Raw genomic sequence first — 72,089 nt, forward strand, 5'->3', positions numbered from 1 at the left:
TGCGTGACAGACACAGCGCCCTGTAATGGCGCACCGGCAGGGAACAACTGGTCTGAGCACTCCAGAGCCCTCCTTGGAGGGGGCGAGCGTTCCTCGGGAAAACGCTCGCCGGGCCCTTCTACGCCCTGTTTCGGCAGGGTTAGTAGAACAGACCCCTGAGGGCACCGAGGGAGACAGGGCACCTTTAAAGGAGGTGAACACAAGTCTCTCTCAGTGGGGACCACCCTCAGAGCCCTGACGCTGTGAGCGTCAGGTCCTTTTAGACGCGGCCTTCTTTGCGACAATGACTGTCCTCAGATCAGCCCTGTCCCGCGAAGGTCGCATCTGAGAGCGCCCCGTCTCGTCCCTCCAGTTTTTCTACGGGGGGGCACGAGATGCGACACTGTTTCTGCTGCACTCTCTGTTTTGATGAGCTACTCGGCGGCTGGGACTGCCATCGCTCAGCAGTCCCAGAAACTTCTATTTTGAGAGGGATAAATTTATGAAATGCAGCTGCCTGCTTCTTTTCTTCCTGAAACCTCTCAGTGACAAAATGTAGCGCATCACCGAAGAGGCCAGCAGGAGACACAGGGGCATTTAAAAGGAGAGATTTATCTTTCTCTTTCATAGACGTTTGATTCAACCATAAATGCCTCTCCGTGGCCACCAGGGCTGCCATAGACCGGCCGATGGATTTAGCGGTCTCCTTGGTGGCCCGGAGAGTTAAATCAGCTGTCTGTCTGAGCTCATTTATAGTTTGAGCAGAAATTTCTCCCCCCTCACTCACTTCCTTAAGCAGATCGGCCTGATATGCCTGCATGATAGCCATCGTATGCAAGCACGCAACCGCCTGGCCCGCTGCCGAGTATGCCTTTCCAACCAGCGCGGACGTATTTTTTAATGGTCTGGTGGGAAGGGCCGGTGCTTTAAGCGACGATGCCGATTCGGGAGAGAGATAGCTCACAAGCGTCTCCTCCGCCCTCGGCAATGTCACATAACCTTATGCTTTGGCTCCCATAATATTACCGTAAGCGTTAGATTGGTTGGTATAAATTCTGCTAGAAACCAGTCTAGCCCAGGTCTTCGACACCTCAGTGTGAAGATCTGGGAAGAAAGGTAAGCACCGGCGAGAAGGCTGAGAACGTGACAGCAGAAATCTCTCATCAAGTTTGCTTTTATGTTTAGACTCCTGCCTATCAACTGGCCATTCAATGCTGAGCTTCTCAACAGCACGAGATAAAACGTTCATAAGCTCATCTTCAGCAGGTTGCTGGAATGACGAGTCTCCAGTCTCATCTGTTGCAAGACTTTCAACATCCAGCTCCTCAGAACTGGATAGCTGAAGGACTTGAACATCATGTGCCTCATCCGGGTCGGAAGTAACCGCAGAGCGTGCTTCCAGAGCCGGGATAGAGGCACTGGATCTCACCGGTGAAGGTTGAGATAGGGCGGGGCCCGTCTCAAACCCCGCGGTGAGATCCATTTGCGAACCCCCACAACTGACGCCGCCGCTCTGCCTCTACAGAAGCGGGACCCGAGCCGCGGGGAGCGCGCAGCGAACCGCCCTCCTCAAAGAGCGATCGCCGCGAGCGCAGTGTTCTTAATGGAAGGGCGCTCGCAATACTCACAATCAGCCCCCTCGAGAGCTGACTGGGCATGCTGCACTCCCAAACAAGCAACGCATAGTTGATGTGAATCCCCACCTGTGATGTAACGAGTACAGGGGGGAACACACTGCCTATATTGTTGCTCGCTCGTCATTTTAACTTCGCTCATATATATATATATTTTTTTATAGGAATATATAGTGAAAAACTCCTGCCTAGTCACACTAGAAACAGACAAACACACACTATTTCTTTGCTGATTCAAACACACACAGAGAGCTGCTGAAGTAACAGAAAGCTGTCACGCTTGTGATTCTGGGGTGCTTTATAGTTTCCTGGTCGGTGACGTCACCCACCTACAACGTTCCGTCTCGCCATTGACTGATTTCATTCATGCTTCAGACGCACTACGCTGGAGGCGTTCCCACTGCGTTTCCACGCAGCGGTAGTTCCCTGAAGGGGAACTCTGGGTTTTCTGTTTCAGAATGGGAGGTATGTCAAACCTGAGAAAGCAGGGTAAGTCAAGCCCATTTCTGAAAGAGAGGTAACTTATACTCAGAGTCAGTTACCATGGTAAATTACTCTTACTCTGTGAACCTAACCTGGTCTGGAGCAGGTTTTCTTCGGGAAACCCAGAGTTTCTTTTGGTCTCTTCCCCTTTTTTAAAGAGGAAGCAGTGTTTAAACACCTCATTCATTCTTTCAGTAAATTTTTATTAATAAAATTAACCTTTTATTAATAAATAAAATATTGCTATTTTTACTGATGTTTCTTTCTTTCTTTTTTTTTAATAAGATGAAGTCTATATAACTCCTTAACTGGCAACTGAAAATACAGTAGTAGATTAGAGTTACATAATGTAGTTCTAAACAAATTCTACAGAATTAAACTGTGGCATTTACTGAAAATCACTGAACTGTGTTCATCTGTGCACCAGAAGTTGATGGACCATCCTCCTGCTGTTCTTCCACACTCTGGGGGCGGGGGGAGAGATAAGAATACCCGTTTATACTTAGATTTAAACTTAGATTCTATAGGCTACTCCACATAAAAATGTGAAAAAGATCAGAATGTGTAGATTGTTTGATGTGTAGACACATAATATTAACATTACCTCTGTAGGCCTCTCTGTGGCAGCAGAAACTCTTTATTCCCATTGTCCTGTGAAGATGAGCATTTGGTTGAGTACACTTTATAACACTATTTGTCATAATTTCTGGTGTATTGATAGGCTACTTACAACTGCCTGGGGTTCTGTTGGGACAGGAGGCTCCAAAAGACAGATATTACCACCACAATCTGTTGGGACCAACAAAAAACCCAACCCAAAGTAAAATACATGGAAATATCAAAAATAGCCTATATAAAAAATAATTGGATTGGATCTTCGGGAGTGACTGGCTCTGAAGTCCCTCCAGGAATTCCCTCAGCCAAAAATGCTGTTGCACTGCTAGACACTGGATGCTATTTAGTTATTTAATATGTCAAATGTAAAGTCAGGTAGCCTACACCCATGATATGCTCAAGCCTTACCTGATTGAAATATGTTTTTATTAGGGCTGGGAATCGATAAAAAATTTTTTTACTAATTAATTGCACAATTTTCTGTAATTAATTGCAATTAATTGCATTTCCCCCAAGCTTGTTATCATCAATATTTAAACTTAGAATCACCTAATTAAATTAAACAATGTGATAATTGTTTAAAACAACACAGAAAAAAAAAAGCAACAGAAAATAGCCCTATATTAAAATATCAAACATCAATATATTAATATATTATTATTTTTCAATAATCAATCAACGATTTTTTTTTTTTTTTTTTACTAATTATCAAAATAAAATATAGTCCTACAAAGCTATTATTACCAGAGCAGGTCATTTTACTATTGTTGCCCAGCATAGCTATACCAGCTCAGCAAACATAAGTCTACTACTGAGAAATTTCACATTATTTGAGCGGACTTTGCTTTTCCAGTGCGTGATCGGTACATGATTGGAGCGTTTGGGCCGTTAACAACCGAGCAGAACACGCAGCGCAAACACGGAGCGGAATATTGAGCAAAGAGCGCAGCAGCGCGCCGACACACACACACACACGGAACGGAGAGCGCACGCACACGGACCGGAAAAGACCCGCTCATGAAAGCTGCGAGAGAATGAAGCCCGATCGCCGAACACGGAGGGGCGTGACGGCATATTTTCGGCCTTTTCAATAGCAGCCGCAACAGGAAATCATTAAAACAAGGCAAAAAAAAGTGCTGCATTAATTGCGTTCTTTTTTTTTTTTGCGTTAAACATCTCAAATTAATCGCAAAGATTAACGCGTTAATTCCCCCAGCCCTAGTTTTTATATTTCATTTTCAGCTGCTGCCATGTTCTTTTAACACCTGTAGGATTGCACCTCCATGAAAATTCAAATTAGATTGAATAACATACTGTTCTTCCAGTTTCACCTCAGATATTATAATAGTTGGGTAAGTTACTCTAAAATAGTTATTAATTACTAACTACAAATGACATCTTCAACAGTGTAACTAGATTAATGTAATAATGACTATCTTTAGAAAGTATTGGTCTACTTATTGCTAATTACTAAATCCCATATCAACCTCAACCACTTGAATTACAAGGAGAGACAAGAAACTGCACTTTTAATGCTTTCAAATAAACAATATACAATTGCATGAATTATTATTGAATTGACCAAAGTGTGTAGAGGGAGAAGGTTACATAAAAACCAAAAAAGATACCTTTTAAAAATGTATGTTAAATATACAGAATTGTTCTATAGTCTAATGCAATTACATCAGATTTTACTTTAAATTACAGAAGAATTAATAGAATTAGTTAAGAGTAATCCCTTTAATTAAATTACAGTATTTAGATTACTTGGTAATTAATTACACCCATCACTGTATAACAGTAATTAAAACGTAAACTTACGCATTGACTCAAGCAACTATTTTCTCCCTAGCTAACTCTCTGTCCTTCGCTGCTGCAGCCGATATTTAAAAAATAATAATAATATGTGTTCGTACTCCATATGCTTGCAGAAGCTCATCCAGTTCTGTTGGTGAGAAATATGAAGACCTCTTTTTGTCTGGCGCTGTTGCCATGGTGACTCATAATATCTGCGCTCCATTGATAATGGCTTTTTATAGTTGTGGTGCACGCGCTTAACTCAGAGTCAGTCAACTCAGAGTTGATTGAACCAACTCATTTCAGCTGTTCTGTAACCGAAAACTCAGAGTTTCCCATCTCAGGGTAAGTCAACTCAGAGTTCAAGTTTTAACGCAGAGTTGGTTGAACCTCCTTTCTGAAACAGGCCCCTGGAGATGGACGGGGTTTATTTGTTGTTGATATCTGAGGTAAAGCTGTAGTAAAGTATGCAAACATCACGTGAGCGTCACTACGGGAAGCAGAAAGTGTCTTCAGACTTCACGTCGCCGATCGGTTACATCAGCCGATGTCCAACACACCTAACATGACACATTCACAAGAGGAGCACATGGCAAGAACACATGAGGGAAAAGGTAATCACATATAGGTAAATTACAAAATTAAAGACATGAAACGTGAAAGTGAAAACAAAACCCAAACCAGCGTGACCTTTTTTTATTCAATTATCTACAGTCTTCTGCAATGCCCTCCAAATCTCGTGAAGCCTGACAGTGCACTTGGAGAACCAAATAAGAGACACAGAGACCAGATTGCTGCTCAGTTGTTTCTCAGTTTAATACAGTTGGGCAGAGGATACATGCGTCAATACATGTGTTAGCCTGTTTTCTGCTTGCGTCAAAGTTGCAGGCAGGAAAACCACAGACAGGAAGAGAAAGCGTAGACAGCGCACAGAATGCAAACTCAAACAGGGTGACAGAGAACCAACACATATTTTACACTGGCACAAATATCATATCACGGTAAGTCTTCAGGAATTAATCTTCAGGATTATAATGATATCGAGCTCTAGGGATTCTGCTTTTAGTTTACATTAATTTACAGACTCTTTACAATCTGAAATATACAGATGTGGAAAGTAAACATGTAAATGTTCAATACTTCCGCTCTTCTGTAGGCCAGGCGTTGATTCACAGACGATCAGCTTTAGTGAGAAGATCGATTATGACAAACAGATGTATTTTTGATGGCTACAGAAAATCTATACTCTCCAATTAAAGTGTCTGGATTGTGATATTTATAGGAAGAAGCCAGAGTAAATAATATGATAAATGATTTAATGTTTTTTATTTCACCTATGTGAAAATGCTCAATAATAATAATAACAATAATTATTATAAACTAGATTAAAAAGTTTGTCGAGACAAACTTTAAGTTGGCTTGAGAAAGTTTGGACCAGAAAGTTTGAAGTTTAAAGTAATCTGAAATTTAAATTAGTTTGAAGTTTAAAAGTAGTTTGAAGTAGTTTAAAGTTTAATGAGGAAGAGGTTTTGTTGGACGCTGACATTTCCAAATTTAAAAAATCCAGAAAATAAATCAAACACTGAACAAGTTACAAAAGTGTCAAAGACGAGTCCCATGAGCTGTTCTTCTCAGTCAGATGATGGACTGATGAACACGAAGAGTCTGAAAGTGATGTTAGTGGAGACACACAGATGGATGTGGAGAGTGCTTACTCTTTCACCAAAATTCAGTCCTTTTTTACAAAGAACCAAAGGCTTGAGATCAGTTAAAGTTGATGAGTTTTTCCCAGATTTAAAGTTGTTCCTTGATTCAGTTAAACTATTCATGAAAATACAGAACACCCCGGCCAACTGACCTTGACAGTCTAAAAAAATATGATAAAAGTTAGCACAAATAGCTAATGATGGTTAAGTGTCTTTTTTTTCCCCCTTTGTTTGTGTTATCCTCTCTGTTTTTTTTTTATTAACATTTGCTATGTGTGACATAAAGCTGGGTTCTTTAAACATCATTGGTGCCAGAGAGGATGCAAAGAGAGTTTCCCTTATCAGTTTGTTTAAAGTTAAGGAATTAAATTTGTTTTACAATAAACGCATAGCACCGTTGAAAATGAAACTGCTGGAAGAAAGATTGGGATGGGAAAGTTGTTCTCAGTCATAAGAGTAGTAACAGTGGTGGAGTTGGTATCCTGTTTTCTAGAGATTTTTTTTATCCATTTCTTGTGTTACTGAAGAAATCATTGAAGGTTTCTTGTTAAAAATACAAGCTGTAGGCTATTTGAAAGTGAAAAAATGACTTTCATCAGTGTTTATGCTCCAACTGTAGACACAGAAAGGGTGGTCTTTTTAAACTCTCTAAATACTGTAATAAGTAACTGTAGTGATGATGGATACATGTTCCTAGGTGGTGATTTTAACTGCACTGAGAATGCAACTCTAGACAGAAACCACCAAGAACCACATGGAGCCAGTAAGAGTTGTCTTGTTAAAATGATTTATGTGATGATTGGAGGCTTTTTCATACTACTCAGCGTTAATATACTTGGACTTATGTTAAAGATAAGTCTTTGTCTTTGGCTAGGCTTGATAGATTTTCAGAGTAATGAACTTAAAGGTTGTTCAATACACCCAGTTGGTATTTCGGATTATTGCCTTGTACAAGTTGCTATCTTTGTTAAGGATGTGAAGTGCAAAATTGACTATTGGCATTTTAATGTATCTTTGCTTTCTGATAATGCTTTTAAATACGCTTTTAAGTATTTTTGGAGTGGTTACACAAAAGAAAAATCTGAATACACTTCTTTACAACAGTGGTGGGACATAGGGAAGGTCAATATAAAACAGCTGTGCCTACAGTATACTCTCAATGTCACAAGGGACATGACTAGATCTATGAAAGCTTTGGAGAGTGAAATAGTGAAGCTGCAAGATTTGGCAGACTCAACAAGAGAAAGAGAACAAAGTTCTCAAAAGGAAAACGTCAGCTCTATCTAACCTGTTGGGTTTATCTGCTCAAAGTGCTCTGGTTCGCTCACGTAATCAAAATATTGCCAAAATGGATGCACCTTCTCTTTTTTTTTCAGCCTTGAACAAAAAAAATGGACAAAAGAGACTTATGCACTCTCTGCGGTCCAGTACCGGACAACTGCTGCAAGAGTCTGTAGATATCCGTAAATCTGCAGTTGCTTTTTATGATTTGCTCTTCAACAGTGAGTTCCAGGAGAGACCAGAGGTGGCGCAGTCCTTCTATGAGGGCTTACCTAAGGTTTCCGAGGAGGCTAACGCAGAGTTGGATGCACCAATCTCTGCTGATGAACTACATTCTGCGCTGTGGACTTTTATAAAGTTTTCTGGCCTGTGATTGAGACAGTTTAAGTAAAGGACATTTACCATTGAGCTGCAGGAGAGCAATCCTCAGTCTTCTCCCCCAAAAAAGGGGATTTACAAGAGATCAAGAACTGGCGGCCAGTTGCTCTGCTCTGCACTGACTATAAACTTTTGTCAAAGGTATTGGCAATGAGACTGAAAAAAGTTATGGAGCATATTATTCATGTTGACCAGACTTATTGTATACCCAATAGGTTGATATCTGACAATATCATTTTAAAGCTAGGGTATGGGATTTGCAAAACGGCCGGCAGATTTTGAAAATACACAACTCAAATGGTCCAACCTTTTTTCCTCCAACGCTGCTCCACCCATTCATGTGGAGGGAGGGGGATGATCCGAGTCTTGTATAGTGACATTGAGAGTATTTTAAAGATCAACGGTGGTTTAAGTGCTCCTTTCAAAGTTCATTGGGGGGTCAGACAAGGATGTTCATTAACTGGTATGACGTACTCCTTGGCCATAGAACCTCTTCAGTGCAAATTAAGACGATCTCTTTTCGGTGTAAACCCTCCTGGATGTGAAACAGTTTTTAAATGGTCTGCTTATGCCGATAATGTTGTTGTCATTGTCAAAAAACAAGAAGATATTGACACCCTTGTAGAAAATATTAATGTTTTTGGTGTATTGTCCTAAAATTAACTGGGGGAAAAGTGAAGCTGTAACAATCAGTGATGAGTTAAGTAGAAAACGTACTGGTTACTTTCGTAACCTCGGTTCCCTTAGAGATAAGGGAACGAGTACTGCGTTGCAAACGCTTATGGGAAAACTCCTTTTCTCGAGAATATTGAAGCCTTTATTTTAAAACGCATTTGCTACAGCACAGGCGAGAGCATCAGACCCACGTGAGTGAGCTGATAGGCTGTGCTGTGGGCAACTGCACGAACCAATGGCGGATAGACAGAAGCGCGCGAGCCAATCAGGGCGCTTGGCGCTCTGTCACTGTCAAGCGCGCGAAACTACACGTGACCATAACATATAAATACAGATAGAATCCGCCATTTGACAGGTATAATCGACTGAAGCGACAAACCTGCCATAAGAAAAATAGCACGGCAAGGCAACGCAGTACTCGTTCCCTTATCTCTAAGGGAACCGAGGTTACGAAAGTAACCAGTACGTTCCCTTACGAGAACGTTCTCTCGTACTGCGTTGCAAACGCTTATGGGAACGTTTCCATTTAAAACGCCGTGCTATTAATCTTTTGGCCGCTCTGACTCACCAGAGTTCCGGGAAGTACAGAATAGCCAGGATAAAAAGAGACCGAACATCGGGCCCATCAATTATCCGTAATAAAGACTGGCCAGAGCCAGTCATTTAACCCACAAGGTGATAGCCGTGTGTTTAATATCAAACTAGTCTGGGTCCGCAGAGCCAGAGTCTAGACTGAAAAGACTGTAACTGCAAAGCAGGGACATCAACTTATAATCAACGAATCTGGCCAAAGCCAGTCACTTAGTCCACAAGGTGATAACCGTGTGTTAAACATCAAACTAGTCTGGGTCAGCAGAGCCAGAGTCTAGACTGAAAAGACTGTAACTGCAAAGCAGGGACATTAAAGTTATAATTCATCGGATCTGGCCAAAGCCAGTCACTTAGTCCACAAGGTGAAAACCGTGTGTTCAATATCAACTAGACTGGGTCACAGAGCCAGTGTCTAGACAGAAGAACTGTAGCTACAAAGCAAGGGCATTAAAGCTATAATTCAACAATGTGGACGGAGCGGATATCCGGCCGCCGCACATATGCTATAGATGGGAATACCCAAGTGACCATGGTTCAAAACTAGTCTGGATCCACAGAGCTCTTTTAGATAAATATGCAATGAAAAGGATATAATTTTTCGTCGGATGCCACAGGGAAACGCTCAGCTGGCGAGATGCCGGGATGCGAAGCTGTTCCGCTGGACGGCTTTTCCACGACGAGGGCTTCTTATGACCGGAGAAAATCAGCGACGAGGTGAGTCGAGCTGAAGGAGATTAAATCTGTCAAATGGCGGATTCTATCTGTATTTATATGTTATGGTCACGTGTAGTTTCGCGCGCTTGACAGTGACAGAGCGCCAAGCGCCCTGATTGGCTCGCGCGCTTCTGTCTATCCGCCATTGGTTCGTGCAGTTGCCCACAGCACAGCCTATCAGCTCACTCACGTGGGTCTGATGCTCTCGCCTGTGCTGTAGCAAATGCGTTTTAAAATAAAGGCTTCAATATTCTCGAGAAAAGGAGTTTTCCCATAAGCGTTTGCAACGCAGTACGAGAGAACGTTCTCGTAAGGGAACTTGTTTTACCTGCCGGGTTAATTTGGAACAAGGGTGGGTTTAAATATCTTGGTGTTTATCTTGGAGATGATACTTTTGTATATATTGGGAAAATGTTTTAGAAAAATTGGAACAATGTTTTAGAAAAAGTTGAAGGACGTCTCAAAAAATGGAAATGGGTATTGCCACACATGTCTTGCCACAAACCATTGATGTGTAAACTGAATTTGGTGACACTACAGTGTGTAACATTTAAGTTAATGACTAATATTTGTAGTAGCGCTTTTTGGGTTTTGCACTTTGCACACGGTCTCATGGAGATAGATTTATATTATAAGGCTCGTTTTGAGGAAAATGAGGTTGTAGCTCGTCATCTACGGATTGGAAACAGGTGTCAATTGAGTTTAAAAACGTTTAGCTCACAATTTATTGATCTTGGAAGTTCGGATCTGTGAATAACTTTACTGAACTTCTTGAACTAAGCACTGTCCTTATTTCTTTATACTTAAGTTCAAAATAAAACTCTATGAACCGCTCCATTGTTAACGTATGGAGTTCTGAAACACGGATTAAACAGGAAGTGTTTGTCTGAACTCGCAAAAGTTTTGAAAAATAAGGTAAGACTCCAGATTTTTTGAAGTAATAATACAGAGTTGAGTGGCTCCTCACTTATGTTGTGCAAAGTGTCAGGGGAAAATAAAGAGCAGGGTTCGTACACCTTTTCCAAGGTCAAATTCAAGCACTTTTCGAGCACTTTCAAGGTCCATTTTAAAGCTTTTTCCAGCAACTTACACCACCGTAAATACAGTCAAAATTATTATTTCGTGTTTTTATCACATTAAAAGAGATAATGCTATAAACAGCCAAAATTGTGTTTCGTAATAGCAGAAGGATCAGATATTTAAGCAAATCACAAGTTTTATTTTTCAAAATGTATCACTGTCTAAGTAGATAATGCCTATGAATAATACTTTTCATTTTATTAATGTTCAAATATTGCTTCCCAGATAATGAGATTTTCAGGCTGTAAAACCGAAGTAATTTCAAGGGCTGAAAATATGAAGACAAAGGATTTGAACAGAAATATTTTACAGGCCTCGGTTTTGGGACACATTCTTGATATAGACAAGGTTTGAACAAAATCTGAAACGGTGCAACAATAACCTGTAATTCATTTTAACCCAGAAGACTCTGACAGTGCACATAAATGGCTTGCGCGCTGTGCGAGGACGTTTTGTTGCTGCGTCGACCAAAGAGGGGCGCAGCATTGGCGAGCTTGCGTGCACGCCACGGTCAAAGTTAAAAATAGTTCAACTTTTGCCGCTGCGTTCTGTGACGATTACCCGCGCGGCCAATAAAAACAGGGCATCCAAAAAAACGCGGAAATCAAAATGAAAACTCCGCCTACTTTTGCTCTGGCCAGCGTAGCGCAAAGGGCTACATTTTATTTCTCCATTTAATAAACTAACTATTCAGTCAGATAGGTATTTGTTGTGAAAGAAATACAGTTACAATTTCAAGCATTTTATCCAAAATGTAAGCACTTTTCAAACCTTGAAAACACAACATCAAAATTCAAGCATTTTCAAGGATTTCAAGCACCCGTACGAACCCTGAAAGAGGATTCCCCAGTTGACAAATGCCACCTTAGCATGAAATCTGCCGCTGGTTACAGCAATGCCACCCTGACTGAAGATGCCAATGAGAACAATGACATCTGTCAAGCTGACACTGCTGTAACAGTGGATATCAATAATGAGGATCATCTTTCAGGAAGATCTTCAAGGGCTTTGAAATCAGGCCATAGAGCAGGGGTGTCAAACTCATTTTCACTGAGGGCCACTTCAGCATTATGGCTGCCCTCAAAGGGCCGGTTGTAACTGTAAGACTTTTAAAATGTTAATATATTGTCTCTTTATTTGATTATTACTTAAGTTACAAATATTGTATATGCATTTGCAGGGGTGTTTCTAGGTTTTAAAAACATCAGGGGCTGGGTAATAATGATTTGATACAGAGAATAATGTATATTGTATATATGCAGGGGAAAACTGGCTCAAAAATTCAGCCTAGGCACTGTAGCCACACCAGCACACATTACCACACACTCATGCATATTCAAATGTGAGGTAGTTAGGGGGGTTCGGGGACATGCTCCCCCGATAAAATGTGAATTTCTCAGATATGTGCATTTTAAGGTGTTTAAAGGCCAAAAAATTTGGATTACAATAGCTTTAAAAGCATGTCAGTGGGCAGTAGCATAAATTATTTGTCAAGATAACAGATTCTAAAAAATGAGAATGAGGATAAATGTTGCAATGAATGATCCACACTACAAAATGGAAATGCAGAATGTTTCTGCTTATTGTTGACAATACACAATCACATATTCCAAACAGGAATGGCCTTAAATGAGAAATCTTTCAAGGATTATTTTGCATAGATGTTACATTTCAGTCAAAAACCAGTGCAATCTTTTTGTGTCCAGAGGCAAATGAGCAATTTATATTAGCATTAAAGATTGGTTTCACCAACTTGTTTCTTTCCTGAGTTGTTTTTGGCACTAATCAATTTAAAGTTCAATTGTTCACTCATAAAGACAGTCACTTGTCGCCACCTACTGGCTTAATGATGCAAGTGGCGCAAACACAGACATGCGGAGTGATACAAATGGTGAAAAGGCTAATACTGGTACCTATATTAAAATAATATAAAATATCAATATATTATTCTTCAATCAGTTCTATGCAGCAGAATCAGATTTAACAGATCAATTTTTTTGACCAATTGTCAAAATAAAGTATAGTCCTACAAAGCTATTTTTTATCAGAGCATGAGCAGAGCAGGGAGAGGACCAGTGAACGAGAGGATCGTGATTCGTGTAATTTTACCAGTGTTGCCCAGCACGGCTATACACACCATGTTACAGCACAGTAGTGCTATTGCAAAAAGAAACAAGTAGGCCTACAGAGAAATTTCATGTCGGCACGTTTTTTTTTTAGCGGACTTTGCCTTTCCGGTGAGCGTGAGCAGAGCTCGCAACACAAACACACACACACACACACACACACACACACACAGAGGTTGCTTGCGGAACATTGAGCAGAACGCGCTGTGAACACGGAGCGGAGAGCACAGCGCGCACACACAGCGGAACGCGCTTCGAAGTTATGCATCTTCGGAAGCGGACTCGCACGCAAAGTCATAAAACACGCTGAGCCAGAGTCAAACCATCGCAGAACATAGAGGGGCGCGGCGGCTTTTTTGTATCTTTCGGCCAAAAACCTAAACATTTTCGGCAGCCTAAATTTCGTTGCATCCCTAATTTTAAACTTCAAATGTATAAATGTCCCCATTGTTCATTGTTTTTTCCTGCAGCCATGGCATCACAGACCATTGAAGTGGCAGCTCTAGGAAGACCTCTGTATCCTGGTATGCTTTATGACTGCCGCAAGGATACCTTCATTCCAGGTGGTGTACAGTACCTACTAAAATGCTTTTTACTCTCTTTTTCACCCAAATGTGAATCAACAATGTGGTAATTTAGAGATTTAAGAGAAAGGACACAACTATTAAATTAGTAGTCTTATAGATAAAAAATTGGCATGTTGACATTGCGTCTTCACATGTTAAAGGTCCCATTTTATAATGTTTCCAGGGGTGCCCTTATAATGTTAGTATGTTTTTAGATCAAAAATTGTTATAATTTAGAAATAAAAGGTATATTTCCTAGCCTGATTTCATTCCTTGTTTTGAACACTCTGTTTGAAGGGGCGTGTCTGCTGTGAGACTTCAGTGTAAACGCCCACTGCTGTGATTGGCTGACATGCTTGCATATGAAATATCTGGCATTACATGTGGAACTATCTGGAAAACTTTTACTATTACAGCTATTATACGTTTTTACTATTACAGCTATCTGGATTAACGAATCGTGATACGTTTTTTAAGTATTTAGATCTATTCCCATCACATAAAAGGTTGCAGTGATTATGAGCATTGAGCAGATGACAGTCTGTTGATCGCGTGAAAGATCTTATCATTGCAACACAGTTTCTGCACTCTCACTAATGATTTCACCAATGCTAACATGAGGCATATAAATACAGTAAGAGCTTCGTTGTGCAGTGTAACAGCGTCATTGATTTCATAACGAGTTTTGGCAAGTGTCAGATAAACTCGCGCTGTGTGATTGACAGCTTGGGCGATTGGAAAGGGATTGTTCTTTGATCGCTTTCTGTATATTAATCACAGTTTAAGTAAGATTATTTTCATCCTACTAAGAGAAACGATGTAAAGAGTGATCGCTACTTCCATATTAAATCACTACTTACCGCTTGCTGGAATATAGTTGAAATTGCCCCCTTCGTCAGTATGAAACGCTGAGAGAAGCCTGCTTGATATTATCCCAGGTTAGAAAAACAGTCCGTGGTGAAAAGGACAGAGCAAACTAACAACTTCGAATTAAACTTTTGCGGTATCCGATTATAGATAAACATCAACCACGTCTGTTGACATTTCGCCATCAATACGCCTGTGTTCCTGTGGGCGGAGGTTACGGTTCTAGTGACATCATTAAAGAAGGAAGTAGAGGGGTGTAGTCCAATCGAGCCGTTTTTTGTAGTCAACTTCTGTTAAATAAAATATCTCGCTTGGCATTGAACTTTGAGCTTCATAATTTTACAGATATTATTTATACTCTAACAACAACATTACACACTAACTAAAGTTTGAAACATGGGATCACATAGAACGGGACCTTTAATATTCAACAATATTATTGATCTGCCTGCATTGACATTTATTATATGAGAACTGAACTGAGCTGGACGATGACGTCACATTTTTTTTCCAGAGCGGCTATATATATATATATATATATATATTAGGGTGGCCCTTAAGTGTAGGAATTTTTTTTTCTTTCGTTTTTCTGCAGCCTGACCCCCCAGAGTTGTTCCATTTATGCTAAAAACACCCCAGAAAAAAAATGGGGCAAAAATATGAATATTTAGAGGTAGCTCAAGCACATCAAAGTTCGCTGTTTTTGTAGGCAATTCTACAGCAAAATTCTTTATTCTAAAACGTTTAGCATTGAGCATTGTATTCAATCCTATACACAGTTTGCAGAATGCATCAAATTACGTAGCCTTTTACTTGATCACAGTTCAATGTGAGTACAATATTAATTATTTAACCACATATATCTTACACAACATACATTTGACTATTGTAAGATAACTGATGATACGCATCTTTTTACAGTTTGCACAGTTCAAAGTCAATAGTTCAGAGTTTCTTAACACCAAGCAGCGTTGATTTCTTGGCATCTGGAAATTGTATTCGGTTTTGCTCACTGACTTCAGAGCATACTGCAGCTGTTCTTCACACCTAAAGCGCCCGGATTGTGACGCATCTTGGATGAGCGCAACACCACGTTCTGCGTGGTCGTTTGTTACCACCAGACTATTGATTATTGCCTCCGCAGCTTTGAAATCATCTCTACTGTTCCATGATTCGGGATCTTCAGACAGGAATGCATCAGGTATACCCAGCATTGAAAACAGGTTTCTGCTCGACTTCGAGACAAAGTTATCGAGTGTTTTCTGTTTTATAGTCAGCATGTCCACTTGAACGCGTTTCGGCGGATCCTTCTCACCGACCCACTCTTCTAATGCTTTGAGAATTGCTCGCTTCGTAGTGAAATCCACCTGCTTATCGAACAGGCTGAGAAGTATCAAATTCTCCGACAAGTACCAGAGATGCCCAGCTTTCTTACGTGATGTATCTGTACTGATGTCTCGATCAGGATATGAGTGGAGTGACTAGTAATTGTAGATCATTCCTAGGCGCAGTGGCAGCCACAGGTGCCTGAAACCAGAACTTGATGTATATCTTGGCAAGAAATATGTTCAGACGTAGCAGTCCACGAGATTCGCGTGCCGTCAGCTTGAACAGGGATCGGAATAGCCAGACCTTGATGCTGTATATGGCTTTCGCCATCCAGCGAGCTTGATGCATTGGGCCAGGGGCTCTGAACTTTGTATCAGGTGATTTCACTCCCATGAAGATTAGCATTAATTTCAGCAGCTCTCTATAATCATCTCTTGGCTGAATATCCTGCAGCTGCTGTTCACAGAATGCAATGACTTCATCTCGGATAACAGATAGCTCAGATGAGGCGAAATCATCTGAAAATGCATTAAATTTTGCATCAAATAAAATGCATTAAATACATTTTCTGATCAATGGATGACCATTGTCCTTGAAAGCGCTTGAAGATGAGGACTTCCGGTGCCTTGCTGGGTCCCATACAAACTGCAAATGCGGCAGCCAACACCAACTCCAATATATGATGACGACAACCAAAATGTAGAAGTGGCCGTCCAAGCAGCTGCTCTAGAAGGATACAGGCTCCAGACAGTCTGCCAGTGTTGGAACTGGTCGTATCGAAGCACATACCACGAACAAGATGGTCCAGTCCCCGATGGCATTGTAAACTGCCTGGGCCTCTGCTTGCCCTGTTCCTGTGGAAATCTTTGGAATGGCCAACATGGGGGCTTTTCCCCCATTGTTGAAACCAGAATGGGCAGCCTGTTCACCTTTTCTTTACCTGTTAAGTCAAGCATCAACTTGCCATCCCAGTGGACCGTTAGCGCCGTGCTTGGTATGAATGATTCTACAATGCCAGCGGCGGTTGCTTCTCTGTGTTTTCGACGTTGACGCTGGATGGTTGACCTGTTTAGAGCAAGAGCTTCTGGGTCTTGTCCGAGAGCTTTGGCAGATTCGAAAACAATCATCATGGCAGCCCTGTCACTCAGTAAATTTCTATCAAGCATTGCTGACAGAGGAGCTGAGATAATGTGATGGCGACCCCGTTTCCTTGGTGGTGCACCAGGCCTACTTGTGGTGGATAGTCCAGGATTTCCACTATCCGATTCTGATTCTGATGAACTATTCTCGGAATTATTGCTGCTGCTGCTCTCCAACACAACTGACTCTGAGAGAATACTTTTTTCTTGTTCAGAACAATGGTGTTGGCTTTGCAATTTATCCTGCTTCTCCTTCTGCTTCTGTTGCTGCAGCAACAACACTTTGTCGACACCCAACATGCAACCAGGTTGTCCTTTTTGCCGCTGAAGTTTGAGGAAGAGCTTATCCTTCTCTCTCTCTTCTTTCGAGTAAGTCTCTGCATCGATTAGCTCAATAGCATTTGCATGTGCAATGTCAAACAACCCTGCAATAATTTCTGTGAAAGTGGCTTCGTTAGCCCGTTGAGTCTTTGTTTGGTGATTCTTGTTCTTTTTCAACCCCTTCCAGTCACAAAATAATTGCTCGAGTTTTTTAACGGAGTCCTGTCGATGCTTGACTGGAATTCTTGCCCGGAACCAAAATTCTTCCACTCTCCGTATGGTATTGTTTGCTGCTGCTCGAATATCCTCTTTCAGAACATTGTGACGATGTAAAAAATGGCTGAGAACGATGGTCCCTGTGGGTAGCTTAGTCCCTTCAATTCCTTCCACATGGCTAATTAATAGATAATCTTGCGAGCGCGTAGCAACTGTCCCTCCCGTTTGATCGCATTAGTTGAGCTGTGTGCGAGATGGGCGCCGCCATCTTAGTTTGTGCCGCAGACGCAGTTCAGAGAATCGGATCTGTTGGATTTACAACACGTGAATTCATCCACTTCTCCCGAAATACATAAAAGTAAGTGGCAGGTGAACTGGGAGAAGATTAGAGTACACTTTAAAGTTACTTACACAATGCGTATCTGATATGAATAAAACTAATTATAATGGAAAGGATTATTATTGCCTCTTCCTTTGACATCACTGTGTATTTTACAAACTCTAAATATATTGTTTTTTTAGTACTTATATGTCTGAAACCTAAAATAAACATTATTGTGATCGTACGTGCGAAAGGGTTAAATAAGCAAGTATGTAATTTAAATAGTTGAGATAAAATTAGGCAAGTGGTAATTATCACAAATTGAGCATAATAACTGATTATACAAAACTTCAACGTCATCGAGCCACCTCTAAATATTGTTCAAATGAGCTCATATTTTGCCTGAATTATTTGTTCATGTATTGGAACAACTTGAGGGGGTCAGACAATTATAAATCAAAACTTGAAAAATAAGGGCCACCTTTTTTTTATATATATATATATATATATATATATATATATATATATATATATATATATATATATATATATATATATATATATACAGTATAACCATCACTGTGCTTACTTAAAGGAACACGTCGACTTTTGGGGGCTTTAGCTTATTCACCGTATCCCCCAGAGTTAGATAAGTCCATTGTGGTGAGTTCTGGTATTACACTCACTTTCCTGATTAGCCCCAAGTATCACTGTGTCAAGGCGGCCTTTTGCTGTCAGGTCAGAATTGGTACTATTCCCTCAATAGCTTGTTATTTATACCAGTAAGTCTAAGTGTAGTCCCTACACTCCCAGGTAAACAATAATAAACATTTCTAAACTAAACATATGAATCAAACTCATGCTCACCTTCCAGCAGAATCGCTCTTGGAACCTTGTTATCTTCAGTGGTAAGAAGGAATTAAAAGAATTGCTCTGTCTATTGCTTTTAGAACTGTCTTATCAGCTGAAGTAAAAACTTAACAGTGATTGTCTTTAGAAATAAAAATTTATTTATACAAAAGATTAAAAACACTGGTTATACAAAAATTAATACTTGTAGCAAATCAAAAGAAAAAGTTACAGAGTATAAAACTTCAGCTTATTCAATCTCAACAGGGCAGTCCTGTATGAGTGAATATTACAAAGACTAATTACCTTGTAAGCAGTTCAAGCAGTTAGGAGTAAATATGAACTTGTTCTCATCCGAGAGTTTTCAAGTTGCAGTAATACAGCAGAGCAGTTCAAACCAAAAGCAATTTAGCTAGAATTAAACTAGAAGAGATTTTAATTTCTCTCCCGGGATGCAATCGATATCAAGATCAAAAATGCAGCCCTCAACAGTCAGAAAGCAGTTATATTTATATGGAACCTGGTTACATTGTTCCAATGCAGTAGATTGGGTTTTTCCAGAGGAACTAAGTCTCATGACAGGGTCTTGCAACATTAACCTTCTATAGTCACTGAGGGGGTTTTTGGTGACACTGTTGTTTCCCATATATGAGCATTCTTGCGTCCCTTCCGTCCTCTGCGCCTCGGGTTCCTCTGTCTGTGTGTACGTGAATATGTATCAGGAAGTGAGCTCGTGGGTCCACAAAACCTATTAAAATTCACAAATCCTCTGACACCATACATACCCTTTTCATCTCTGTGCGTGCCGTAACTCTGTCTGACGCAGCACCTGAGAAGCCCCTTGGTGAGGAGCAGAGAGTTTGCTCAGAGTTGGAGTAAATCACTCCGCAGAAGTAGCAGTGCTTCGCCTTCTGAGAATATAGTTTGTAACGACAATGACTACGACATCCGGTCACATGCTGTTCAAATTAGTGGATCCCGATCTCGCAAACACATCCTTCATTGTCTGAGCAGACAAGAGATCTATTCACGTCCTGTACTGGCGTCCCGACGTCGGTTCGGACTGTCAAAATTGCAACTTTGTTGCTCCCCAGAGGGACATGAGTCACCGAAGGAACCCTGTAGTTTAAGACCCCCCCAGTTCAGCATGAACTCCCCATGACTTTACAACCTCGTGACACACACACACACAAACACCCTTTTGTGTATAACTGGGAATAAGATAAATATCTGTTATTTTATTTTATAATGTGTGTACCTTCCTATATGCACGTGTGATAGAGGTTTGGTTTGCTAGAGTATAGTTTTGAATTCTAAATGTTCATTGAAGGGAATTCCTCAGTCGTGTCTTGTTGTAACCCTACCTCAGACCATAAAACTTTACGACCCAGGAAAGCAGACATTCCAGCATTACACACACACACACTCTGGACTTTGAAACAGATATTCCCCCACATAACAAGCCACTGAATGTTGATATGTATTCCTATGTTTCTCAAAGTGTCGTCACTTGACATAACGGAAACACTGACAACTTTATTGTGTGTTTAATCAAACTTTATTTGTGTGTAATTATGCATATAAGTGTAACGTTATGTTTCCCCAATCTTTACCTGTCATAATTGATATCTCTGTAATCCTCTCCATCTCACGGAGACGAATCTTGACTGCAGAGTACAATAATATGCATTTGTTCCAGGAAATATCATATTTCTAAGTATGAATCCTTTCCCTCATAAGACATATGGTAAAAGGGGGCGTGTTTTTCTTCACACAAAGAAGACTTCTTCCTGCTACAGATCAGAAGTTTTGATTCGCTCTGTCCCCAAAACAGGGCGTAAACAGATGTCTGTTAAAAGGAAGAGACCCCCACTTCTCACTCTCTTCTCTCATCGATGGCTCTCTTCTCTCATCCCTGACCTCTGAACTCCTCCTCTCCCCGGCTTCAAGAAACATCTAAAAAGGATCAGGCCTTCTCCTCGGACCAACACATGTTCGAGTCGTAGCTGCCGTCCTTTGCAACGAAGCTTTTGCAGCCTCTCCCTTCCCGGGAGACGAATCTGAACTTTCTCGGTAACGTTACATTCAGTGAGCCTTTCAAGCTTCCCGCGGCACCGGAAGACGCAACAGAAACAGGATCGACACCGTCCACGCTGTCCTGCCTCAGCCTCAGCCTCACCAGAAAGAGCACAGAAACTCGCAAGTACATTATCTGATAAAAGCTGTTTCCAGGTGTCTCGTGAACCTAGGTTTCTGTATGTAATAATTACTAGCTTTTCCCTTCTCTATATTTCTTTCTTGCTTTCTTTCTTTCATTTCATTTTATTCTGATCACATATTTTCTTGTTTGTTTAAATGTTTGTTTGTTTTATTGTTTGCATTTTACGTACGTTTATATTTGTAGCTTATATAATCTCTTAGTGTGTGCCATTTTATTAATAAACCCATTTATACTTTTAACTGTCCCTGTGTTTGAAAAAACACTTTTTATGAAGTCAATGAAATCAAAGATCTTATTTAAGCTACACGCTCTATATTATAGGCTAGCCTACTTTGAGTAGGCCTAGTTTTAATTTATAAACCCAAAAAGGCTTTATCTTCGTGGCCAGAAGATAAACTTTCTTGGAGTTTTGTAAACAGGAATACTTCTTAACTGTGATAGTCTTACATTTATTCGCTGGACGAATAACAAATGACAAGACCAGTTACCGAACGAGGCATTTCCTATAATTGATAAAGTAAATGCATATGCGATTTATGAATTATGACCATGAGTTATGATTATTAATATTTCTAAAATTCCCTATATCCTTGAGCTAATTCGCATTAACCCAGAGGCATTTACCCTTACAAGTTCCCAGTATGTATATGGTTAGAAGATGGTTGTGTCTCATGTGACCTTGTTATTCGTACACGCTGTGACTATACAAATCACATGTAAATAGGAAAATGTTGGCGTTATTTTGTCACTTATTGGGAGCAGTATGCTAGCTGGAGCCGTTTACCTCCAGTCTTTGTGCTAAGCTAGGCTAGGCTAGCGGTGGGTGTGTCAGACAGAGTTACGGCACGCACAGAGATGAAAAAGGTATGTATGGACTTATCTAATTCTGTGGGATACGGTGAATAAGCTAAAGTCCCAAAAAGTCGGTGTGTTCCTTTAAGCTGGATGATGGTGCTATTTTCTTCTAGAAACAAATTGTGTTGCATTATTTTCCTGTTATCACTGTAAAGCTGAAACAATCTGTATTGTAAAAAGTGCTATATAACTAAAGGCGACTTGACTTGACTGTTAAAGCTATTTTTCATTTCAGGTGTCACTCTGTGGGATAAGCAGTCACTGGATGCAGATTTGGACACCAGTCCGAAGCCCATGACAGATTTGAAGTTCAGTAGCTCCGACTCTCTCTCTAGTAAGTCCAGTCTCCTGGATGTGAGTGCTTCCCTGAAGGCCAGCTTTTTGGGAGGGCTGGTGGAGGTGGAAGGATCTGCCAAGTTCCTGCATGACACAAAATCCTCAAACCAACAGTCCAGAGTTACAATGAATTACAGGGAAACCACAAGCTTCGACCAGCTCACTATGAGCCATCTGGGACAGATCACTTACCCTCAGGTCTTTGACCAGAAAACTGCAACTCATGTGGTCACGGCTGTACTGTACGGAGCTCAGGCCATCATGGTGTTTGAACGGACATTTTCAAAAGACAAAGAAAAACAGGAGATTGAGGGAGAACTGAATGTCATGGTCAAAAAGATTCCTCAATTTTCCATTGAGGGGAAAGGAGCTTTAGAAATGACAGAAGGTCATACGGATAGGGCTGAGAGCATCGCCTGCACATTTTATGGTGACGTCCGCCTTGATCAGAACCCCACCACTTACATGGAGGCCCTAGAGGTGTACAAGAAGCTCTCCACTATACTGAAGGAGAATCCACAGAATGCAGTTCCAATAAAAGTCTGGCTCTATCCTCTTTCTCTACTGGATACAAAAGCTGCTCAGTTGGAAAGAGAAATCACCACACGTCTGGTTTCCAACACTGAAGATATAATAGAGGGGCTGGGAGAAGTAGAGAGGACATGCAACGACCTCTCCAGAAAAACTCTGGTAAATGTTTTCAAAGACATCAAAGAGAGGCTCCATTTATTTCAGGGCTCTCTTAACATTTACAAAATGGTATTCCTAAAAGCAGTGGCCAAGGTCTTGCCTGCTATACGAGGAGGAGAGATGGAGCAAAATTCATTGGAAGACATCCTGAAGATCCACTACAGCTCCCCCTTTAATGCTGACATGCTTAACCAGTGGTTAGATCATGCAACGGCTGAACTTAAAATCTTGAGTTCTCACACCGAGATACTGGAGGGAATCAATACTGAAGACTCAAACTGTCTCAACGCCATCCTCCTTGATCCTAATATTGATGTTGTGGTGTGCTTGACCTTCACATCTCTGAAGTATGAAGACCCGTATCTTTCAACCCTGAATAAGTTTCTGGAATCTGACGAGTTTAAAGAGCTTGATGTGGGAATGAAACCACATTCTAGCACGTTAGTATCTGTCAGAAAGTGGCACAACGATCCTGGTGTCATGTCAAAGATGAGAAAGAACTTAACTCTTTTCAGAAGTTTTTCAGAGGCTAATAAAGATGAAAAGAGATATCGATTCATTATTTCTGTCATCTCCGATCCCTCCAGTCCAGGCTCCTCTATCTATATGTATGAAACAGGGAATCTGACAGACACACAGTTCCAGCCCGTGTCGAAGCCTCCCCCTCCAGAAGTGGAGAAGGTCCTGAAGGACATTGTGTCCCTGAAACTGCAGAAGTCCCCAACTGGAGAAACTGTGAGGTACAGAGTGGAGTACCAGCAGGTGAAAGCAGATTCTGGCGCTGAGGAACAGTGGATTATCATAAACACCGCTGATGAAGTCTTTACTCTGACTGGATTGGAGTTTGGAAAGCAGTACTTGATCCGCTACAGGATAGTGGGTAAAGTGGGAGTGAGTGAAGCCAGTGACACTATCGGCCCCATACAGTCTTCAGGTGAGTGTCATATGCACTTCTCTTTGCATTAATCTTTATCTTAATATAAATATATATATATATATATATATATATATATATATATATATATATATATATATATATAAATATATAAATAAATTACTCTTTTAAGCCCACTGTAGAAAGGCCTCAGTCATCCCTGAAAACTAAATGATTATGATTAATATAAATAATATATTTAACAAATGCAAATCTCATTATTTATATTCTTTAATAATAATCATTATGAATTACTCTTAATAAATGCAAAGCATACAGACGTTAGTTGTAGAGGAAGTAATTGAACTAACCACAGGAAAATAAAATCTATAAATTAAGGTATGACAACAAATTCAAGCTTCAATGCAACGTGATCTCATGAGAATACGTGTGTATTTTTACGTTAAGTGTTGTTCTTCCACACGTACATTTACTTACGTTTTAATACACAGAGAAACGTATAATACTGACGTATTTATAGCACTAAAACGCAAAATATTTACGTATGAACAACTGATATACACATTTGTACGTATTCCTATTTATGAATATTAAAATAGTGGCATTAATGTTTTGACCCTATTGCATTCAATTGTCTTATCAATTACGTTTTCAGTCGCATTTATTAATTGCAGTTTACTCATTTACTTAATAAGAAATAATAACATTTCACTCTGTTTGTGACTTCTGCTGCAAACTCATTTCAGAGGATTATTACATGATGTTAAACAAGACTACACTTTAAAACCATGAAATGAATAACATTTCTTTAATCGTTTAACCATTTTGTAATATATCGTTTGTTTGCCGTGAGACACAAAAGGCATTTTCTTACACAAAATGGACTGCTGCATGTGTGTTGTTTCCGTGAATGATTAAGAAGTAAGTTATCTGTTTTACATTCTATGCTGTTCAAACTTTAATATTCTGTGTATTCAGTTACTGACATTTGAATAATAATTATATTTTCGTGTAAATTGCATGCTGCCGAAGTCCATGTCAAGTCATGCTGAAGCTAGTTTGATTCTGTATAGTTGAATATGTTCTGCAGTAATTTAAATATGTAAGCTAAATTATTTATGCTATATATTTCGATTCTAAATACTTGAATGCAACTTGAATACTCTTTACCAAAGTAATGCGAACAAATACTACCTCATATTTAACATTTAATAACGTGATTTACTGTAACTTCTGTTATGTATAGTGACTATTCTCGTTATGCTAATCTGAATAAAACCCTTCTGCTGGGACACTCTCTCTTGCTCCAGTTTCTCTAACTGGAAACCCCCACCACCCTTTCTACTAGTGCTTAACCGAACCCTCTGAGTGTCCCATACGCACCAAACACCAAAACACAACATATATTCACAAAAGACATCCATTTTATTCGCTCATTGTAATCCAAATCTTTAGAATCCACACGTTTGCAAGAAACAGATAAAAATTTAGCCTTTTATTCAGTGATCAAACCGAGGTGTGTGTTCAGGCTCATTATTGGCGCATTGCTATTTTGAGGAACTGAAATAGACTGAGCCATTGACCAACAGAAACCTGGCCTAAAGTCAGTGGTGCAGTATTTTTTTTATTATTTAAAGAGCGCATTAGTAATGTGCGCCTATAGGCGGGTCCACAACGCGCATACACTCTGCTTATTACACACACACTCTGCTTATTACACACACAGGGTAATAAGCAGCACACAAACATGCCACACACAGCAGCACACAAACATGCCAAATATTAAAAATAAAAGGATTACAATGTAAAAGATTATTATTGTGTTCATAAAGATATGGTGGAATGAATCCGGCTTGTCCCGTAGATGATCTGCTTCTGCACTTTTATCCTGTGCACTAGCAGATCCATTTCCTCTCTGGAGACGCGTTCGGTCTTTCCACTATCAAATTCCTCCATGTAAATAGTGAGTCCACCATGACGCAAGCGCAACTGGCATTTAAAGGGAATGGGAGATGAGACTCTGATTGGTTTAACACACGTAAATCCCAAAACACTTAATCCCAAAACACACCTATTACTCATTAAGAGAATACGGACAACACTTTTAGACCATGTGCCGGGAGCGTAAAACTAACTAGCTGTCGTTAACTAACTAGCAAAAGTGGATTCGGACATGCTCTAAGTGAACTTGCGCACTGCGCTTTAGACCATGCTCTTAGATCCTTAAAATAGGGCCCTATATCTCCATTCTCAGCAGCGACTGTAAACGTCAAATCCCGCACTCGTTATGTTATGATGAATTTAAACAAAAAAAATGGCGCCCTCAAGAAGTGTTACAACATGTTTTACAGAATTAAAAATGTCAGTACCGTTTGGTACCGAAGTCTGTACTTCAACTCATTACTCTCTGTTGTTCTGTTGTCAGTTTGTTCAAGTCTTTGCATTGATTAAATGCAGTATATCTGACATTAAATCCTCATACTCTGTGTCTTTAAGTAGACACTATTTATCACTACAATGCATTTGTGATCATGAAGGAAACTTCTGATATTTACTAATGATATTTACTGTTAAAATCACCCATTTAAAATCCTCCTTATTCTATTGATATGCATTTTTGCATATTAATGATGCATTTTTATGATTTAGGAGTAAAATGTGGCTTCCATGTATTCACAGAAATTCTCATAATCAGTAGAATTATAATTCTAATCAAAATGATTGAGCATGAGACATTTATTGATCAATCAGTGTCTCTTTGAAGAATAATAATGAGGTTGAGGTTTAATCCAAGTCTTATGAAGCGATTTGATTACTTTGTATGATGAACAAAGTGAAATTTGAGTCCTATTCCCTCTCAAATCAAATCTGTGATCAGTTCATGTCTACAGAAGCCAAATCAAATATGGTGACATGTCAATAATATCAAACCCTCAATAGTGGTTGTGTCAGGATTTGGGTTATGTAAACAGACATTTCTAAATATCTTCTGTGTTGGAGGATTTCTGCATGTGTTAGCAATGGATGCAGGATCATTTTCTCTTGACATGATCATCAGTTCATAGCGTTTTTAATCATCACGTAACTCACACAATTGCGTAGGGCCCCGCGGGTTTGAGGGCCCCTGCTGAGCAAGCAATTACATCAGTTGATGCCCGCTGTTACAGCAGCGCTGTCGACCTTATTTATTACATTTACACATCGCCTCCATCACCAAATATAGAATTCTGCAAATATTGTTCATTGATCAGTGTTTATATGTGAATAAGTCTAAATCAAATCTGCTCATCATTTCGTGTAAATCGTGTCTCTTCTTGGATTAAACTACTCAATTCATGAATCTTAATGAACATTTGGAAGCGTCAGAGTTATGGGTGAATAGACTTTCAATGGAGGGACAGAAATCTCCCAGATTTCATTAAAATAGACTCTCTTCACATGTGTGTCCTGAAGTCATATGGGTTTGGAAGGACATGAGGTTGAGTAAATCATGGCATTTTCATCTTTGGGTGAACTAACACTAACCAAAGCGGCGAGCCAGAGACGGACACACTCAGTTCTTGTCATATATAATGGGCAGTTTATTTCCAACAACAACAACGTTTCATTTAGGTTTCATTTAAATACACGTAATACTAGCAACACATTCACATACACACTGATGTCTATGGAAGCGGCATTTAAAACTTCTAATTTGACACCGTGTTTTATTCACGTCAGAAATACGTCGTGTAGGAAACGAAATAGTGTTTATTCTTCTCCCAGTTCACCGGCCACTTACTTTCCTGTCTTTCAGGAGAAGTGGATGAAGCAAACTATTACCGATTACCCGTTATCATCTAACATGATCAATATAAAAGTGTTTAAAAGACTAAATACAATCACTAAGACATATTTGAGAATCGGAATATCAGATTTCACAATAAGAAGACAATTGTTCAAGCTAAAAAGCAAGTAGGGTCTACCAAAGTGTAGACAATTTTTGTTATGCAGTTTAAAGTAAAATAAATATATATATTTAAATGTCTCACTTAATTCTATTCAATATTACTGTAGTGCAATTCAGAGTAAAATGTTATGCAATGTGTGTGTGTGTGTGTGTGTGTGTGTGTGTGTGTGTGTGTGTGTGTGTGTGTGTGTGTGTGTGTGTGTGTGTGTGTGTGTGTGTGTGTGTGTGTGTGTGTGTGTGGATCCTGACTTTGCTTGGGCCCAGAATAGTGAACCCGCTCCTGATGATAACCACACTCTTCATGTCTCTTGATTTCCACAGTCACTGTTCCCAAGACCAGGAACGAGCTCCTTCTATGTAAGTCACTAAGAGAACAAGCAGAGAAACTCACTGAGTGTGTTCATGTTCTTCCTGTAGAAGCTGAGAGAAAACATGACAGAAGAGTTCTAGAGTTGATCATGTAAATGATGATTAAACTGTACTAAGTTTAACTGACACTGATGATTTATTGAACATGAAGAGTTCAGCTACATTACACACACACTCTCACACTCTCTCTCTCTCTCTCTCACGTATACACACTCACAAACAATTTTTCTCACACTCACTCTCTCTCTCTCACACACACACTCACTCTCACACACACACACACACACACACACACACACACACACACACACACACACAAATTATCTCTCACACTCTCTCTCTCACACACACACACACACACACACACACACACACACACTCTCTCTCTCTCTCTCTCTCTCTCTCTCTCACACACACTCACACATACACACTCTCTTGCAAACACACGCATCCACACTCACAAACTATTTTTCTCTCTCTCACACACACACAAATTGTGGCAAAGCAATTAAAAAAACTGTAAAAGATCAGACAGTTTCATAATTCCTGATTACAGAAATATTTGAACATAAGAATCCTATGTTTTCTGTTTGGTAACCATGGCGATTTCAGTCAGAACCTCATTCAGGACAAAAGCTGTTACAGAATGATATTTCTTTAGTGCTTTATTATCATTGGTTGCTTACAATCCTAAATGAACTAGTCAGATCTGAAATGAAGACTCAAGATAGAAAGTTTCTGTAATTCACTGATGTGTGTTTTCTCTCCATCAGATTCTCATCACTTCACTCTGGATCTGAACACAGTGAATAAACGCCTCCTGTTTGAGTGGAACAGAGAGATTACCAACACTGGCAACGTCCAGAAGTATCCTGATCATCCAGACAGATTTGATGATGTGTGGCAGGTGTTGTGTAGAGAGAGTGTGTGTGGACGCTGTTACTGGGAGATTGAGTGGAGTGGGAGGGTGTGTATATCAGTGTCATATAAGAGCATCAGCAGGAAGGGACGGAGTAATGAGTGTGTGTTTGGATGTAATAATCAGTCCTGGAGTTTGTTATGCTCTCCCTCCAGTTACTCATTCAGACACAATGACATAGAGACTAAACTCCCTGTAGACCCCATCATCAGCAGGAGAACAGGAGTGTGTAGAACAGGAGTGTATGTGGATCACAGTGCAGGAACTCTGTCCTTCTACAGCGTCTCTGACACACTGAGCCTCATACACACAGTCCAGACCACATTCACACACACACTCTATCCTGGGTTTGGGGTTTATTATAAATCATCAGTGAGACTGTGTTGATGAATGAGAATAGACTGATGAGAGACTCTACCAATAATGCTTTGAGCTGCATGATAAATCAGTGACAGTGAGATGTTCTAGAGTCTCTTATTGTCTCTTCATTACATTAATAACACAGCTGAACTTCTGTCAGTGAAATAAAGAGAAACAGACAATGATACACAGAGAAGAGAGAGGAAATATGAGACACAATGAGACTCACTGAAACATGTCTGTATGATACGAGCAAAACTAGACTTTCAACTCTAAACTCAGTTTAAGACATTCAGAGATGTTTTATCTCAACTTCTCCATCTGTTCAAAACGTTATTAAACATGATTCCTCTGCTGTGGGTTATGTGTGTGTTATTTAACATGATTCCTCTGCTGTGGGTTATGATTCCTCTGCTGTGGGTTATGTGTGTATTATTAAAGATGCTTCTGCTGTAATATATTGTGTACTGTACTAAACCTGTTAGTGGGGGTTTCTGGATTGATGTTTATCTTTTTATTATTATCTTTGTTTTTTCTCTCTTTAATTTTTTCTCTCTATTGCTGTGAAAATAAGACATATTCAAGAGAATGAATCAATATCACAGTTTGTTGATCAATTCCTGTGTAAATGAAGGATCTCATGATTCTCTATATGTGTGTGTGTGTGTGTGTGTTTATTTCAGTCATGTATGTAGTTATCATGTGATTTACAGCATTTATCATGTTATTATTATAGTTGTTGTCAGGGTTGTGTTTAGTTTTGCTGTTTTTGTTCATATTTGAGTTTCCTCTCGATCTTTATTCCTCTGTTTCTGATTATTGTTCTGTGTATTTATTTACACTCCTGCTTCTGTTCAGTTCTGTTCTCAGTTCATCTCAGTTCATCTCACACACACACACACACACAGTCCTTCATAATTGTTGGTCAAAACACTGTAAAAGTGAATCAACACGCACCAATGCTTCAATTTTCTAAATGTCTAAATTTTAATCATTTGTTAATAAACAAGTATTCATTACTTCAATGATATCATTGTATCTACATACATTTTTAGCTAACTGTGATTTTGAACATGTACATTTCTGAAATGCATAACTTAGACAGTCTCCTCTGATATCAGATTACTGTAAACTGTAATATGGACTCATGTATTTTCTGTAAAGCTGCTTTGAAATGATGTGTATTGTGAAAAACGCTGTACAAATAAATGTGAATTGAATTGAACGAGTTTTATCTTCTAAATCTGTTACTTCTTCCACACACAGTTTCACACTGTCACACACTCACACCACATGGACTCTTGGGCTGCGTCCCAAACCGCATACTCAATGAGGACGGACTTCATTTCAATAAGTACTTACTGAACGAGCGCTAAAAGAGTCGGTACTATATAGCCAGATCTCGTTAAGTATGAATGCGATCCGGACATCATCCGCCATGTTGACGTTATCATGTGACCTATGACGATATCTTCTTCTTCTTCTTCTTCTTCTTCTTCTTGTTATGGAGGCAGAATTGTCTCAAATATAATTCACGCAAAAAACATGATTCACACATGCCTAGACAATTTCACATGTATGAAACCTAATTCATGTACACAAAAAAAAATTCATGTGTGTGGAAAAAAAAATATATTCACAAAAAGCAAATTTCACATGTGCAAAATAAAATTAGATATTCATAAAATACTTTTCACAAATGCAAAACAAAATTCGTAGATGTACAACTGTGCATAAAAACCTTTGAATGTTTAAAATGTACGAGTTTATCCTTGAATGTGAATGTGCAAATCATCATTCACGTGTGTGAATCGCCTTGGATGTGTGTGTGTGTGTGTGTGTGTGTGTGTGTGTGTGTGTGTGTTTGAGACTTTCCTGGCAGCGCTCTCCTCCTACATCTATCATATATTCTTTGTTGACATCTGTTGATTATTGTGATAAAAGCCACATTTAATCTACTAGGCAATGTACCTGGAGCTGTGTGAAGTGTGTGACCTCACAGGGTCATTTCAAAATATGCACACACTCACTCTTAATCATGTGCCTAATATGCCGAAACAAGCTCTGTTAATGTTTCATGTCTCGTCACATTCAAACAAATCACTATGAATCATAAATAGCTGTAAATGTTCCCCGTTCACAGGCTGCGATGCTTGCATTGGTAAGCAGTGACCATGCAGGGTGACCAATCTTTTATAGGCCTTTTTCTTTCACAATTTAATGCTATGAAATGCTATTTCATGCATACTGAGTTTTTTACACTGTTAAAGAGTTGGATTCCCATGCTAAACATGGACAAAGTTTCAAAAATTAAGTTGTACGTTTGATGGAGAATTTCTGTGCCAAAAATACTCAATTTATATATTTTAATACTTAATTCGTCTTTATACGAACGTTTCTGGGATGGCAGATAGCGATTACAGAGAAGCCTATGGAGGAGTGAGACAGCTCTCAGATTTAATCAAAAATATCTTTATTAGTGTTCTGAAGATGAACGAAAGTCTTACGGGGTTTAAACAACATGAAGGCGAGTAATTACTGACAGTTTTCATTTTTGGGTGAACTAACCCTTGAAGAAAAAATGTTGAAAAATCTGTCCTACCGACTCTGTTGTCTTTTCAAAGCAGTAATTCTGTTATTAATATAGAACTTGACAGCAGACCAGTCTCTGTTTTTCAGTGCCTGAGGTTCGGCCAACAGGCATGAGACATAGTCCTTCTTCCCAGGCACTCGACAGCTGTGTATGAAATGCATCATGTGCTTTTCAACCGCTCCAACCTCTTCTTCCGACCACTTCCTTTTGACTTTTGTGCCTAATAATAAATAAATAAAAACATTAAATTAAATGTAATTACTAAAATACAAAGCAATTCAGTCAAAGCCAGAGAGAACATTAACATTAAGACTCGTAAAAATATTGTTACATACCAATGCAATATAGTAATTCTGTTTTTAAAAGTGCCATGGCTCAAAAGGGCTCAAGATACTGCGTATGCATAAATGTAATGCATCTACAGGAAGCAAGTTGAGCAATATTTCCATTTCCACCAAATTACTGATGTCTAAATCATGCATATTGGCCCCATGTTGAAAAGTGAGTCCTGAGCTACACACACATACACTGATGTCTAAATCACACCTACATATTGGGACCATGGTGAACACTAAGCCCTGAGCTACACACACATACACTGATGTCTAAATCACACCTACATATTGGGACCATGGTGAAAAGTGAGTCCTGAGCTACACACACATACACTGATGTCTAAATCACACCTACATATTGGGACCATGGTGAAAAGTGAGTCCTGAGCTACACACACATACACTGATGTCTAAATCACACCTACATATTGGGACCATGGTGAAAAGTGAGTCCTGAGCTACACCCTAGTGCAAAAAATAGTATACTTAAAGGGATAGTTCACCCAAAGATGAAAATTAGCCCATGATTTTCTCATCCTGAAGTAATCCTAGGTGAATGACATTCTTCTGTCAGACGAAAACAATCTGAGTTATATTAAAGAATGTCCTGGCTCGGCAGTGAATAGCCATTTATGTTTTGAATGTTGTATGTTTTTGGCTGTCTGCTGGAAGCTAGTTATTTTAGTCAATAAAGTTTTAAATATGGATATTTTTCTTACACGAACATCGCTTCACTTCAGAAGGCCTTTATTAACCCCACAGAGTCGTATGTAGTTCTTTTATCATGGACGGATGCTTTCTTATGGACTTCAAAACAGAAACAGCAATTCACTCCCATTATAAGCTTGGAAGAGCCAGGAATTATTTTTAATATAACTGATTGTTTTCGTCTGAATGAAGAATGTCAAATACACCTAGGATGACTTGAGGGTGAGTAAATCATGGGCTAATTTTCATTTTCAGGTGACCTAACCCTTAATTTATTCATTTCTACTTTAGTATAACTAAATGTATTTAGGGCACACTATAAATTGGTGTACTTAAAGTCTGCTAAATTGGAACAACAAATTTTGTACTAAATGCATTTTAGTCCAAAAGTAGTGGTGAAGTTCAACTAAAGTTGTATTTAATATCCTTGTTTGTGCTAAAGTGGAACTATTCCAAGTATACTTCAAGTGCACTTTAAATATACTCTGGTATATAAGTTTTGAAATGCAGAATTCACTCAGCATAAACATCAAATGTATTTCAGTGACATTACAGTTGCAATTCAACTATACTGTAAGAGTGTTAGCTTGCCCATTCAAAGACCCTAATGTGCTTCTTCATAAGCCACTACTTTGTTGGCTTGGCGGTGTGTTTTGGGTCATTGTCATACTGGAAGTCACATCCACGACCCATCTTCAGTGTTATGGCTGAGGGAAGGAGGTTCTCGTCCAAGATTTGATGGTACATGGCCCCGTCTATCTGCCTTTCAATTCAGTGAAGTCATCCTGTACCCTTACCAGAGAAACATCCCAGAGCAGGATGTTTCCCCCTCTGTGCTTGACATTAGGGATGGTGTTCTTGGGGTCACAGTCAGCATTTCTTTTCCTCCAAACACGGTGAGTTGATGCCAAAGGGCTCAATTTTGGTCTCATCTGACCACAGTTCTTTCTCCCAAACCTTCTCCGAATCATTAGATGTTCATTGGCAAACTTCAGACGGGCTTCTACATGTGCCTTCTTGAGCAGAGGGATCTTGCTGGCGCTGCAGGACTTCAATCCATTGTGGCGTAATGTGTTACCAGTGGTTTGCTTGGTGACTGTGGTCGCAACTGCCTTGAGGTCATTAACAAGCTCCTCCTGTGTAGTTCTGGGCTGATCCCTCACCTCTCTCATGATCATCCATACCTCATGAGGCCAGATCTTGCATGGAGCTCCAGACCGAGGGCGATTGATGGTTATTTTGTATTTCTTTCATCTCAGAATAATCACACCAACAAGCCTTCTCACCAAGCTTCTTGCTGATGGTCTTGTAGCTCATCCCAGCCCTGTGCAGGTTTACAATCTAGTCCCTGGATATCTAGTCCCTGACGTTTGACAGCTCTTTGGTATTGCCCATGGTGGTGGAGAGGTTGGAATGGAAGATACAGATACTGTGGACAGGTGTCCACTGACATTAGGACATTAGGAGAACTTTCTTAAAGTGACAGGGCTAATCTGTGTTCCACATGTGTACATAGCCAATCTGTGGGAGGCAGAATTATTGCTGGTTGGTAGTAGGGCTGTGCGATATGACGATATATATCGTATGGACGAAATAAAAAGTCTATCGTTTCAAATTATGCTCTATCGTTTATTTCGTAGTGGCGCAAAATACATTGTTTACGGTAAAACTTTTTCATCATTTGGACGACTGCAATCTTACTCGCCACCATGGGGATGCAGGCAGAAACGAGAATAACAGCATGACGAGTGAAGGAGACAGAACCGGGTGTTTCCGAGCAGTAGAAGGACCAGCTCCTAAACGAGGGGCTACCTCTGTAGCATGGACATGGACAGGTTAACTTTCTATATGTTTGACTGACTGTTTTATTTTGATAATGAACAGGCTGTGATGTTAGCAATGCTAGAATATGTTGTGTGTGCGCATGAGGCGTTGGCGCAATCACAGGAATTTTCGTCCTTCTGAGGAACCTGTTACTCCATTTATGGTCATATGGATAGAAGCAAGACACGATTCAAAACTGTAAAGCTTTTGTAAAATGGGCAGATGACGTGACGCATGTTTTTTCTGTAATCAAGTGTAAATGTTTACTGAACTGCATTTTTCAACTAAAACAACACATGCCAGTGGGGCATAGAACATCATTTTATTTCAATATTATGATTTTGGGACGTAAAATGCATTTGGTGTTGTTCATATGTCAAGGTGAATAGCAAAATGTCCTGCGGTGTGACTATAACATTGATTACTCATCAAATGTAAATATTAGTCAAATAAAGCAGATATGTTTGGAGCAGCTAATAAATGCCTTGGCATTATTTTGTATGTATTTACTTAACTTAAGTTTTCAAAATGCTAAAAAGTACTAAAATAATATTTACAGTAGATTTAGTTTTGAAACACAAATGCTGTCCTGCAGAGTGACATAGGATATTAGATTTTTGTACTGGCAGTTACATGGACAGCCATAGGAGTCCTTTAGGGCCCGTCCACACGGAGACGCGTTTCGCTGTATACGTATACATTTTTTATCGTATTGGCGTTTCGTCCACACGGATCCGGCGTTTTGGGAGACTGAAACCGCTATTTTTTTAAACCGGGTCCCAAAGTGGATAAATCTGAAACCGACCCCTTGCGGTTTTGTGTGTATATTTTGTGAAACGATGATGTCATCACATCACGTGTCGGCGGCGTCACATGTAACGGCAACAACAATAATGGCGGACTACATGATTGTGTTCGTGCTGCACAGAAGCTACTAAGCCTACTAGCTTTATTACAGCAAAATCTATTGCTTCTATGCAACTGTGGTGAAGTTCATACAGCGCGCAAGGTTATATCAGAGCCCGTCTACGGAGAGCCTTGGCACTTCCTATTAGCCCCATTGTATCGATCTTGGTTGCAGTTCCATTAGAATTCCACTGGAGGTGATCGCGGGCGAGTGCAGACTGAATGGGAGTCTATGGGGCTAGACGGCTAAATGTGTCTCTTTCACCCGATTGCCGTTGAGAAATCTCAGATTTTATTGTAAGTTTTGCAAGTTCAACATGGGTTATAGGTCGAAAGTTGAATGAACGAGTACTTATTTCTTTTCGATTTCTTACAGGTTGAGTTGTTGTTGCCCATAACACGCTAGCATTCTGCTAATGACGTCAGCATTCTGACGTCATTGACATTTTAAAAGACTTTTTAAACCAAATAAGTGACTCTAAAAAATCTAACACCCAGCAATGTGTAATTTCTTTGCATCTCCTTTCGAATACAACATTCAAATTACTAGACAAAAAATTATATTCTGAGAAAAGTGGATTTTGAGGGTTTTTCGCCATAGACCTCCATTCATTCTGCACTCGCCTGCGAGCGCCCCCGCATGGACAGAGACGTGTTACTGCAGCCAGTCCAGAAACCGGAAGTAAGCAGAGAGTGCCAATTCTCTTCCTATTAGACATTCTCTGGTTATATGTATGCTCAAAGTCTTCTTCTCTGTGTATAATGTATCTCTGTGGCAGAATTACAGCGCCCCATATTGGTCTGGCATATATACTACACCGTTTTCAGTCGGTTTGAGTGGTTTCGTGTGTACGCAGATATTTCTTGAGACGACGCCGTGTTTACGGAATTTTTTTTTTAGAACGAGGAAAAAAAATTATCGGATAAGGAACGCACCGGCTTCGTGTGGACGTAGCCTTAATGTTTTAAGAGAAATCTTATAAGGCTTTGAGTGTGTTGTTTTCTATGCGCCACCTGGTGGATATTCTGTGAAGCGAAACACATTGAGGGAATTTGTAAGTAGGCCCCCCGAAAGCACTTGCAGAATTCTGCTAGACGAATTGCCGAATGCCGCGGAAGAAAACGCGCGTTTTTAAAAGCCACATCTGTAATTACATGTACAATCAAGGCATCAGATGAAAGCTTATCTTCCACTCTTTTGAAAGGTGTGCTCAGTTTGTTTCAGTTTGTGCATAAAGTTTCAGGGAGATATGGCTCAGGATTCATGAATATAATTAAACCTTTTTAGCATGTTTGGGTGATTCCGGGGAGTTAAAGCAGAATTTGAGGTAGCATTATTTTGACCCTAATTACAAGTTCCCAGTAGCTTGTTGACCGGGTTGTCCACCCAGGTTGTGATCCTCAGACATCATAATTATACAGTGAAGTCTATGCAGTGTTATTTTACATTTGATTAACCAATATATATACCTGAATAGTTAGATTCACCTAAAACAACATAAAGCACTGCTTATCGAATTTATCTATGCTTTAATTTATGAATTATTTCTTATGCAGATTCACTCCTCAACAAAATCAACCCAATCATCCTAGAATGATTAATTCTTTACAAATAAAGCTACTCTAATCAGCTGGTGAGCTGGTGGTAATTCATATCCAGTGTTGGGGAAAGTTACTTTTAAAAGTACTGTATTACAATATTAATACTAAGTATACGTTACTTTTGCGTTACTTTTTCTCACCTGGGCTGGGCTTGCTTGTTTTTAATAACAAAAAAAGTTCTATTTTTTGTCAAACTTAAAGGCCCTTTCACACCAAGGGCCCTATTTTAACGATCTGAAACGCAAGTATCAAACGCGAAATGCAAGTAACTTTGTGGGCGGATCTCGGGCCCGACGCAAATCTAAAATGTGTTGGTCTGAAGTAGCTTCATTATTCATAGGTGTGGTTTGGGCGTAATGTGCAATAATCCAATCAGAGCGACATCTCACATTACCTTTAAGAGCAGGTGCGCTTGTTCCATGGCGGGTTGCTATTATAACGGCGGATTTGCCAGGAGTGGTTCACAGCCAAAGAGACCGACGTTCTCGTCAGGGCCGTAAAACACAGAGAAGTGACATTGGGGATGGAGAAACACACCCAAATTAGCTTCGGTTAAACAGGCATATAATAATTTGGGTAAATGTGTAAGCTAGATTTATGCCTATTTTTTCACATCTTCATGGACACAACAATGATTTCCCTCGTGTGGAATATTTTTCCTTGTAATTATGTATGCTTTGCAAAAATGTGAACTGCTGCGTCTGTGTAGATGAGAGAAGCAAAGTGTATGCGCGTTGTGCACACGCTACATATGGCCAAGCATGCACCCTTAAAATAGCATCTGAATAACGCGCCACTGAAAACACGCCACTGACTTTAGTCTAGGTTTTTCTAGTCCTGGTCAGTGGCGGAATTGTTTTCTGGAACTGCAAAATAGCACCAGGGAACGTTTGTGCCGGAACACGCCTCCTCTTTGTGCTGAACCGCCCCCCGGACCGCAAGTTCATTCCCTAGTTTACCGACGTGCATCTGTCGAGGGAAAAGTCCGCTGTGCGTCGGGTGCAAAATAGGAATGAAACATGCGCTGGGTGCAAGATAGGGCGCAAAGAGTGCAATTGCAAAATAAAATGCAAATACATTGGTCAGTTAATTAAGTGAGTTAATTAAAATAATTGTATCCCTTAAAACTCATCTTTGATCACCAAAATGACATAATGACAAAGTTTTTTCCTGTGAAAAAAAACAAAACTCTTCATGCCTTAAAGAAACTTGAATGCACCTCTACAACCTTGCTTCATTTAGTATACATGGTTCTATGAATATGCAAATGAGCCCCGCCTCCACTCACTCACACTTGCTCAGAGATTCACTCGGCCAACTTATTGAGGTAAACGCTGCACAAGGGTATCGCTCTTTACAACGTTGGACACATAACGGTAATTAATATGATTAGCCTTTTGCTTGACTGTTATAAAACAGCTAATAATGTGTTGCTAATGTTACACAAACCATGTTCCTGTTCGCATCACAGTCAGACAGCTGCCTTCTAGTAATCACCAGAAACACTCTGAACAACTCAGAACGTCAGTGGAGAAAGGCATATAATTCATCATAACACTGTAATTAGGGCTGTGCGATATAGCAAAAAAAAAAATATCACGATATAATGTTTCATATCGTTCGGTATCGATAATTATTGACATTTTTTATAACCAAACTTTGAGGTAGATCAACATCTGTAAAAAGTGAAGCGCCTCTCATGATAATATTTGAGTTCTGAAGTGCTGGAAAAAGATGTGTGACGTGAGAGCATTTTACTATTCCTGAGTGTTACTACAGTAAAGCCATGGTGAATGTTGCTGATCTGTGGACTTAAAGCCTATAAGCAGTTCATTCATGGCACAATGTTTTTCCTGGTTTCCACGTCAGCGCTGTTTGAGCCGTTAATAATAGAGAAATGTGAATGCTTCTCACTAGATCTTGCAGCGATGATATTACTTCTGTGTAGTGTTGCTTTCGTCAATGAATATTATGATTAAATATCGTCGTCAACGAACCTTTATCACGTGACGAAAACGAGACGCTATGTAAATGCTGGTCATGTGACGATAACTATAATTAAATATAAGTCAATATTGTTGACGAATAAAAACAAGACTAAATGTGGTTTACAAAATAAAAACTATGCTAAAATGTCTCTTCATTTTCGTTGACCAAAACGTTATGACATTATTTCGTCTCGTTTAGTCGCATTATTATTATTATTATTTTGCAGTATTTCTGTTTCGCGTGTCTCACTTCAGGGGCTGCATCAGGTCTCACTGCGCAGACGCAGGCGATGTCACTTCCTCAAGCCCCACTCGCGGCATTATTTAGAAGATGCCGCTGCGGTGAGTTAGCGAGAACGACAAAAAAAAAAGTAAAGTCTGACGCTCGTTTCACACACACTCTGTGTGCAGTGTGTATGCGGTGCAGGAGCAGTATGCGCTATAGTGCTTTCACATGTGCTGCGTTTGCAGTGTGTAACTGATCCACGGCTTTACAACAAACACATACTCACTATTTTTATTTCAAATCCAGAAGTTATCAGCTTCTTTTATTTAAAAAAAAGTTTTGTCAGCATTGCGATTCTCTTTGTACACATATACTCTTTAATAGACGTAATTCACTTTTAAGCACAATTTAAACAACTTATTATTCAATGCATTACTTCTATCAAGATTTATAAGCAAATGGTAAAATATTTTGCTGTGTAGTTATATTAAAATCGCAAACATTTTAAATTAAAACTTAATTCCTAAAAAAAAACTCTCATGCCTTTTCTTTTGCATTTAAATTTTAATAAAATAAATCTTGGATGTCACAAAGAACTTGTTTTTTTTAATCTCCACGAATGAGACGAGTGTTACTTTTCTGTTCGCTGTTTTTGCTATTTTTCCATAGTGGTACACTATATTGACTGGGTTAAATAGAATTGCATTCCTAAATAGAGACTAAAATACGATTTTCATTGACTAAAACTAGACGAAAATAGTCATGGATAATTCTGACTAAAATAAGACTAAAATGCTCAGACTTTTAGTCGACTGAAACTTGACTAGACTAAAAAAAGTATGAACGTGACTAAAACTAATAAAAACTAAAATGACAGCTTGACACAAAGACTAGACTAAAAATAAAAATAAAACAGGCCGCCAAACACAACACTACTTCTGTGGAGAATTCAAATGCTTTCTGTAGGCTACTGGATCTCGTAGCGCTGTGTAAGAACAGTGTCGCTTGTCGAGATCGGCTCGCCGGCAAAGTAATGCATTGGTCCGAACTGATGGTCCGTGAAGCACAAAATAATAGCGCAGTTTCATTACGCTTTCATTACGCTTGCAATTTGATCTGCGAAAGATCTGAATTTGAAAGTAATGTGTTTCTTTACTAGTTACTTGAAAAAAATCTGATTACGTAACTCGCATTACTTTTAATGCAACCCAACACTGTTCATAACGCAATATATATCGCAGAAAAGCAAAATGTCGCATTGTCAGTTTTTTCCAATATCATGCAACCCTATTGGTTCAAATGATCAATATGGCGATATATCGTTGGCCTGTGATACGATAATCGATACGCTGGAGCTTAATAACGATATTTTAATGAATAAAGCGCTCTAAATAGATTTCCCTGCTTCACTAGTTCATGGCTCAACACATGAATGAGGGAAACGTGAACATGAGTTAACTAGCCTAAGAAAAATTGGTTTTTAATTTCTCATATTTAATAATGTGAAATTAGTGTTTCTTAAAATGCCAGCAAAGCTGGAAAAAATCCTAGAGGAAACACTTAACTCTTAAGATTTTTCCCTACTACAAACACTAAATCTGAACTACTTAAAGCTTTATAACCTTAATGTTCTTCAGCCTCACTAATGCCGGGCGTACACCAAAGGATTTTCACAGTCCCAGACTAAAGACCAGCAGTCTTTAGGAATCTTACTGGAGTCTCGGGCGCGCTCCCGTCGTCTCGATCGTTAAATGTGAGGTGATAATCTGCAGTCGGAGACCCGATTTATGTCAGTCTTTCTCTAGTCTTTCATATCAAACAGGTTTGATATTATCGCAAGTCGTAGCGTAGTCATAGTGACGTAAAACAATCAACAACCAATAAATTCGTTCTCAGAAAACCGGAAACAGGAAGCCATCAGTCACAACAAAGAAACATGTCGACGGACGTGGAAACACAACGAGCGCCAAGTAGGCGAAAATGGACCGTGGATAAAGAGGAGCACCTTGTCGAGCTGTGGGCAGAGCAGCTGTGTCTTTTTGATGTAAACTGCCATTCATACCACGACAGAGTGGAAAAAGAAAAGAAGTGGACCGATATTGCCGAAGCCATCGACATACGGAGCAAAAAATATAGCTCGATATATTTTGCTATATCTCGATATACGATATATAGCTCGATATCTTTACAGGAAAAATAACCCCCCAAAAACTACTGCAAAAACAAATATGCCAAATACCACAAAGTCTTTTTTATTGAAGTGCAAATAGGTAGGCAGTTCATGTAGGAACAAAGTGCTTCTGCAACATATAAAAAAAAAAAAAAGTCCTGTATACTAAAATAATAATTTAACTGTAAAATAAAGGAATAAATAATACGTATTGCACTATTTTTAATAAACCAAATATCATTACCAGATCAAACATCATTACTAATTTTGGCAAATAAATTTAAAAAATGCCATATATCCCCCCAAAACAGCACAACTGTAGAGTAAAACATTAATAAAAAAAACTGACTGTCTAAAAACTGACATGATTGTTAAAAAAATCACATTGTCTGGGGCCTCTGGAGAACTCAGAACAACTGCTAGCATAAAGTTTAAGGTAAAAATAACTACCATTCAATTATAGTATCTTACTACTGTGCAATAATATAAACTGTTCATTCATTACATCACTTTACCTCTGTCTTTATCCACTTTTATCCTCTTCTCTTCTTTTTGGCACTGTAGGCCTTTCTATCGCAGAATATAGCCTAATGCTAATTTATAATGTGCATGTAAATTCGGCAATCCGTCACAATCAGGAAACTTTCACCGTGTCTAGACCTATTTTTTTACAGTCTATGGTCTAGACCTAGCGCGAGCTGCCAGGCCCGTTTCTACAGGGGAGCATGTTAAGTGTGAGTGTGTCAAGCGCCCTCAAACAAAAGCAATGCGGCGAAAGGCGACGCTACACAACAAATTGCCAACAACTGATCGCACGCCGCGCTGTTTCTGACGGACTTCAAGCACTCGCTGGGCGGGGGAAGATTGATGTGCCTGACCGAGGGGGACTTGGTTGAATGAGACAACACGCGAGGAGGCGGAGGCGGGCGGGAGCGAGCACAGCAAAGAGAAGGCAAACAAGCAAAGTGAGAATTTCAGAATTTAATATAAACAATATCTCAATATATACGATATGTCAAAATCCACATCGTGTTTAAAAAAATATATCGATATATTTTAAATATTGAGATATCGCCCACCCCTAATATCTACCAAGTAAATTTCTATAATTTCATCACCAGGCCAACATGAGTTGTTTGGGAGGATGGGGTACAACTAGGAAGGTGTTTCTACAACAGCAGTGATAATGTCCCTCATACAAACCTGTGGCCAAAAATCTCACTGTCACTGAGAGTCGATCTTTTGCACTGATGGCCATTCGAAACTTTGTGTTTGCTTTCCAGATGAGTGGCTCCACTTTTTGTAATATATATTCGAAGTCCTCAGAGGTCATCTGGAGTAACTCTCTGAATCCACTTCTGTCTTTTATCTGGTTAAAAAAGGGTGGTTTTACCTGGGTGGTCAAGCTAGCACAAGGTATTCTGCATAGCATTAGCATAGTTAGCAGTACATGATTGCAATAGTAGGCTATAGCAGTATTGACATAACTCACCTCCAGTTCCCTTTGAAGGACAGACAGACCTTGCTGTCCCCGTCCATGCAGCCAAGGCCGTGCCCATATCCTCTTCTTCTTTCTTTCACTGCAAATGACTGCAATGGCAAAAGCCACAGTAGCTAACTGTAGCTGCTTCTCCTCCATTTTTGTTAAATCACTGCTGAGCATGATGGGAGGAATTTGGTGGGAATTAAAAGCTAAAATAATCTAGTTGTAGTCTTGTAAATAGTGTCACTACAAGATTCAGTGTTTGTAAAATCTTTAGTCTGAGACTAAAAACTGTGAACCCAAGTCTTTAGATGTGAGCTGATAATCTTATAAAGTCTTTTCTAAATCTTTTCAAAGTCTTTAGGTGTACAGAAAGCATAATGAAGAATCAGGAATAAACACCAACCTCTTTGTTCTTCAGTGTGTTTCATTCTGCAGTGTTCTGGATCTGTCATGTTCTCACTGTCCTGCAGATTTCAGCTCTTCTTGACGGTTTGATGATCGTCTTCACTTGTAGCTGATGGGAATATTTCAGCATTTATTGGTGAATTGCAGTGGGAGATAATTGCGACTTTTTATCTCACAATTGCAAGTTTAGGCTACATCTCGCAATTCTGACTTTATTTCTCAGTATTTCGAGATATAAACTCAGAATTGCGTGAAATAAAGTTGCAATTGCGTCTTATATAGTCAGAATTCAGACTTTTTTTCTCGCAATTGCGACTTTATATCACGCAATTCTGACTTTATAATACGCAATTGGGAGATATAAAGTCAGAATTGCATGATATAAAGTCGCAATTGCATGTTATAAAGTCAGAATTGCATGATATAAAGTCGCAATTGCGTGATATAAAGTCAGAATTGTGAGATAAACTATTCTGAGGTAAAAAAAAAAAGTCCGTCTTTTTTTTCCCCTTAGAATTGGACTTTATATTTCACAATTGTGAGTCTCACAATTCTGAGAAAATATGTCAGAATTGCGAGACATAAACTCGCAATTGCGTGTTATAAAGTCAGAATTGCGTGATATAAAGTCGCAATTGCGAGAAAAAAAGTCAGAATTCTGACATTATAACACGCAATTGCGACTTTATATCTCGCAATTCTGACTTTATAAAACGCAATTGTGACTTTATTTCACGCAATTCTGACTTTATATCTCGCAATTATGAGAAATAAAGTCAGGATTGCGAGATGTAAACTCGCAATTGTGAGATAAAAAGTCGCAATTATCATTTAATTTTTTTTTATTTTGTGGCGGAAACAAGCTTCCATAAAAAGCAGCAATATAAAAGACAGACACTATAATGACACCCACCTTTATCAACCATTGTAATTTGTCTATAAAAATGTAGTTATAGTTAAATCCTAATAACTTCGTTCATAACACTTACATAACTTATAGCCTAGTATACTATAATTAGATTTTATTATTTACTTCAAATTTTAAGTGTCATTTACCTTTTGTATGGGGTTCGTTTGTTTTAAAAGTAATGTACCTAAATCGGTTTTAAGTAAAAAGTACTTTACCTCAGAAATGCTGGTAGATATGGATGTCCTCTTAGAATGAAAACTGGGTTCTGCGCGCGGTGGTCACAACCCCTTATTATATATGCCCGCTGGCAGGTTTCGCGGGCTTGGCACGCGCACAAATGTATATTATTTTATTTTATTTTTAAAATGTACATTTATATAATGATACCTTGCGTTACCTTGAAAAAAAGTGATTTACCACAAAAATTTAGTACATATAAGTTATAAACTTTAGAATATAAATATGTTGACTAAATCGGCTAGATTTACAAAATGAATTAACAGTTAAAATGAATCAGTTGTGCATGTCAGTGTTAGGTACCTGGAAGGGATGGTAAACATATAATACATATTCAACAACCCATAGGTGGCGATATATGCGAGTTATAAGCATGCATGCAAGCGAAGAACCAGCTAGCCCACAGACGCGAGAGTTTACTCAACGCGTGCACATTATCCAGCCATGGCAGCATTCGGCTTTGGTGTACAAACAAGAGAGGTAAGTATATGATATGGAATAATATGTGGAAATATATGGTTTTATGGGGCAAGTAACCATATTTAGTCACTTCCGCACACATTCAAAATGCCCTCCCCCTGCCTCCATTTGGAGTTCTAGAGTCATGTGGTTTGCTCTCAGCCATTCAGGGGAGATCAAGCTATCTGACAGATATTGACATCAAGACATCTGACCAATCAGCAGTGGCCTGGAGCACCTCAAACACAGCCATCTTGCAGAAATCAAAAATATTGCTTTTTTGAACCTGGCTTCTCCCACAGCTATAGTAATAACATCATAACTAAACATGGTAAGTTGATGTAACTCTCAAATTATTTGGTTGAATAGTTGTGTTAAAGATTAAGATTGTTGTTATTTGCATAGCATTTGTAAAAATTAGCTTAATGATTGGCTGAAAACTAAATGCACCATATTTGATCATATGCCCTGTTTACCTAAGACTAGCAAGTGTCCATTTTTAGACATATGCCTTATGAATGTATGTTTTTTTTTAAATTATAGTTAAATGGCATACACGGGTGCTTATTGTTCGTGTGAGGCCTAGTACTGTGTGAATTGATTTTAATTACTGAATATTGGTTTGTGATAAAACACAATTATGAGCAAATATAAGCTCATGACCATAGGTGAGAGTAGGAACGTAAAATCAACCGGAAAATCGAGAGCTTCGCCTGGCAGCTCCTTCTTCACCACGACAGACCGGTACATCAACCGCATTACTGCAGAAGCTGCACCAATCCGTCTTCAATCTTCTGTTCTAGCCTTCCCTCACTCGTGATCAAGACCCCAAGATACTTGAACTCCTCCACTTGAGGCAGGAACTCTCCACCAACCTGAAGTGAGCAAGCCACCCTTTTCTGACTGAGAACCATGACCTCGGATTTGGAGGTGCTGATTCCCATCCCAGCCGCTTCACACTCAGCTGCAAAAAATATAATTAAAAAAAATGCAGTGTTGTAAGAGAAGTGCAAGGTGCATCCATATGTTAATTAGGTGTGAATTAAACTGTTTTCCTTAAAAAAAAAAAAAAAAAACCTACAGGAATCCTATAGTTTTTTTTGTTGTTGTTGATATATATTCTTTTATTTATACATTAACTATATATGTGCGGGGAAATTTCTACAGGTTTTAGAATGAACCCTTCAGTACAACAGAAACATGCAGGGACATCCAGCACACTTGTGCACACCTCCATTTTCCCTCATATCACCAGAGACCAGTGACGGACTGGCCATTGGGCAATGTGGGCAAATGCCACTGCGGCCGCCTGGTCTCATCACTTGTTGTGGCCGCATCACAAACAAATAAATAGGCTAAATAAAGCGAGGAAGCGGCCGCCTATTGGCGCAATGGCTGCAAGCGGCAGCACCACCAGCGGCTCGCTCGCCGCTCATCACAACTTGTGGCGCACAACCATATAAAAAGGCTAAATAAATAAATAAAGCGGAGTGTCTGCAACAATAGGCCGTCGCAAATCAACAGACTAAGTATATGAACTGACAAAATGTAAAAATGTGTACCTTGAATGCAATGTAAGTCGCTTTGGATAAAAGCGTCTGCCAAATGCATAAATGTAAATGTAAATGTAAATATGAATAAAATAATAATAAATTAAGCGGAGCTGCAGGCGGCCACAAAAAAACAAGGAAAAAAGCAAACAAACACCACGGCCTATCTCTGAAAAATAATAGCCCTATGAACTAAATAATAATAATGACTTTTTATTTCTATTTTTCCTGTGAAGGACAAATAGCCTAAATGTATGTAATCTCTCTATTTATAAGGTATTTTGAATGTTTTTAGTCAGTGGAATTTCTCGCAATCATTGACCTGATGAGATGATAGATAATGACAAGTGAATGATGGGTAATGAGAGCATATCAACAACACGGAGTGAAAGAAAATGGATCGAGGAATGAGAAAACGGCGAGTAGAAAAGGGTGGAGCAGAAAAAAAGAGAGAGAAGAAGCGTGTGAAGAAGAGTGTGTTGTTTGTGTTTCTTTGTTGGTTGCAGATGACTTGAGAAGACAAATGTGGCCTCTCTGCTAAAATTGCCAGGGCCTCTTTTTGGTGCCAGTCCGCCACTGCCAGAGACAGTACTGGAAAGGCAAGGTCTGTCTGTTTTTTTTTTACCATTATACCATTACCATTTTTTTTTTTTTTACCATAAATATTTTGATCTCATTTGTTTGACATTTTTTTTCTGCCAGTTTCTGTGTCCTGTCTTTATATCTTGTTTTCTCTCGAAAACATCCTAGATCGTAGTAGTTTGCGGATATTTTAATGTTGATATGCCTTCCTCTGCTGTTTGTCGTAGGTATGAACGACAGAGAAGATGGGGGGAATCAAGGGCTCCTGATGAGATCTGGAATCAGCTGCAGGTATGCCAAACTCCTAATTTTGATTAATTCATAAACTGACACTGTTAGACACTGCACAATGTGTTTACCTTTCCTTAGTAAAGTGTGTGTGTGCGTGCGTCTCTCTCTCTCTTTCTCTCTCTCCTTTAGATGAGCTTTCCCCTGAGAGTGCACTCGAAAGACAATATAGAGAGCTGAGTGAGAGCTACTCCTCACCGAAAAGAAAGCGGGAGGCTGTACAAGAGGAAAACCGGCAGCTGAAAGAGAAACTGAAGAAGTCCAAATTCCAGATGTATGATTTGAGGTGACTTTTTTGGGGGGGCATCATGTGCAGTACAGTATCCACCTAGACTAATACTTATGTCTTTACATCCACATTTCCAACTTTTGGTCTGTCTGACAATGTTCACACATTTGTAGTGGAACTGTTGGCAACAGTCTTTGCATGTGATCATTTTGCCAAAGCCATAGTTATCAGGCTATTCCATTGCTGGCCATTTCTTGTTGTCCACAATCCACAGATAGTCATGTATAGTGTAGGGATCTGGAAAGATCTCACCATTGCTGAGAGTACATTTTTTTCGATATAATCGGCACGGTCGGAGGTAGGCTTCCCACATAATTCATGATCAAATCTTTGATTTACAGTACAGTATTTTGTGTATGTGCGCAGTCATGAAATATGGCAGGTCGTAAACAAACGTAACATAACTTATATTAAAAAAATCGGGCTGTCCAGTAAATGCTGCACTGCTAACATTTGCTATTACATTACTAGCCTAACACTGTGTCCTAACCAGATGCGATGCGATAAGATCCAGCGACAAATAATGTGTCTGTCCACACTAGATGTGACGCGACTGCGAGATGCTTAAAAATCAATCAAACCCCATAGCCAATCAGAACAGCATGTGGGCGGAGTCTAGTGGCTAGTGGACAGCACCAGAGAGTAATCTTGACTGCAATCGCAAGAAAATGGATAAGTAGCTACATAATCAAATTCACAAATATTTACACCATTTAAACATACATCTATTAAAGAGTGTATATGTGTACAAAGAGAATCCCAATGCTGACCAACATTCTTTCATTAAAAGTTGCTGATAACTTATGGACTTAAATAAAAATAGTGAGTAGGCTATATGTGTTTGTTGTACATCCGCGGATCAGTTACGCACTGCAAACGCAGTGAAAGCACTATAGGGCGTGCTGCTCCTGCACCGCACACGGAGTATGTGTGAAACGGGCGAAACAGATCCAACTAAAATCACGTTTTATTGAGTCAGCAGTTATATACAAACAATAAAGAAAGCTTCAATACTTAAGTTTGTTGCAGTAGCGGACCAGCTCACCAATCTGGCTTTCTGCCTCTGGTATTCGTAGCATAAACAGGAAGTATTTCGTAGTATTTCAGCATAAACAGGAAACCCATGTCCAACTACGGATGGGCCCTGGCTCGTTAGGCCACAACTGCCTTAAGAGAAATGGCAGCATCGTTATTTTATTTTTACACAGAGTCAGAGATTTGTAGATCTATTAGTTAAATCTGTTGACTTAAGCAATTTTTGTTGCATTGTATGCCAATGGTGACAGGTCAAACATGAGAAAAAGCACTTGTCTTCCCCCAAAGATTGAAGACCTGTAATTCAATTACGTTTCTTAACAAAATTTTCTTTTGATATTATGATTTCGAGGCCCTATACTGTTTAATTTGGAGAATGAATTTCTTAAATTTGAGTGAATGGTTTGAAGAATACATAAATTGCTAAATTGAGTTTTTTCATTACACCCAGGTCGCTTGGTGTATGTAGTCAATCGGAAACTGCTCTACCATGTCCAATGGGAGGCTAAAAAAGGGAGACATTGGAATTTCCTCATTCTCCTGACGTCTTGTCATTTCAGCACGGTGTGTGTCATTGGTGCGTAGAGTGAGGTTGTCCATCTCTGGGTAAGTCACTCGTCCAGAAACCGAATGTGCCCTTCTGTGTGCATTTGTATTGATGTATCAATACTCTAAAGTTTAAACCATGATCAGCAATGCAACGATTGGCTGGCATAAGGACAGCAAGAACATCATATAATTAAAACAGGCAAAATTATATGAAATATCTAATAGATAAATAAAATGTATAAATGATTGTTACATGTTTCATATTTATTGAAATTTTTCACAAATTTGTGTATTTGAACAGGCTTTACAATTTGTTTTTTTTTTTTTTTTTTCAGTGCCAAGAGTATGGCTTATTGTAATTAGCAATTTGCATTTCTTAAGGGCCAGGAACAAATTAATAACCGTTTTTACAGTATTTGATATGTGTAAGGCTCCAATAAAATTAAGATAATTATTCCCTCAAGAATAAATCTCTCAATGAGTAAAATTGGCTCTATTATAATGGACTAGTACTTAGAACAAGTATATTTATTTTTTAAAGGTGCTGTATGTAGGATCCAGCGGCCTCTAGCGGTGATGTTTCAGATTGCAACAACAGCGCTCGTGCTCATGAAAAGCAATAAAGTTACAACTGTAGTCTTTCACATCAGATAACGTTAGCAAATGGTCGGCATTAGCTGGCAAACTAGGCAAGGCAAGGCAAGTTTATTTATATAGCACATTTCATACACAATGGCAATTCAAAGTGCTTTACATAGAAGAAATTAAAATAATAAAAAGAAATAAGAATAATTAAAACAGTTTAGAAAAATAAAAAATAAAATACAGTACAAACAGTCGGACGAACATTGGCACAGTGCTCATTCAGTAAATGCATAGCTAAACAGATGTGTTTTGAGTCTGGATTTGAATGTGACTACAGTAGGAGCACGTCTGATCTCCTCTGGAAGCTGGTTCCAGCTGCGGCTGGCATAATAGCTAAAAGCAGATTCGCCATGCTTAGAGTGAACCCTTGGTATTTCTAGCTGATATGATCCTAATGATCTGAGTGATCTGTTGGGTTTATATTCAGTGAGCATATCTGCAATATATTGAGGTCCTAGGCCATTGAATGATTTATATACCAGTAATAATACTTTGAAATCAATCCTAAATTTAACTGGGAGCCAGTGTAAAGACCTGAGGACTGGTGTGATATGTTCATATTTTCTAGTTCTGCTCAGAATCCTGGCGGCAGCGTTCTGTATGAGCTGCAACTGTCTTATGGTCTTTTTGGGAAGTCCAGTGAGGAGTCCATTACAATAATCCACCCTGCTGGTGATGAAAGCATGCACAAGTTTCTCTAAGTCTTGTCTGGAAACAAAGCATTTAATTCTTGCAATATTTTTCAGATGATAGTATGCTGATTTAGTTATTGCTTTGACATGACTACTGAAACTAAGGTCTGACTCTAGTGTCACACCAAGATTCCTGACTTGATGTTTAGTTGTTTGACCCCTAGAGTGAAGGTATGCGTTCACCTTGAGAACTTCATCTTTGTTTCCAAACGCAATGACTTCAGTTTTGTCTTTGTTTAACTGAAGAAAGTTTTGACACATCCAACTGTTAACTTCATCAATGCATTGGCACAGGGAGTCAATGGGGCTGTAATCGTTAGGCGATAGGGCTAAGTAAATCTGTGTGTCGTCTGCATAGCTGTGGTAAGAGATTTGGTTCTTTCTCATTATTTGGCTCATTGGGAGCATATACAGGTTGAACAGGAGTGGTGCAAGAATTGAGCCTTGAGGGACTCCGCATGTCATGGATGTCCACTCAGACTTATGGTCTCCTATACTCACATAATAACCTCTCCCATCTAAGTATGACCTGAACCATTTTAGGACTATCCCAGAAAGCCCCACCCAGTTTTCCAGCCTGTCCAGAAGTATGTTATGATCGACAGTGTCAAATGCAGCACTGAGGTCGAGTAGCACCAGCACTGATAATTTGCCTGAATCAGTATTTAAGCGAATATCGTTTATTATCTTTATGAGCGCTGTCTCTGTGCTGTGGTGCGGTCGGAAACCAGATTGAAAATTGTCAAAGTATCCATTCGAGCATAAGAATTTGTTCAGCTGATTGAAGACAACTTTTTCTATGATCTTGCCTATGAAAGGAAGATTTGAGATCGGTCTATAGTTGCTTAATATGGTCTTATCCAGATTGTTTTTAGGGAGTTTGGAAAACTCCCAGAGAGAAGTGAGGCATTTACCACTTCTAGAAGATCTGCTTCTAAACTGTTTAACACACTTTTGAAAAAAGATGTGGGAAGTGTGTCAAGAGCGCATGTTGATGTTTTAAGGTGCTGTACAGTTTCTTCCAAAATTTTGCCATCAATTTCTTTGAAGTCAGACATAGTAACTACTTTCTCAGATGATCTGATCTGTCTGACCCCAGTGCAACTCAAGGATGTGCTGATCACCTTTCTGATATTATTGATTTTCTCAGAGAAGAAAGAAGCAAACTCACTGCACTTGTTGTCTGAGAGCATTTCACTGGGAATCTGGCTTGGGGGGTTTGTCAGTCTCTCTACAGTAGCAAAAATAGTGCGTGTGTTGTTTAAATTACTGTTTATAATATTTGAGAAGAAAGTCTGTCTAGCTTTGCCTAGTTCCATATTGAAAGCATGAAGGCTGTCTTTGTAGATGTTATAATGGATTACAAGTTTAGTCTTCCGCCACATGCGCTCTGCTTTCCTGCATTGTCTTTTCATATTTTGCACTGCTGTTGAGTTTCTCCAAGGTGCTTTTTGTCTGCCACTCTTCTTCCTGACTTTCACAGGAGCAATATCATCAATTACACCTTTGACTTTTGAGTTAAAAGAATCAAGGAGAAAATCAACAGAATCTGCAGATATGCTTGGTGTTAAGGATATAGCCTTCATAAATAGTACACTGGTGTTCTCATTTAAGCATCTCTTCTTGACACACACAGATCTAGCTTCAGTGGCAGGAGAGATCAATATATCAAAGAAGATACAGAAATGATCAGACAGTGCAACATCCTTAATAACAATCGATGAAATGTTTAGACACTTACTGATAAGTAAATCTAGAGTGTGTCCACGATTGTGTGTGGGTCCATGTACATGCTGAGTCAGATCAAAAGTTTTTAAAACACTTTTGATTTCTTTTGCCATATTGTTTTCTGCATTATCTATGTGGATGTTAAAATCTCCAGCAATGGCAAAACAGTCAAACTCTGAGGTAATTGTTGATAACAGTTCTGTAAAGTCCTCAGCAAAGGCTGGAGAGTATTTTGGAGGCCTGTAAATAATGATAAGTAAAATGCGTGGAGCACCTTTTAACACAGTACCCAGATATTCGAAAGACAAGTAATTCCCAAATGATATTTGCTTACATTGATAGATATCTTTAAAAAGAGCAGCTAGACCCCCACCTCTCTTAACAGCTCTGCAGACACTCATAAAAGTAAAGTTAGGAGGGGCTGCTTCATTGAGGATTGTAGCACTGTAGCTGTCTTCTAGCCAGGTTTCATTTAGAAGCATAAAATCCAGGTTGTTTGTGGTTATTAAGTCGTTGACTAGAAGTGATTTATTTTTAAGTGAGCGAATGTTTAAAAGAGCTAACTTAACAGACTTACTTTTCCCCACAGCAATATTAGTTTGACGTGTAATAGGCACCAGATTAGTTTGGATTGCTGTACGGCTATTGAAGGCCTTAGACTTTCTATCATGTAATAGAACAGCAATAGAGAAAGATACAGGCACACTGGGTTCCCGCTTGTTCTGTAAACATTTGAGAAAGTTACTGTTATCAAAACGGGGACCCGACACGTATCACTGAGAGCTGGTATCAGTTGTTTTTGGTTCACCTCGAGCAGAAGGAGGAGGGTGTGGGCCCTGGCGTTGTGGCAGAGGCCGAAGAGCTCTCACAGGAGGAGGGGGAGGGCGAGCTGGGCCCGCAGGCTTTGGTGGTAGTGGTGCCTGTCTTTTTTTAGTTGGTATCTGGGGGCTTGCAGCAAAAGAGTGGGATAGTCTGGTTCCAGCATGCACCAGTTCTTCCATTTTCTGTGAGAAGCCCAGTAGTGGCGTTGCAGGGGAGAGGGAGAAAGTGTCTGGTGAAAGGGGCTGTTGCTCTGGTGTCTTCGGAGGCTGTAATATGCTGTCCTGGCTTCCCTGGCGGTTTTCCAGGAAGTCGTCCTTGGGTGTTGAATCTTCAAGCAGTTCTGATATGGCTGTCTGTGGTGAGCTCTGTGTGCAGGGCTCAGCTGAGATTGTGTCCGTGAGCAGAGGTTGTTGTGGCGGAGTGGTGTTATCATGTCCATTTTGCTGCTGAAGTGAAGTCCTGTGGTCATTCATACTGTGTCGAGGTGTGTGTGTGCCGTTCAGATTGAGTGGATTGGCACAAACCGCAGAAGGATGATTTAGGGAGAAGTAGATATTGTCCTTTAACACTCTTGAACCAAGTTTGTTTGGGTGATGGCCATCCCGATGAAACAGTTGTCGTTGACTCCAGAAAAGATTGAAATTGTCAATGAAGTTCACTCCTTTTATATTGCAGGTTTTTTGCAGCCATGTATTAAGCCCAAGCAACCGTGAAAACCTGTTTGTTCCTCTTGCTGGTAGTGGTCCACTGATGAATGTTTGAACTTTCAGTCTTTTAAGTGTTTCAAAAAGTTCATTGAAATCCTTCTTAAGGAGTTCTGACTGCTCTTTATGAATATCATTCTTCCCCACATGAATGATGAGTCGATTTGCAGTCTTATGTTTCATCAGAATGTTCTAAAGTTCCCTGTTTATATCAGAAGTTGTTGCTTGTGGAAGGCAGCACGTAGTTGTATCCCTGCTGCTTATGTTTCTGATTATGGAGTCCCCCACTATCAGAGTCCTGGGCTCGGCTGCGCTCTGAGCTGAGTGCCGCTGTCTGCTCGACCTTGAGCGCCAGTTAGCAACAGTGTTAGCTACTGGCCCATTCAGTCTGTGTTCGATCACATTCATCACATTTGGGGATTCCTCATTTACATTCATTAGTACTTCAAATCTGTTCTCAAGATGTATAGGCGGTGGTAGGAAACCAGTGTTTGCAATCCTTGTCAGAGCTGTATCTGGGGTAGAGGATGCTACTGCGGTAATATGTGATGCTCGTGACAATCTGATGTCTCGAGTGCCTTTGGGTTTAGCTCCCTGTTTGTGCCATCGATTAGTAAGTCGATCGGCTTGTTTCTCTACCTGTCGAGGAGTACTAGTTTCATGGGACTCACCGGCTGTATGCTGAGGGTGTCCATGACGAAGCTCTGTTGTGTGCTCCGTCTGGTTTGGTGGTCCCGTAAGTAACTTTGTTTCAAGAACTGCAATCCTTTGTAAAAGTCTGTGGCAGTTGGTGCAGCAAGTAGATTCCAGAAGAGGCATTTTCTCTTATCCTTGTAGGCAGTTGTGTTTTCCTTTCCCGGAATGTAAGCTGGTCGGGTTAAAGAATTCTCAGTTTTTGTAGTAATCCAAACTTTGTCGTATGAGCACTGTGCTGATTTGCTGAAGTTAAAATTAGGTGATAAAAGGAAATAAAATAAAGGAAATAAAATATAGATAAAATATAGATAAAATGTAAAAGCGATAGAGCAAAGCGCGGAGCAGTAAGCAAGAGCGTCCGAACAGTAGCTGAGCAGGAAGCAGTGAGGTAACTTGTGAACTAATGATGACAACAGTGAACTAATGATGTCTAACTTGAGCCAACTAAAGCACAAAATCACAATATATTTTACATGCTTTGAAGTATTGTTAGCTTACCTATCCAAAAGGATGAAAGCCAACTCAGGGTCTGTTTTTATACCTAAAACAAAGCGGAGGTCTCTCCATAATTCAAACGCTCTGCCAATGTTGATCCGTGTTTTCGTCCTGAGTCGATCCGATTGACGTTTGGCCTGACGAGCTTCAGCAGATACTTTTTTTTTTTTTTGGGAGTTTGTGTTGGAGTCTGTGTTGTGCTGGAGGCAGGTCGTTTTTTGGTGTTATCAGACTCCATGTCGTTAGCTGCAGTGCCGTCGCAATAGACTGTATATATAAAACGGAGAGGCTCGGGAGCGCGCATGCACGTCACATCCGGTGGATTTCGCAGAAAATCCGACCCGGAGACTTCACATAAAAATAGGAATACTGGCCTTCAGAGGTAATAGCAAAACGCGAAAAGTGGATCATTGTAATGTGTGATTACAACCCCTTCACAGACGGGCAATAAAAAAAGGATTCATTTTATAAAAAAAGTTACATACAGCACCTTTAATTATTAATTTCCCTGGTTCTATAGGGTACTCTTGTAAGAAAGTAACACTGGCTGGGAAAAAATATTTGAAAAAGACGCATTCTAATCTTGTTTCTGTCAAATAAGCTCCTGAGCAAGTTTGAGATTGCTGACTTTGAAGAACCTAACGATCCTGGATTATCTCAAATGGTCAACAGTAAAATCCTGATAACTAATCCTAATTTAATCCACTTTCTGAATCTGAAATCACAATCTTTTTGTTGATTGAAGTTCGGATCATTTTAGTGACTCTCTTGTACGATCTCATTCTTCATAATGAATGAATCTTTTTGAGTCATTTCCTTTATTTAAGTGGCTTTAAATGTTATACTTTTAACAGGTAAATTCCAAGTCAAGTTGTAAGTCCTCGAGTTTAAGATTCAAGTCTTAAACAAGTCATTAGTGCTTTTTGCACAAATTAGTGTCTCAGTGTTAATTACTATATGAAATGTATACTAATTTCTATCAGGAAGGCTTTTAAAATATGTTCATGACTTAGCAGGTCAATTTCATATTTATTGCGATAAAATTTTCACTAAGGGCACCCATCTATCTCAGTTCAATTTAGGTATTGTTCTTACGTGTGACAAAATAAGGAAAAGGCAGGGGAAAAAAACAAACTATTTTATTGGTAACCCAGTAACAATGGCAAAATCATTTCATACTAGAAATACCTGCTAAACATTTTGTATGTGTGTGAGAGAGAATGTGTCTGAGTGTATCTAAGCCATTATTTGGAACCTAAAATAAACCTAAGAAAAAACATCTGTGAGAAACACAGATGCATAAGAAATAACTGCTACCATACCACACTTTACAAATGAGAGAGGAAACATGCAACATGGATGCAGACAAACTCATGAAGACAGTCATTTAAAAATGCTGTGCTACCATACTTGATACTAAGAGAGAGTCAATGTGAGTGAAATGAATGTTTGAGTCAGTAAGAGTGATTGATCTTTTCTTTGGGCATTATGATGCACTGCACTTGCAAAAGATCAAATTGGCCAAAAGTCTGTCAGACATTTGTAGTATGATGCCTCCATGGCTGAAAACACGCTCCACTGGATGCAATGCATTTTTAAAAATAAAAGTAACTGTTCATTGGGAAAATTAATCGAGATTTGCTACACATTAAGTTTAAAATATTGAGTCCCTGGTTAAATTATTTTGTTAACGCGACAGTAATTGTAGAACATTCTTATTTCCATTGTTACGTATCAAGCGTCACGTGACACTTTTTGGGGCTACGTGCCTGTCATTTACAAAACGTAAATCCATCCATTTCTCCCGAAAGACATGAAAGTGAGTGGCTGGTGAACAGGGAGAAGACTTTATAGTTACCTAAGTTACCTATAGGCTAAAATGTGTGTTTGTTGTGAAAAAAAAAAAAACATCTCTCAAAATTATATTTGAAAGGTTTATTATTTCCACTTACTTAGACCATCAGTGTGTTTTTTTTTTCTCAAATTATAAATGGTTCACTACTTGTGTATTTAAATGCCTGAAAAAAAAGAAAAGAAAAAAACAAACATTATTTGGTTGAAAACTGTCTAAACGTGTGATAAATGACAACTGACGCGCTGCTGAACGCACTCTATCAAGCGCTCTCTGGCACAGTGCCAAACGTGCGAAAGCAGCGCTAATCAGCCAATGATACAGTGCTATACTACAGTTATTATTACAACTCTGATCTGTGGTTTTAGAAGGTAGGTCAAGTCTTTCCAAGTCACAGGGCTCAAGTCCGAGTCATTGTTGTCAAAGTCTGAGTCGAGTCGCAAGTCATCAAATTTGGGACTCGAGTCCAAGTCAAGTCCACAACCCTGTATATTAGGGCTGTCAGTTAAAACGCGTTATTAACGGCGTTAACGCAAACCCATTTTAACAGCGTACATTTTTTTTATCGCTCGATTAACGCGCAGCAAACTTTTGTAGTTTTTCTCACATGCGTTTGCAACAATTAGTAACGTTAGTAAAACTACAACACCACCGAATCTAGCTAGACCGGAAACAAAACAACTGGCACGCCGCACACACATGTTTGGGTTTGCGAGCCGGCCAAAGAGTGGACGAGAAGCCACGTCTAGGACAAATTGTATCGCACATCGGACGCACTCTTTCTCAGTTTATGGCCAGCAATAAAAACTTTTAGAGGCTCAGAATAAACGCGACACTAATGTGGAATGGTGAAAGGAACATCTGTACCCAAGTTCTTCGCCGTGTTTTGCCTATGGATGCAAGTCTGTCTCTTCCTCACAGTGAAAATACAATATATTAACAATTTAACAATAGTATCGGATTGGTACTCGGTACAATAACCATATTGTAAAGTGTTAGCAATATTTATTTTGAGCTAATTTGCTACAAAAGCGTTTGAGAATCCTAGGCTGTCAGGAGCAGATGATAAGGAGAGAAAGAAACATCATCATCAAGCTCAACATATCTCAATTCTATAACCAGTATACACAAACAACATACTTTCTCTATCATCCCCTGACAAATGCACTCCCTTCTGGAACATGTTTTGTCTACTTATAAGGTCCATCAGTACTGACTGCTGTTCCCTGAATACTAACTTGCTTTTAAAATAGTGTAGTTTGGCATCTTGTGTGGAAACATTGTCATTGAGATTTATGTACATGCATGTAGATGATTTGTTAAGTGGGAAAAGGGGAGTAGTCAGGATTTAGCTGAGTGAAATGTATGATATTAAAATATTTTGTAAAATTAACTTGAATGGTTGTATTTATATAGAATATGTGTAAATTGTAGGTAATTATATATATTTTCTAATGTCAATTTAATCTCTTTACAATTTTTTTTTTTTTTTTATCACTTGAGTCCCATCAAACACTCTAAAAATGGCTGGGTTAAAAACAACCCAATTGGCAACCCAGCGCTGGGTAAATATTGGACAGAACACATGCTGGGTTAAATTAACCCAGTGACATTTTAACCCAGCTGGCTGGGTTGTTGAGCAACCCAAGATGTATTCTTTTTTTTTTTACCATTAATGGATTTGCTATTCTGGGTTATTTTTGCTGGGTTATTCTTATAATTTCACCTGTGCTTTACTGTAAAACTATGAATTAAGAAATAATGAACATGTTTAGACTGTTAAAATATTTTTTAATGCTTGTCAACTGACATTCACAAATGTGTTAAAATTAAAACAACAAACTGCACGTTAAATTTAAATGCAAAAATCATTTAGTGCTGACATAAAAGTAGTTAAATATTGTCAGTTTTAATAAATAAATATTAGTTCTAAAACTTTTACGTTTAACAGTTTAAATACAGTGACATTGACAATTATATTTTAAATTCGGTGAATGCAAAATCATTTAAAAATACATCAAGTATTAAATAGTCAAATACAATTAAGAAAGAAAGAAGATTAGTTCTGAACAATGACATTTATACGTTTAACTATTACATGTTTAATGGTTTAAAGCCCCATTATGTAGGATTTCCGTTTTGGTCAAACAACGACCCCTAGAGTCGCTGTGGACTACTTGTATTTAACGTAACTGTCATAAATACCACTTACACAGAGCAGTCTCTTCATTCACGGCCTGATCCCCTCCCCCCTGTATACCGGTCCCCGTTCAGTCGGATAGAAGCTGTAACGAGTCGAAATAAGGTGTGGCCCCTTTAAGAGCTGCGCGCGCCCTGTTTAACTGTCGGCAGTCTGTATTGTATGTGCGCCTCAAACACCCCGTAAGCGGGTTGTTTCTGTTTGATGCTCATTCTTGTCCTATTTTTGTCTATCAAGTAATGCTGTGGACGGTAGAACGTGTGACAGACAGTTACACGAGTTCGATTGGGGAATAAACACAACGCGTTACAAATCGTCGGACATCGAACAAGCACAGCTAGCCTCCGAAGATGTCTACTAATCCATCAACAAGAACGCCAGGTGCTTTTTAGCTCACACCAACGAGTGAAAGCTTGTCCGAGTGATATACAATATAAGAAATATACTTACAAGTCCAACATCATGTGAGGACGTGTTGGGGGAAGTGAGGTAGCCTATGCCGTAAAGCAGTCGAATTTTGTAGTTCTTTTTGTGCGCGGGGGTTACTACCCGAACCCCGAAGTTTAAAAGTACGATTAAAAACTATACAAACCCCGTGTCATTCAACCTATTTTAAGTCGATGTACCATCACAAGGGTTTTGGAAATATATTATGAAGGTTGAAAAGTTACTTAGTGTTACTTTAAATATGCAGTGAAATCGACAGACAATTCATTTTAAATTCAGCGAATACAAAATAAATTTTAAAATATGCAAAAATGTACATAAGTATAGTTAAATAAAGTCAAATACAGTTAAGAAAGAAAGAAAATTAGTTCTCAATGTCATTTGTACCATTTAATTCTTAGGAAATTAAAGTTAAATTCACAGATGTGCAAAATTGTATTTTACAGTACGTACACAGTGAAATTAATTTTTTTTAGACTGTGAAGAAGACGACTCTTAGACGCGGGTTTTGTAGACTATGCCCGGTTTAGAAATTCCACCATGTTCGTTTCGACCTATAAAAGAAAATAAATACAATACAGATTGTTTCAATGGCAACGGTTTCATTATGCAGTTGAAGTCAGTTCAGTGTTGATTCAATTCAGTTCAATAACTATGTACAAAATTCCCCGCCTCAGGCATGCGCGAGTCGAACTTGTTCAGTCTTGCCTGATGCATGCGCAGAAGGTTTCATTCGGCAGCATCCAGTACCAAAGTTATACAGAGTTTCCTGGCATTGTTTATTTTCTTTCTAAAAGTCTTTTTCCTTGTGTGGTATTGCTGTGCGTTCATAACTATGTAAGTAAAAAATATTTAATGTCATTGTAGATGTTTTTCATAGAGTGTCTTCAGTTTATTTTACCTCAGAAATATTATTGTCAATATTAGGGATGAGCGAGTACAGCATTATCTGTATCTGTTAAAGGGATAGTTCACCCAAAAAATGAAAATTATGTCATTAATGACTCACCCTCATGTCGTTCCAAGCCCGTAAGGCCTCCGTTCATCTTCGGAACACAGTTTAAGATATTTAAAATTTAGGCCGAGAGCTTTCTGTCCCTCCATTGAAAATGTACGGTATACTGTCCATGTCCAAAAAGGTAATAAAGACATCATCAAAGTAGTCCATGTGACTACAGTGGCTCAATCTTAAGTTTATCAAGCGACGAGAATACTTTTTGTGCGCAAAAAGTAAACAAAAATAACGACTTTATTCCACTATTCATTTCCTTCTCTCTGGGCCTCGAGTGAGTTCACGTAGTGTTTTAGCGCAGCGCATCTGTGTTGTACGTCACACGTAGGCTCACTATTGGCCGACGCTGGTCACGTGTGTGATGCGTGTGACGTACAACACAGAAGCTAAATATGCAATAATGATACTAAATACCTATGGTTGCCTTTTATGTTGTTCTGAAGATTTAAAACAACAAACATCACCTTGTGGAATGTTTTCCAAAGACGGATTCAACTTTTCTTCATTAACTCTAATCCTTAAAATTCTGTTACATAAAATAGGCTATCTCCCTTTGGAGTGACTGAGCTTTGTAACCTTACAGATCTTTTTTATGCTCAAACAGCAACATAATACACTAGCTAAAGTTTAAAATTTAAAAAGCATAGTAGGGCCCCTTTAAGTAATTTTTTACTTTAAAAAAATGAACATGTAGCTACTGCATCTGATATTTATCCAAATGAATCAACATTGAATCAAGATCGGAATCGAACCACAAGCTTATAAATGGCTAAATTCAGAAGTTGGCAGCCTTGTGAGCTACCTATATTTAACTATAGCACGGATCAAATTTATATGCTTTGCACAGTAAAAAGTCCCAGCCGTAAGATATCAATCCGTGGAAAGATAAACCTGATTGGCTCGTCTGTCTCTGGGGACATGCCTTCCACAGGACTAATCATTTTGGAGAAATCTTGAAAAAACTGTCGGGAGATGCAGTGTCCGGATTACCGTGAGGACTCACGGTGTCCCGGACGGCTGAAAATTTCTACTCACTGTGTTTCGGACTCAATGTGTTCAGTCATTTCTAATATAAAACACATATGTAACCCAGACTAATTGAGTAATATAAAATATATTTTGTGTAAATTAATGGGGTTCACAAAAACGTAAATAAACAAAGATTGGTGATGTTAACAAACACTTTTCGAAGAATAAATTATGTGGGAAAAATTATTTGTAATATTTAGGGTTATTGGTTCAGCCAATCAGAATTCTGTTGATAGGAGCAGATGCGCGAGACCGGAAAGTGGAGAAGTGAGAGAAATTCGGCTGGTTTAGTGATTAAGAAAATTGAGAAATAACTGAGTAAAACTATAAAAATAGTCTTTACATCTCTTCAAAATAGTTAAAAGAGGAAGAAGATATTGAGTGGATTCTGTAGTCATTTTACTCCTGTGACGATTGATGGGCTAATTACATCGTCTTATTGCTGGAAAGTGAATATCTGGATGTGGTTGAGTTCATTTATGTATGCTGCATTTAATGTTTAAATAAGAAACACAACACTACTTTTGTGAGAAAAGCAGAAGTTTATTTCATTTGTTATGTCCATAAGATTTATGTTGTATTTTTGGAGGTTATTGTACAATTTCATAGCGCTGAGTGAGTTTAGTTATTTTCACTTGGAGTCAAATTGCTTCACGTGCATGTGTCGTGCCTGAAAGAGAAATGTTTATTAGCAATGTAATATTGTAAAAGGTACAATATTGTAAAACATTGATTAGCCTACTTGATATGTTAATTTGTATGTTTAAATGTTAATTTACTCTGATGTTGAGAGCCTACTTACCTAATGTGATGCCATTGTTGACTAAATGCGGTGGTGCATTTCTGGCCTTTTAAACAGGTCAGGTTTTTTTTCTCTGAGTGGAGTTTATTCTCATGGATGGCGAGCTAATCTAATCGGATACTGGACGAAAAAGAAGAAAATTCATCTTAAAGGACCAAGAGAGTATCTTGATTTCATTTTTTTTTTCTGCTCAAGGTAAAACTTTTCCTGCACAGAGACTGTTTTTTTCCTCCATACGGGACTGAGAACTGAGATACCTAATAGAAGGGACTGATATCAGTGATTGAATATTTGAAAATTGAGCCTATCGTCGACGTGTGTGTGATATTACAAAATTGTGGTTGAGTCTGAACAGGTTTTTGTCAATTTGCTGTTGGGTAACTTACATGATTAATGTATTTCTAGTGTGAAACTGACAGTGATTTATTTTATTTCTTTTCATTGAATTGAAGTATTTCACTATTAATTGTTAATTTATTTTATTTTATTGTGTTCACTTTAAAAAGGGGAAAGGCCTGTGCATTCAAACAAACACTTTTAAAAGTTATATACTACTCACCTTAACTGTGGTCTCCTGTCATCCCTCAGCAATAACCCTCCATCTCTGTAGTCGAACATAGCGATCTTCTGATCTCCTTATTGGTCCATAAAGTGAAGTCCAAATTTATAAGTAATAACCCGTTACATATACATTTTAACAACTATAAGTTGGTAAAATAATGATATTAATCTTCATATGTTGTATATTTATTATTTATAAGCGTCTATACACTCTTTTAATCGTGAAGCACATGGCAGTCCAAAATGGTGCAACTGAAAACTGACGTCGATAACATTATATTCTAACGTTAACGTTATATTTAAGAATTTTAAATCATCTTAGTATATTGTTATAGCTAGAAATACTGCTCATGTAAAGCCATGTGGAGGATTAATTTACCGTAAATAAACACAATTCTGCCAATTTGGTGAATTTAACGCATTTAATTATTACAAAAGAGAACTAATTTCCCCACATAAAATTGATCATTAACGTTAAAAAAACACAAATAACATTAAATTAACCCATTAACACATAACTTAATTTGAACAATAGCAATTTATAATGACTGATATGTACATATAGAAATTATAGTGTTGTGTGAATGTATGATGATGATTATGATGATGGATAACATTAATAATAATAATAATAATAACGTGTGGATAAACTATTTTTTACATTACATTTTATCTGAAACTATATTATTGATGACTTCTATATATATAATGTCTATATCTAACGTTATCTATCTATCTATTCTATCTGTTTATCTATATCTATTTACATCTATTTACATAGTGACACCACACTTATGACACAGCCACTCTCCGTCAGGGACAGTGTCTGCGTCCACACACGCCATGTGGAGCCACAGCTGGCAGAGGTCGCACTGGATCCACTCATCCACCTCTGCGTTGGACCCTGGTGGCAAGCTGCTTTTGCAGATTGAACAGTAGCTGCCATCATCCATTTGTAACCCAGGTCATACATCCTGAATAGGATTTCTTAGTTATTAATTTAATTTAATAAGTAATTTTCTCCTATCTACATATTGGTTCTCCCGGTCAAATCTCGTGATGTTTTGTCATACTTTCGCGAGAGTCTCTGCGTCCAATCGCGTGACTGCGCCGAGGTAGGGACCATGGCAGACGCAGTGGGACGCCGATGTGGGTAGAGCTGCAGGTCAGTTAGGGTGGTTCTGATGTTTTCTGTTATGTGATCCTACTTGGCATTTATTGATTGTGTGTGTGTTACGATCTCAGGAGCCGTTTACCGTGATCTAAGCTGTAGTAAACGAGTGTATGTGAGGAGTGTGATCTATGGAATTGGTGAGTGTTGTGAATTGTTACTGTTCGTCTAGCTGCTATCTTAGTGGTATTAGATCTGTGTTTTACTCATTCATCGACATCTTAGTGTTATACACTTATAAGGAAATCTATCTGTGCCAAAATTAATATGTTATACTTTATGGCACTAAGCACTTTATATTTGACCTGGAATATGACTATTTCTTTCTTTTGTACTGTTTGTGTTTAGTTGAAACATTCAGATTAGTTTTTGTCTAATGTTTATTAGGACTTTGGATGTGATTTATGGTTTATATTGTACATTTTTATACTTTTTGGGAACTTGTATATTTAAATTGTTTATAGTACAAATAGTGCTATTTAATTGAATGTGTGCACGTTGAATTGGTTTTGTATTAATTGATTTTTGTTTATTTATTTGAAACAATGGCTTTGTGTTAACCAGGCCAGGTGATTTTGATGGCGAGCTAACCAAAGGAGCAGGCCTCAAGCCTGTGAGCCCATATAGAGACTGCTTTTACACAGTCTGAAGACTGAGCTACTCCTGCTAGGCCGGTAGGGGGCTCCTTGCAGCCCATGAACTTATTCCCCCACACCGCTCCTACTCATTGCCCACTGCAGCACACCTCATCCTTTTCACAGATTATTTCACTGTAACCCCTCTGGACCCTGATATCAATACCCAGCGTGGGTTCAATGAACTATGGGTGGGTGGGGATATTGTACTAATGGACTGATGATGACTTAAACTATGAACTGATATTGGTCGTAGTTATTAGATGATTGCCTGATCATGTTGACATTGTGACGTACATGAATTTATCTTCCTGTGCATTTGTTTATGAATGGCCATTCAAATTTAATGTTTGTTTGTTTGTTTGTTTGTTTTATTATAGTTTGAAAATATATGTATTATATCCTATATGGTTTTCTTGATCTCAATTTGTCAACTCTCTCCCAGAGTCGTTTATTAGAATCTTCTGATCGATTAACCTGCTATATGAAGTTTTATCATTTTCTCAAGTATTATTAGCACACATATGGTACACATTGCAGGCGCTCCTCTTCTTGCTGCCTTAGCCTGTCTAGCAAGGAGCCTGGCCCTATCGAGGGAGTCCGGTGTCCGGGTGGTCAGCTCTGGGTGGCGAGCTTTGAAGCGGACCGACCAGTTGTCACTCAACCCCATCTCCAGGTTGACCAGAGTCTTCCGGTTGCTTTCTTTAATTATCTCCAGGGCAAGACACTTGACAATGGTTCTTGTTAGGGGAAAACCATGATCTGCCATCCAAACAATATAATTGACTAAAGATTCTTCTTCCTCCAGGGTAAGGGCCCTATTTGGATGAGGCCCACATTCAGATTTCCCCAGCTTGTGGTCTGACAGGGTAGACTTCGGTATCTCAAATTTCTGTGAGACACTCCTCACACTTTCTCCTGACTTTACAGCATTTAATGCTGCATCTAGCATTTCCCTGCTGTATCTCTTTTTCCCTGACATTCTTCCCTAACATAACGTTACCAAAAGAAGACATGTTGTGAGTTCTTATACTTATGGCTTTAAGTGTTTTTAAAGCATTAATGTTTTTCTTTTGGACGGATGATGGACGCTACGACAGAGACGGAAGGCACTCCTGCCAAAAAAACAAAACCCTCATGTAAATACCGCGATCACTGGGACAGCGAATTTACTTTTCTGAAGAGGAGCAGGGTGGGGGACAGTCACGCGTTTTGTAACTGCGACTTTAGCATCTCACACGGGGGAAGGAATGATGTATGTCAGCACGAGAAATCCGCCAAGACCAGCCAGCCCCACGTCCAGGACCTTGGCTGCATCTGCCAACTGGTACACCTGGTACAGCTGGCCACTGGCTGTGGCATCAGAGCAGCCCAGGTACCAGTGGAAGACATCCCACTTGGATAAAAGGTGAATGCATACATATAGGCCTGCTATTTCTCTCGCCTAATGTTGTGTGTGTTACAATGTAACAAACTGATTAATCCAGGTGTGCCTGACCTCAGTAGTCATAACAACAATAATCAGACACACCTGGATTAATCAGTTTAATCCAATAATGGCAGACAGGAAACAAAGGAGCTGGCTAAAGTTCAGGAAGTAGTGCAGCTGTGCATAAAGCCAATTGTAGTTTATAAGTGGTTGACAAGTGATGATTTTAGCTTTCTTGTACACCTGTCTTAAAATGTAAGGGATACTGGAGCTTGGTTGGGGTGGTGGGACTGCTGGTGGTGGGCGCCGGAAAATTTCCCTTATTTTCAAGTCCAAAACTTGGCAGGTATGCATTGGTCTACGTTAGAAACTCACGTTGATTTCTTTGAAACGACTGGCTCTGGAAACATAGGGTTGGTCGGAATCGAAAGAGGAGGAGGCAAAGATGACACGGATATATATAGAGGCTGTGATCTGAAAGTGTTTATTTATAGAATTTGCGGGAAAAGGTCAAGTGTCCGGAATACCGTGATATCCGGAATACAGTGAGTCTACGTTAAAGGGGTGATGAACTGAGAAATCAAAGTTTCCTTGAGCTTTTGACATATAAGAGATCATCATACTATAATAATATCCTGTAAGTTTCAGAACTGAAAACTACCTTGTTAGTCCAATAAAAGCTTTTATAGACATCAGGCTCAGCAAACGACTCGTTTTTCAAAGTGGGGAACAATGACGTCAAAGAGGATAAAACACCGCCTCCACAAAAGAAGATCAACGCCTACTTCAACACGGCCTGTTTAGCCCCGCCCACCGATTCGCCCAAACATGCTAAATAACATAGGACGACATCATGATTGCTAAACCGGATCGAGCTACTTACAAGCAATAAACATGCGGTTCACTAAATATTGTGCAGCGCCTGTTTGTGGAAGAAGACAGTCTGCATAAGCTTCCTTCGGATTCCAGCATGGTTAAACTTTATTAAATCAGTCAATCACAATTTCCCGACATGGATCTGCCAGCAACATGTAAGTAACCATGTGTATTCTAATGCCTGATCTGCGATCAGTGATTTCGGTGTAATTATTCAAGTTCAGATATTTCTCTTAAAATCGTTCAATACTGTTTATGCATCAGTGCTAAACGATCAACTTCACATAATTTCTCGTAGTATTATGAAAATAATTTTTTTTAAACTGTTATTAAATTATATAGCCTAGCCTACAGAAAGCGATCAAAGAACGATCCCTTTCGCCCAAGCTGTCAATCAAACAGCACAGCGCGAACCGCGAGAGGTATCTGGACACTTACCAAACTCGTGATGACATAATGACACTGTTACACTACACAACGAAGCTCTTACTGTGTACTCACATCGTGTTTGCATTGTGATTTGGTGTAAGCATTTGTGAGAGTGCAAAAATTGCGTTGCAATGATAAGATCTTTATTCACGCGATCAACAGACTGTCTGTCATCTGCTCTGTGTTCATCATGCTGCAACCTTTCATGTGATGGAATAGATTTAAATATAATGCTTTAAACGATACTTTTCACGATTTGTTAATCTCGATAGCTGTAATAGTAAAAACGTAGTAAAAGTTTTCGAGAGAGTTCATGTAATACTAGCTATTTCATTGCAAGCATGTCAGCCAATCACAGCAGTGGGCGATTGCACTGCAGTCTCACAGCAGACACGCCCCTTAAAACGGAGCGTTCAAATCTGAGGCAGAAATCAGGCTTGGAAAAATGGCTTTTATTTATAAATTATGACAATTTTTAATGTAAAAATCATACTAACATTATAAGGGCATCCCAGGGAACATTATAAAATAATAAACAATCCAGTTCATGACCCCTTTAAGCTACGCGAGGTTGAGTTGATTATCACAGGCAGTCAATTATATATGTAAAAGCAGCACAAGTGTATAATAAACATGAACTTGTAGTTAAACTTGTCGATAAGACTGGCCACTTGAAGAGTTTTTCCCAAATGTATCCATATGGTTTTCTAACTAGAAAAAAATATATATATTTAAATTAAATCACTTACCAAAAACTAATTTATGTAACGTAGACTAACCATGTTCCGTACACTTTTCGCCTTTCACCGCACGTCAGCGACCACTCCTCCATTGCTGAGAGCAAGACTAGCATGTTTGTGTGATCATTCCCTGGGGGACTACCCATTGATTGGTCCACACTTTGATTGATGTCTTTTGGACAAATCGTTTTTGAGAAAAGTGGGGGAAAGTACCTCCTCCGCCTGTGTACTGATGATGATAAGGGTTAACGATGTTCCATTCAGGCTTAAATGGTGTTCCGTACAGAGGGGAAAATGCAAATTGAACTGATCAGCTGATCAATTTTAACTGAAGAAAACATCATTTAAATGAATAAGAAAGGTGAGTACCTTGTTAATTGCTGATTTAATAAGCTAGATGACCATGGAAGTTAGGCATGATTGTGTCATGAAATTAATTATGACATGTGAGTTAACCATGAACCATGTGAAACGTTCAAGTGAATAACCATATCTTTCTGAAGACAAAGAAGGACAAACAAATTGCATTGATTTAAAAAAAAAAATGATTTAGTTATCTAATTAAAAAACTTCAGAACAGATCAGGGTGCGTGTGTAATGTTAGAACTATTTACATTTAACGTTAACGATAAACTGATTAAAGGGTAACTAAACCCCTGGTCAGAGCCTGACTCCACCCACTGGCAATATTTGAAAAATGCTAGAAAAGTGGGCAGACCCCAGCGGAGATACAGGGGACGAACCGTGAGCGGGGGGGCGTGCACCTGAGAGTCCTGCTGTCAGACTGTCTAAAATGGAGAGTTTGCTCACAGGGTCGCAAGACGACGTAAATATGCATCTGATGAGTTTTATCGAGTTGATGTCAATAGCGCGCGCTCTGTATAGGCATATTCATATTTTGCAGCTCTGTGAAAAAATCCAGCAAAATGCGCCGACGCGTTTGTCGACCCCAGAGGATTAACTTTAGCCTAACCATAAATTGTGATTAAAATATATATGATCACTCACATCAAGACGCCGCTGCGGTGGTGGAGTCCATGCAGGATCGAGGAACAGCGTTTGGCACTGCGTCGCTGTTCAGCGCGAGCTGTGTGGAGAAGCCAATGTCCACCTCTATTGTATCGTTGGAAAAGCAATTCCGCGTAAAATGCAGGTTTTACACTCACGGTCTTCCAGGCCAAGTGCATGCAAACACTGGCGCCTAATTTCCAAGTCTGCTGGAAAGCTATGCAGTTGCACCCAGCAACACTATACCTACCACTGTACTAAATACAGATAAATCTACGCTAGCTCATCCAAGGGCGTGGTGAGCTCGTACCAAGGGAGGGCGTGGTGAGCTGGAACCTGCCTACGTCACGCAGTACCGTTTACGTCATGCAGTACCGCAACATCCAATAGGAAAATTCAACTGTAGTAGCCACCGTTCAACCTGAAGAGGGCAGCACTCAGACGTCTTTACACCATATATTGTAGAATTAAAACACTTTATACCCAAATGTCAAAAAAGTTACTCGAATCAATGAACAACACTAATAAAGCCCCATTCTTACAGATCATTAACAAAAAAAAGTTGGTTTAGGGTTTAGTTACCCTTTAATGTTCCGACGTCCCGCCCGCGGGACATTGGGTGTGTAAGAGGTTCAACTTATTGAACGTCAAAACTCATAATTTTTTTTTTTTAACATGTTACATATCTCTGGAAAGCTGAGATTCTTGTGATTCGAACGATGTAAACCATTTTAGGATACAATCAACACAGCGGGTACAATCTGTGTCTTTGTCAGACCACCAACGGCCAAATAAACAAACAAACTGGAAGAAACTCACACTTGAAGCCTTCTGTTAGTTCACTGATCCATTATATTACAACAAAATGGTTTGGTTGCACTGTAAAGGCTCCATACAATCCAATTCAGCGAAGTATTTAGTCCATAACACATTTATATATCAATAAACATCCACGTAATGTGGTAGCATTTCAAGTTAGCCGACAGGGCTGTCACAACTTCGATGCATTCTGTGGTAATATAACAAATAACATGTAAATAATACAGCTATTTTGATGTCAAAATGGCTGCTGACCCCTGAACTTTTGAGTGACAGCTGATTTGAGCGAATCGGAGAGTTTTGGAGGGGGGTTCTTTACAGCCTAATGGGCCGTATAGTGTTGTAAATGGCATATAGTGACTCTTGGAGATATGCTTTTCACATGGGAAGACGTCTCTCTCGACAAGTAAATGTGGTGTTATACTATACAACATATTTGACTCGTTCTCTGGGTATACTGATCGTTTGTGTTTTGAGATGGCTATGCTAACTTGCTAATGTGTGTTTGCTTGTCCACGAGCGTATGTGTGTACGGTGCTATGAGCGCTCTTGAGCTGGTGTAAATTTATGTTTGTTGTCCCTGTGTGTCTTTATCCACGGGTTTGTGTGTGTGTGTGTGTGTGTGCGCGTGTGTGAGAGAGAGAATGAGAGAGCGAATATGCCTGGTTGTTCGTGTACGTGCATCTATGTATAAAATAGAACACAATACATAAAAGATGTAAATTATTTCTTTCTTTTTTTTATATACATTTTTTACAAAATTATGACTGTACAGTAAAGCATTCAAGAATAGCAGCATGTTATGTGTCTGTGGTTATAAAGTGTCATTTGGAGTCTCCAAGTGGCCTTTGTTTGGGAAGCGCCTAGACACAAACTTATTTATCCCTTTATCCAAGGTATTGTTATCAACATTTAAATTGGGCTTGGTAAGGCTTCATGCTGTGATCCCACTGTGTTTTCCAGCTAATACCTCCCAGCTATAGTTATCTGCAGGCATCTGTTTACAAAATAAAATGTAGGCGGGAAAAAATTCTCCCTTTTTTAGTGTGTTCACAGTTCTATTACTCAATAACAGTGAGCCTTACAGTGATTCTGACAGATTAGGAACAAACCTAAAAGTGTCCCCTTTCAAAAGAGACCAAAACCATGCATATACAGTACTCCAAATGGTTCAAGAACAGCATCCAATTTATTTTGGGTATGGCGTTTTAGGGCAAATTTTGCAGGAATTCTAAAGGGTTAAAAAAAAAAACAGAACTAGACATATTAAACTGTAAGTTAAACCTGTGCACTATTTACATGTGTTTGTGTGTGTGTGTGTGTGTGTGTGTAACGTGTTTTTATGTGGACATACAACATTTATGGCAAAGCCAGTCAGTGTCCGGCATTTCCTCCATCCCCTGCACACTCCAAGTGGAACCACAAATGGCACAGATCACACTGGACCCATTCATCGATGGTGTCACCTTCTGAGCCAGGTGGGACCACTCTTTTGCAGAGAGCACAGTGTTCTCCATCCTCTTCAGAAACACTGGTCGCTGGTGATGACTCGGGCTGGCAGCGGAATGCGACGCCTCCTTCCTCTCCAGGGCTGGGCTCATGAGGACATTGGCCAGACTTTCAGGGATTACACCTGCTGCCACCAGGTCATTTTTTGGAGTCACTCTTTTACAGGTGGGGCAAGGTGTTTGAGTGGTGGAAGGAGTGGCTGAAGGAGTGGCGTGAGTGGTGGATGGTGTGGCTGAAGGAGTGGCGTGAGTGGTGGATGGTGTGGCTGAAGGAGTGGCCTGAGTGCTGGATGGTGTGGCTGAAGGAGTGGCCTGAGTGTTGGATGGATCTGCAGATGCAAGCAGTCTCACCACCTAAGAAAGTAAAACATTTGTAAAACTCATT

General features: G+C 39.2%; 1 protein-coding gene across 2 annotated transcripts; it reads left to right on the top strand.

Annotated features, from left to right (window-relative positions):
• Positions 1-5,409: 5,409 nt before the first annotated feature.
• Positions 5,410-30,492, top strand: LOC307157325 (stonustoxin subunit beta-like). Of its 2 annotated transcripts, none has more exons than XM_079869196.1 (5): positions 5,410-5,509; positions 13,530-13,622; positions 20,503-23,704; positions 27,936-27,971; positions 28,757-30,492. In XM_079869196.1, exons 3-5 carry the CDS (start codon positions 22,039-22,041, stop codon positions 29,287-29,289), a joined length of 2,235 nt encoding a protein of 744 aa, XP_079725322.1. In that variant the 5' UTR covers positions 5,410-5,509; positions 13,530-13,622; positions 20,503-22,038; the 3' UTR covers positions 29,290-30,492. The 2 variants fall into 2 exon arrangements, with proteins under 2 accessions (XP_079725322.1, XP_079725321.1); XM_079869195.1 differs by having other exon boundaries at positions 5,414-5,509; positions 21,980-23,704.
• The last annotated feature ends 41,597 nt before the right edge of the window (positions 30,493-72,089 follow it).

Source organism: Squalius cephalus (genome assembly GCF_949319135.1).
Source record: "Squalius cephalus genome assembly, chromosome: 4".
Lineage (NCBI taxonomy): Eukaryota > Metazoa > Chordata > Actinopteri > Cypriniformes > Leuciscidae > Squalius > Squalius cephalus.

Bases quoted from the DNA above. Each gene is read 5' to 3' on its own strand.
- LOC307157325 (XM_079869195.1), top strand. From the start codon at position 13,532: ATGGCATCACAGACCATTGAAGTGGCAGCTCTAGGAAGACCTCTGTAT. The intron at 23,705-27,935 runs GTGAGTGTCATA...TGATTTCCACAG, and splicing joins CGGCCCCATACAGTCTTCAG to TCACTGTTCCCAAGACCAGG. The intron at 27,972-28,756 runs GTAAGTCACTAA...TCTCTCCATCAG, and splicing joins CAGGAACGAGCTCCTTCTAT to ATTCTCATCACTTCACTCTG.